Consider the following 72,089-nt stretch of genomic DNA (forward strand, 5'->3'; position numbering starts at 1 on the left):
ATACACTTCGGATAGACTTCTCTTGCCTACCCTCACGCAAGCATTAGAAAACCTGCTATTACCCAGACTCATCCACTTCTTTCCGGGATATATACTAAGCCTGGGGTTCGTCAGCGTTTCCCTTTGCTATCATACAAGCTCCGATGACTCTATTACTCCCTTAGTGTGACCCTTACTAGGTGATATCAGACCAAGGTTTCTATCAGAATCCCGTTACTTTCATTCATACAGTTTTCCGAAAAGACCTAATTAGCGCTTCCAGTTCCACTTGAACCATGCACTAACCTTTCCTCCCTACAAATGACCTCAGAACGCGATGGATTCTACTCACCATCCGTTATACAATTCCCCGGGGATTTCAGACAACACTCAACAAGCACACACAATTGGTTAATAAAACATATAATATTTATCAGCAATACATATATAAAATCATTTAAAACAGTTTTGAAATCGATTTCTTTTGCAATAAAATATTAAGTAACACAGTCAATATTAAAAAAACACTTTTAGCAGCACATTTATTTTTCACGGTTTATTTTCTAACTATCTTATCTACCTATCTTACTAGTCCTAACCATTCCTCTGCTTACCAGAAATTACTGATAGAGCGCGCGGGTCACCCGGCTCACCAAACTTTTCCACGCACTGGGCCCTTTGCGTGATTATTTCCAATGTTAACGTTTTACTGGGGTGAACCAGGCGATTTCACGCACGCTCTTATGAGTAATCGGTTGGGTGACTCTTACACCACATACTATTCATGTACCTGACTTACCACAGGCACATTACTCCTGACAGATCAGGAGCTAGCAGTGGACAGGTGATAAGGGTTTTCCTAAAAGAGAGAAGATTCTACTTTACACATTTGATACCTTTAATATTACTTTTAATGTATAATGACCACAGACACCTTGTTGGTTTTAAGGGTTTTATATAGTATAAGTTTAGGACGAAAATGCCATTACAAGCAGGCAAATGCAAAGTAATACATCAATGATCAGTATTAAGACCAGAATGTAGCTCTGGATCAAAGTGAGTATCATAGAGTAAAAGGGAACACTATAGGGCATAAATCATATGGACATTTATCTAATACAGTTTAATCTAGGGCAAGGACGTGGGGAAAACCTAATGTTTGACTTAATAATTTTATACTATTTCCTAAACCTTATGCTATCTTACTAACTTCACGGCAACCATACTAAGGGAAAGGGAATAAGTGGAACAATCTAGATAAACAGTCGGGTTTAACAATGTCCTATAGGAAGGGTAAAAGTGGAACATTTACTAATAATCAATTGCATAGAATTACATTCAAAGGAGATATGGAGAATATCACAGGCAAGATTGCTTTAATCAGAGGAGGAAAAGTTGAGGGTATAGTATAGACAGACACCTATGTCAATAGTTACCTAGGTGAGAATGAGGACTAACCCTGGCCACGGGTCAGTTGGGGAAGAACGGGACAAGGACCCTCAAGGATTCAGGAAATACCAGAAGGTGAGCAGGTACAGCTCATGGACAGTCAGGACAGGATACCCCTCAGGTCTGGGTCAGGACTGGGTTCACCAAGGCACGACCAACCCCTTACAGCATCGGATGCAACGCCAGCGTTACCCCCTCTTCTGCACGGAATCCGCCAATAACCCCGATTGGGTTTTCGAAATCTCCCAGCAAAGTGCTTCGCTTAGCACTTAGGACAAATTTCCACCCCTTGGAGTTTGTGGAAAGTTTCAGGCAGAATGCTCCGCAGAACTCTGTATCAGGCACCTATAGAGTTCGCAGGGTCAGTGACAGGTCTGCTAGTCGGACAAGTCGGACAATTTCTCTAAGCTAAGCTAGGCTATTTATACAAGTTTAGATCCCCAAGACCACCCATAAATGTTGCAAAATGACAAAGTCCCATCTTCTGATTGGTCAAGGGAGGTGGTTTGGTCATAGTTACCACCTATACTGCACGTGACATTATCCCTCCCCCTAACACCTGGTTCCCAGGCCTACGTGTGGGAAAGTACAATAGAGAAGAAAAGGTTTGCAACATTGTTGCGCATTTCAGAATAAAAATAGAAAGTCTTCAAGGGCAAAGGTGCGCCTGGAAAGGACAGTCCCCTTTTCAATGGCCAATCTGGTCAGGTTCCATTGCTGCACGTCCCAGATCTTAGGTCATGTGATGTGTGATACGTCAGCATCAAGATGGATCCCATCCCTAGTTCAAGGCCCTCATTTACGCGGTACATGAAAAGTAAGCGAAAACAAATTAATAACACAGAATAAAATGAATACACTGTACACCATGACCAACTACTCTTAATCCCTTATTTTATAATACTTATAGCATTAAGAGTTAGTGCAGAAAAGATGCATAGACAAAAGCGGCTTAAGATAGCATGAAGCATGATTAGTGACAAGCGGCCATTTTAACACCACTGCGCATGTGCGAACTTTTCCCTCCAGATTGCGAGTGCGTCACGTCACATGGGTATGACCGACGCATGCGCAGACTGAATTTCTGCAAAGTGGCCATTTTATTAATGTGCAAGCTTGATTATGATGAAAAACACATAGGCAAGCCTCCTAGGGACACCCGTGTGTTGGGGAAATACAAATAAATGACAAACAATCAGAGTTAGTACAGTTATGATTTAAGGCGAGGTTCATGAAGAGAGCAAGTCGCGTTACGTGTGAATCCTTGCTCCATCAGTGGAACCACTGGCCTGTGCGTTACGAGAGTATCATAGTAATGAATGTGTCAATTTTCCAACGTATAAGATCGTAGTATCAACATACGAAGACGACACATTGCTGTATGTTCGAGACCCGGAGAACAATCTGACATTGGGAATGCATGGCTTGGCAGTTTGGGCTGGACTGTTCCCATGAGGCACAGGGTCAGACTGATTTGCATATGGCCATGTCTGAACTGGGGGGGGCAGAGTGGGCTAAAGAACGGTGATGGATTAAACCCAGATCTGTTGACTGAGTGTGAGTGTTTGATTGATTCAGATGCTCCATCCATCACCACCCCCTTTTGTACCGCTTGGTTCACAATAAATTTGCAGGGTATGCTCAGACGTGAGTCCCTTGCTCACTTTGCCACTGGATTCAAGAAAGCCTGGCTGAAGACGGCTGTAATGCCAGAAACCGGTCCTAGGAAGCTTGTTTCCGGTCCAGGGAAGGCATGTCTTGGCAGTTCGGGCTGGACTGTTCCCATGAGGCACAGGGTCAGACTGATTTGCATATGGCCATGTCTGAACTGAGTGGGCTAAAGAACGGTGATGGATTCCCAGATCTGTTGACTGGGTGTGAGTGTTTGATTGATTCAGATGCTCCATCCATCACCACCCCCTTTTGTACCGGTAAGACATGTTGAGCATTTTCACCTACTCAACAAATACCAATCAGGTTTCCGTGCTGGTCACAGCACTGAAACAGCCATTACTCATATAATTGATGATGCTTTACTAATACTGTATCAGAACGGAGCCTGCTTACTCATCCTGCTAGACCTTTCCTCTGCCTTTATTACCATCAAACACGATAATCTGATAGACCTTCTGAAACACAGAATGGGGTTATCTGGATCAGTGCTAAATTGGTTCACTATATTCCTCTAAAACTGATTGCAATGATTTAAGGTCAACCACTCATTGTCCAAACCCGTTCCAGTCACGTTAGGAGTCCCTCAGGGATCTTCACTATCTCTACACTGTTCAAATTATTTATGGAACCACTGACTGAAATTCTTAACTCCTCCAATGTGCAATATCACATGTACGCTGACGGCACACAACTATACCTTAACACCTTGGCTGCTAGGCGTTTTCCCCCCCCTGTGCTGGAAATTGCTTTATTACTTTATTTATGACGAGCTCAGCTCATCATCAGCACAGCTCAACTGTGCATCATGACAAGCTGAACTCGTCATGAGCATCGAAAGGATCCATACCCTAGAAGACATCAAAGCACTCAACTCAACTCTTGGAAAAACTCAGAGCTGGCTGGCGGAAAACCACCTAAAACGGAATGCCCTCAAAATCAAATTCCTCCTAATCGCTCCTCCCACTCAAGTAACCAGAATGCAAGAATGGATCACCTTACTGCACTCAACTACCAACCTTTCATCGTTGACTCAGTGAAATCGCTGGGAATTTCACTGGACAGAAACCTCAATATGCAAAAACACATTAGCAACGCAACAAAAGGAGCAAACTTTCAGATTCATACTCTGAGAAAACTGAAACTTTCCTGCCAGAAAAGGACTTCAAACTGGCCGTACAAGCGCTAGTCATCCCAAGAATTGACTACGGGATTGTCTCGCTTTGCAGGCCTGCCCAGAGCTGCAATGGCCCCTCTAAGAGCCTCAATCAGCGCTGCAGCAAAACTTATCACTGGTTCCAAAAAAGCTCCCACATATCCCCTGACCTGAAATCCCTTAATTGGCTACCTTTTGAAGCTACAATACATCTGAAAATAGCATGTATGATGCATAAAGCCGTTCACTATAATGCTCCTAGCTATCTGGTACAGAAACTGGCCCCCTCTTGTGGGGTCAGATCTTCAAGAAGTGCTAAAAACCTTCTACTGTAACCGCAAAGATTAAAAAAGAAGAAAACATATACCCGAACCTTTTCAGGGATGGCGCCCAGAATATAGAATGCTCTACCTCCAGAAACTAGACTTAATCCCTCTACGGCATCTTTCAAAAATGAAGTGAAATCGCTTCTCATGGCTAAATTCACTTGAGCATGGACTACTGTTATATTGCTACCAAACTTATCTTCTACATAGATCCTTTTATTGTCCATTGTCCAACAAGGTCTTGGATACTATATCTATATTTTGCTTGATATACATTGAATGTTTTGTTATGAACCTTATTCCCATGTAGCTATGTTAGAAAGTTTATACTATCATTGACCACCATTGGACCTATGTTACTTTCTTTGTATTTATGTAACTTCGACACCTACCCTGTAAACTGCTCTGATACCCGCAAGGGTTTGGTTCGCGCTATATAAAACTTTCAAATAAATAATAAAGTACATTTTTATCTGGTTCCTAGGCAAATATAACATTATTTAATTTTAACATTAACTCCTAATGACATGCTCTGGAACAGCTATATCTACTTCAGAGAAAATGAGGAGGACGGTACACCTTCCTGCACAAAAACTATTCGAAGACGCATTTTCTGTTTTAGATGTGGGCGGCAGGATGCAGAACACATGAAAGAGGAAATAACCAGGAGAAGTAAATATTTTTCTCCTTGTTATGCCCCCTTCCAAGTATTACAAGTCTTGTAGTGTTACACACCCCATCTATGCCTTCTTCCGTTTCAAAATGATGCCTGCCTTAGTTTTTCCCCAGAAACATGGGTTTATTTATGGAAGAGATACCACCACTCATGTAAATACAGCAATTGCTGCTTTCGATGTTGCTGGGAAGTTGAAGAAGAGACAGGGCATGGTATTATTGGATGCTCAAAAAGCATTCGACCGGGTGGCCTGGGATTAACTCTGGATAACTCTCACATTATTTGCTATTAAAGAAAAATTTTGCAAACTGATAATGCCAGTTTACCAGAAACAGATGGCTAAGCTATTGTATTTAAATACTCAAACTCCTCCTTTTCTTATTCAACAGGGACTAGGCAGGGATGTCCCCTCTCCCCTCTTTTATTTGCTCTTTATATTGAGCCATTCATTCGAGGACTTTTGGATAATAATCTGATTTGTCCCTTTGAAATAGAACAGCATTCCATCAGTTTACCTATTCTATGTATTTGTAACACATATCCTATAGTATTAGTGGCCAGCTAACTTAAAGAAAAGGAGTGCTGGTCACACAGAAAGTGGTTTGCATGCTCAGGCTGCTCTGAGAGGATATTTAATCCTTCAAGAATTTTACATTGTCTTGCATGTAATGCTATGTGTCTTGTGTGACCATCGGCATCCTTTGGCAAACCACTTTGTTACATGTGTCCTTCCAAGTGCAATGATCAAGCACTGTAAATAGTCTTCCGCTTTTTTTCAGTCTTTCTTGACTGTTCTCAAAACCTCACGATAATTTGGCTAATGCTTTCCATGAGAATGGAATTGAGTTCAGCTGATGAAAGACATGCACAAAAGCAAAAACGTATAATACTATACATTTATGGAGTATCACTTAAAGAAAGAAGATGTATCGCGTGGGACAGGCGGGTGACTCGTGCTCCTCATCACTGTGGAGTGTGGCCAGCGACACCTAGAACTGCATGGTTGCATTTCAGTTACCAACAGCCCTTCACTGTACTGCTGGTGAAGAGCTCTTGCCGCTCGAGAGCTTGGATTCTTCTCCTGCTGTTACAAGCAAAACCAGCTTTGTTGTACTTAGTTATGCTTGTTTGAGGTTCTCACTAAAACACTCACATGTTGCCATTGTACCCTTGTCTAGAGTATTCTATTAATGACAGTTGGGGCCTCTCGCCTGTCGTGAGAGGAGCGGTGGCTCGTTGTTCCCACAAAGAAACTACAAAAACCTACCAGCTGTGTCCTGTGGTAATATCTTGCATCCTTGGACAAAACACTATTTTTGGCGACGAGCGGGCGAGCCACTGCAACATGTTGAAGGAAGCAGTGTCCTGTCAGACAAGAACCTGCTACTGAAGCAGATCTGAGTGAATTTAAAAGTCTAACTTTCTTGGCATCCTCATCCCTGCCCGAACCTCCTCCAGCAGCTGTGATTATACATATGAGAATGTGATTTGTATCTCTTCTCCAGCAGTAGAAAGCGTTATCTGGTAATTATTATGGAAAATTCACGCGAGGAGGTGAGGGGAAAAGTGATTTATTTAAACTATGTGTCTGGGTCACTTTTGAATGACTGATAGTTTGCCTGCATTCCGCTGTTCTAAGCATCGAGTGGAGCAATTGAACTAGATCGTTGGGAGCCAGAGCTCTTTCCTCAAGCTCTGCATTGCTACAATTGATGACGCATTAAAACACTCAAAGGGTATTGGTGATTCTGCAGCGTAAGCGTCAGCATAATCTGTGCCTTGTATTCCTTCTGTGTATAGAAACTGATGAAGAACTGTTTCGCTGCAGTGAAATTGGTCCTTCTTCTTTGTTTTTGTCAGTCTTTATTTTCAGGAAATACCTTTGAGCATGGAAGGGAAAGTTAAGTGTGATTTTTCAGAGAGTGCCAAAAAGTGAAGAAAGTGTTTCAGAACCTGCAGGTAACTAGTAATTTTCTAGTTATTTTTTAAGTACAGATTGGATTAGTCACAAAGTAAACCCAAGACATATTTGCCTTCAGTCAAGGTGCAGGCGTGCTAAAGGATAGACAAATAGGATATCCAAATGTACAGTCTCTATATTATGCAATTCCATGTTCGACTTGTTGGCCTCATTAACTCATTGTGCTTTAGTTCTTTGTCTTCTTTTTTAATTTGAGGTATATCATGCAGATTTGGATGTAGCACAGATCTTGATATACTTACTGTTATTCACTACATGGAATGGTTTTAGAGAATTTTATAGCTAGACAAACTTTTCTATTTTAAGTATAACTATGCAATCGGTCACTCCTCCAACACCATTCTTAGAAAGTCCTGGTGCTCCTCACATTAAATGGAGGCTGTGGTTAAACGCATTCAAAACGTATTTGGGTGCAATTGGGACTTCACATTTTAGGGCAGAAAGAAAGAAGTGTCTTCTCCTTCACTCCTTAGGTTTTGTGGGAAGAGAAGTTTTTAAACATCTCCCCAATATTGTGTTGGAGGAGGGTGAAGGTATTGATGAGTATCAAGAAGCGGTTAAAAAATTGGTGATCAAATTTGATGGGCAACCCAGTATTGTTGTGTAAAGGCACAAAGTTTTCAAACGCATTGATCTACGAAGTGAAAATGTTGACACATATTTAAGTGTTTTGTCCGAATTGTGTTCAGAATGTAACTTTGGGGAATATCGTGACCAGCTTGTGAGAGACAAACTCATTGCACGTTGTTGGGACAAGCAGATCCAACAGAAAATACTTATTACGGGCAAAACAAGTTTAGAAGAGGTCAGAAAGAGCTTACTGTGAATTGTACCCCAAAAGAATCTGTTAATGAGATTGCTGCAACTAATGCTTCTAGCAAAACTGTGTGTAAAGACAAACAAAATGAGAAAGGGTTATTTGAAAAAACAAGCATTTGCTATAGATGTGGATATCCTACACATGGTAAAGACAACAGATTTTTTCCTGGTAAAAATGCTAAGTGCCACAAATGTGGTAAAATAGGACACCTTGCTAAAGTGTGTCAGTCTAATGTTAGTAAAAATTACAAAGTTAACTGTTTATACAGGATGAACAGTTATGTGAAAATGATCTGATCAAAAAATTTCAACACATGATTGTGGAGGACACAGATGAAGGGGTAGTCTCTGGTGATCTGTCTGATTGTGTAGACCCCTATGTAGATGTGTTTGTGGGTGGAGTTGTTTTGAAGTTACTGGTAGATTCTGGTGCCCACATAACAATGATTACGCATGATTTGTTCAAGAAATCTTGGGGGGACAGGTCTCTCTTTCCTCCTGATAGAGCACCCATCTTGTATGAAGGACGTAAAATTGATTTGGAGGGGTTTATTAAGGATGTGTTGGAATTCAGGGGGAGAAAGATACAAAGGAAAATGAATGTGGCGATCAGTGGATTAAACATCCTTGGATGGTATCATCAGGGGCCATTCAAAATGGTGTTAAAACCTGCTACCAGCGAACAGGTCCTGGTTATTAAAGACAATCCTTATTCCCTCTGTTTAGAAATGTAAGGTTTATGCCAAAGTTTTAGCTCTCTGTTTGCTCCCTTATGTGTCCGACCTTATCGATTTACATCAATCTGGATTTATTCCTAATAGGAATGTAGCAGACAACTCTCATACTTTTTTAAACATCCTTAACAAGACTTCTAAAATTAAGATTCCCTTGGTGGATTCATCATTGGATGCATAAAAGGCCTTTGATAGACTTAACTGCTGTTTCCTATCAAAGGTCTTGGAAAGGCACAGCCTTGGCTCTAATTTCCATCATCTTATATTCATACTTTACTCCTAACCACGTTCCTTTATTATAACAAATGGTATTCCATCTCTTTTCTTTCCTCTTAATATAGTAACTCATGATGTCTGCACTTTTCCTCCCCTATTATTGGTTTTGTCGCTCAAACCTTTTCTTCATCAATCAAAAACTTCAGAAATATTTACAGGTTTTAAATTGAATAACACATGCATCAAATTTACAGCTTATGTTGATGATATTCTTTTGTTTATGCCACACCCTGATTGACCTCTTCCTTCTTTTCTTAATTTACATTCTGCTGTCTCTGGGTACAAGCTCAATATAGAAAAGGAGGTACTACCACTTAGCGGTCACTGTACTGGGTTGGTCTTCACTGATGCAGATCTATCTTGGATTTCTTATAAGATTAAGGGTTTGGGTGTATGGTATTGCGATACGGTCAAGAATACTTTAAGGACTAATTGAGATATACTTTCTGCAAAGCTTTTAGACCGCACCCAGAAATTGTCTCCGTTATAACTTTCTTGGTGGATTCACTTGGACACCATCAAGATGTTGATTATCCTGAATGGTAACTTCTTTCTTATTATGCTTCCTATTAAGACACCTAAACTCTTTTTTAGTCCAATAGATGCAATTCTGTTCAAAATTCCAATGGCATGGTAAACCACCCCAAATCTCTCACTCGAAATTAAATCTCCCTAAATTCTTGGGTGGAGTCAATTGTCCTGACTTCTCAAGCTATTACAAGACTTTTGGTGGCAGTAGGGATATATAACCCTACATATCTGCCCTGAATAAAGTTCCTCAGAAGTTGTGGTTCTCTTTGGAAGAAGCATTTATCCCCCTTTTCCCGTAAACACAATATTTGTATGCCCAATCATTGAAAAAGTCTAGCTACCTAGCACTATTTCTCATCAATCAATATACTAAAACCATTTATTTATATTGCCTCCTACCCCCATTAATCAATTCCTTAACTGTCCTATCTGGCGTAATAGCTCTCTTAGGGAACAAGGCAGGACCTTGTGTTGGAAGGCTTTGATAAACAAAGCTATACCTCTTATTGCCAAATTATATCATTTAAACTCCCCAATCTCTTTATCTACTCTCTCATCAATTTACAATCTCCCTACTTGTATGTTACCTCAGTACCAAGTACTTTCCACCCTGGTTCAAAATGCAGTCAATTAACTTATATCTTCTATTGCAGCATATCCTGCTTTATCTACACACCAGATTGTAACTTTCAGTCATCCTAGAGCAGGGTGTATCTATAAACATTTGAGAATGTCTGATTCAACTTTCAAAAGATCTATCAAGATGATGTGGGAATCGGATCTTGGTGTTCTATGACCAATTCCTTTATGGAACAGAATATGGAATAAGATGTATCCCACTGCATGCACAACCAGCCTCACACAGACTTTTTTAAACTCCTGCACATCTTTTTAAACTTAAACTCATACACATGGCACTTGATGGCATTGCCAATTCCAGCATGTTTTTTTTTGTCCAATTCTGTCCACTTTTTGGTCCTCGATATGGTCTCACATTGGAGCTATTACCAAGATTTCCATACTTATGTCATATGATTTACTGTTTTTGGGTGGCTTTCACAGAATTTGGAGTTCACACATGCTCCTTGAGAAATTGGTTGATCTCTTGCTTTCTATATCAATTCCTGTTATTATCTGTAAATGGAAATCCTCAGAGAACATTACTCTCATACAGTGGTGGAATTCAGTACGTTCTAATCATAAACTTGATAGATACAAACTGGATTAGTTAAAAATGTCCTTTAACAGCTATGGATGCCACTTAGGGCATTATTACCATTGTAGTCGAATGAGTGTCTGATCGCCATCACAGAAGGAATGAGACCCCCCCAACAAGTAGTCAGAGGTTCCACCCACCAGGTTAGGATTCGACTGCCATGTAGGAAGTCGGAAACATCAATTTTTCTATTGCTGCTTGTTCTGTGGCCCTTTTCCAGGCTGCAGCTCAAGCTGCAAAAGAAAAAGGGATGTTTTTGTATATCCATGCACGTGTACCAGGCACCTTATGGTGCCTGGCACAAGTGCAGAGATGTTTGAGGGGGCACAACATGTGCACCCCAGGCCACATAGTCACTTTCTGACTGCCTTTTCATGGCAGTCTGACTGCCATGAAAAGGCTGTCGAAAACTGACATTCTAATCCCTTTAGCTGTGCCTATGCAGGCACTACCTCCATTGTAGGGATTAGGCTCTGACCACCACCCTGATGAGCTCCTTGAGTCTGTTGGAGGTGGTGGTCTTTGCCCCTTCTTGCTGTGCTCCCACAGCCGGCACCATCATCCGGTGGTCTGACTGATGCCCCAGATGTCAGGCAGACCGCCACTGATGGCCTGTTGGCCTATTGATGGCTGTCCGCGCAACATCGTAATCTGGCCCTGCAGCAACTATTTGTCATGCATTGCTAAGGACATTGATTTTTCTCCTCCTTTCTAAATGTCTATTGTATTACCTATTTACTTAATAGGATATTTACTTATTTTATCTTCCAATTGATGCTGTTTTTCACTGCTTTCCTTTCTTTCTATGGCTTTAACTTGATTCTCCCCTTTTATCCCTCCGGCTCTTCTATGTCTCCTCTTAATTTTCTTCTTTTCTTTATTCAAAATGTGTGTTTTTGATACTACATTGCCAAATCTGGTTAACTTATTTATATATTTGATATGCATGTATAATTATAATGTTGATTATATGTCTGTAGTCACAATTGCATATCTCAGTTTCTGCAATGTTATTGTTAATGTTCTTGAACTTAACTCAATAAAATGCCTTAAACAATTCATTAATGCTACTGCTCTACTTAGCTCACAGAGAAAAGGATGAAGCAGATGGGCTAGAAAGGGTGGGGTTAGTGCAAAGCTCTGCTTGCCAACACAGAATCGAGACACACATGCCGTGGATACTAATATGATAAAATACCAGGTTCCTGCTGTGCTCCATATGATGGCTGCTTTTCTTTTTCTGAAACAGATGAACTTCCATATGTGGTGCCAGAAAATTTTGCTACATCGAATAAAGCCTGTTCAGCATCTTTTTTTACAACAGAGTAGGCTGAGAAAGAAGTGGATGCAACGGAGGTGGGATGATAGGTGGAAAAGGCACATGAAGCGATGAGGGAATGATGGAGCGAAAAGTAAAAGTGAGAGACTGCAGAAACTTAAGGCAAGTGTGAAAAGCAAAGGTCAGGAACAATATGGGGTAGCTGAAAAGTGAAGACAGCCATCGGGGTGGGGGAGAAAAGATGAGGCGCAAAGAACACAACGCATGTAAGATTACTTCTTGAAGTTCAGCAACAAAACCTAATGGGAATACTAATGCAACAATGTAACCTACCACAAAATGGAAGTCAATTGAGAGAATGGCAAATCCTCAAAACTACATGACAACCCCTGGGTGAAGGAGTTCTGAAAGGACCTCAATACCTGGGTGTTCACCTAAAAGGAGAACAGGCAGCAGAATCTCTCGGGCCTTGAGGCCCTCACAGGTGGTGCACAGGGCCGGACTGGGAACTGAAACCAAGCCTGGCAACCTGCTCGGCCGGCCAGCCTGGAGTAGAGGGGGTTTGCCCGATTTTGTTACAGGGGCGATATTGCTGGCCCACAGTAACAAAAACAGCCTCAGGGGCCCAACACTGGACCCCACCCTTGCACCCCACCAGGGAAACGTCTTGTGCCCTCTACGGCCAGTCCGGCACTGGTGATGCAGCCATGCTCTGCAAATCCTGATTGATTGGTTGATTGAAGAGGGCTAACTTTAAGCCCGCAGTTTCTCTATAGTACTTTTGAATGTCCCTTTTAAAAGTATTGATAATATGCTATCATCTAGACAGATAAATGCCAAGAAAATAGCCAGCAAAAAAAATGCCTCCCTACTTTGAACCACATGGCAGCAAACTTGCGTGCAATGTGAGAGATCTCAACCATTTTTATGTCGGTCTCTGAGAACTGTTTCCCATCATCTGTGGTAAAAATAGTGCGAAAATATGCTTTTATAATGCAATTGTATATAATGTGGCCAAACACCTGCCTGTCCTTCTTTTCTCCCTGCCTTCTTACATTTATGCTATCGTATCTATTTTGGCCTTTCTTCCCTTTTATTCTTCATTCGTAGCTTCCTTTTCTATTTTTTTCATCATTCATTCATACCTTCTAACTTTTTACCTTTCCTTCGTTGTATCATACTTTCTTTTCTACTGTGGTATTCTTTCTGTCCTTCTTCCCAGTCTTTTATAATTATTTCTATCCTGCTTTCCTTCTGTCCATTCTCCTGTCCTTCCATCTCTTCTAGCTATCTTTCTACCCTTCTATATTTCCTTTTCTTTCCTTCTCTCCATCTTTCCTTCCTTTGTCTCTTTCCTCATTCATTATTTTCCTTCCTTACTTGCATTCTTCCTGCCCTTCCTACTTCTCTTCTTTTCATTTTGTCTTTCCTTCTTTAATTCTTACTTTCTCTTTTTGTTTTCTTCTTTCCATTGCATGTCCTGCTTTTGCCTTCCCTGCCTCTTACTCTGCTTTTCCATATTTCTTTTTCAATATTTCACTTTGTTTTCCTGATTTTTTCCCCTCCTTCTATTTTTCTTTTATACATTTGTATTGTTGCTTCTCTTCATTCCTGTTACCCTTCTTCCTTTTTCTTATTTTGTTTCCTTCTATTTTTATCTTCCTTTCTCTCTTTTTATTTCCACATCCTTTTCTTCCATTTTTAGGTCAAGCCTTGAGTCAGGCTCTGCGAGGTATGCAGTAATCTGTCGTTGGGGTTAGAACAATCCCACCACTTTCCATTTGGTATTAAATGTGCCTTTTGAAATTCATTCATTTTGACTTTCCTGGCGACTGCCTCTTTTACATTTGTCTTTTCTTTGGGGTTTATTTATCAAGTCTTCATCACACTACTTTTTTTTTACATTCAGTGGGACCGTGATGTTTTGTGCTTGCCTCTTGTTGCCTTTGCGCGTGTATGTGATCTGCTCCTGTCTCTGAGCACTCCTAATGTTGTCTTTGCTCCCGCCCCTCTCCTAGTTTTAACCCAGCTTCCTCTCTCTTGCATCAGATCCCCCTGCAAGGTCTTTCTCGTCTCCAGCACTGGCTGTTTTACCGTGCGACAACTGATCCAGCTCTGGCCAGCCTCAGTGCTGGCATGGGCCAGCCTCGGAGCTGGCACTGGCCAGCCTCAGTGCTGCATGGGCCTGACTTGGCGCTGGCACAAGCCTGTCGGTTTCAAAATAGCTCCAGGATCTGTACTTGTTCGTAAAGTTGTTTTTTTCTCAAGCCAAGCACATAAAATGGGATGAGCAAATTAGTACTTAGTAAATGCCATGTCTGACGTCAGCGAATCAACCTCAGACATACACCACATGCGCACCACGGACTCAGCAATGAAGTGGGCAAGGAAGGCGAGTAATACAGTCAGCTGTGATGGGAAGTAAATGTGTTTATTACACTGGTTTAACAAACATGGCCACTCAGAATATTACATGCATTTAGCACACAAACTTCATGTTTCTTGGCACTAAAATGGAATGAGTGTTTAGCAATTCAGTGGCATTCTTATCATGAGGGCCATCTATTTGGTTGGAAGAGGGGGCTGTGGTGAGCGTGCATGTCTGCATTACCGTAGTTGAGTTCAGTGTGTTCTCGAAGGTGTCCTTCAGGTTGGGCAGCATTGCACTGATGTCCACTGTGGTCCATCCATGGGCAGGTAGAGGAGTTTAGGGTGGCTTGGAGAGGGGTGAGGTATGTTGAGGGACTTTGTAGGGACCACTCTGTACATCCAGCTGAGGCTGCACCCACCCTTCTCCACAGCGCAAAGACATTCAATGTCATTAAGCACTGGTAAAACCCACAATGGATTAAGGCAAGGCACATTCTCCAGACACCAGGTGAAAATACACTCAGGTCCCAAGTGTGAAGAAGTCTGTTCACCAGTTCACCATGTGACACATGCTGATACTGTGTGACGGGCAGGCTTGCTGGTCTGACTTGTGTTCCTATGTACATTAGAAGTGACTCAAGTGATAATTGAAAACTCTCCTATAAAAACAAAGGTTGTGGATAACCTTATGTGTTATACCACACATTACATTGAAAACACAGAAATAATGAAAAAACTCCAACTATGTGACTCCACCACGTAGCGGAATTAGCTACTGCACCCACAACCCTTTGATAAAACAAAGTTACACTTACATGCTAAAAAGCATATAACTAATTCACAAAAGTGAATTTTGGAAAATATCAGGCAATGGGAGAGATGATGATTTTTGGGTCCTCCTTAACCTAGGGGGAGGACCAAGCAGATGCCTTGAACAAAAAGAGCATATCATGCTGAACAATTTGGTGGTGGTCCTATCCTCCTAGGACCACCCCAAGCAAAGTTATGGGCAAAAATACAATGCCGACCAAAGGCCCAGCAAAACATTATGGGGCGAGATTCTATAGTGCAGTGAATATTATAGTATTAGCTCTCAGCTGAGCTGGGAGAGCCTGCCCCTTGAGGAATGTTTTGATATTGGATACTATAACATTCACTGCACTCTAGAATCTCGTCTTATAATGTTTTGCAGGGCCTTTGGTTGGGATTGTATTTTTGCCCATAACTGTACTTGGGGTGGTCCTAGGAGAATGGGACCACCCCTGAATCGTTCAGCATGATGTGCTCTTTGTATTCAGTGAATTTGAGGTTTCTCTCCCTAGGTTAGGAAGGACCCCAAAATCATCAATTCTCTCACTGCTTGCTATATTTTCATTTTCACTTTTGTGAGATGACAATATGTATTTTAGCATGTAAATATTGAGTTATTTGTTGTTTAACTAAAGGTACTTCTTGCTATATTTTCATTTTCACTTTTGTGAGTTGACTATATGCATTTTAGCATGTAAAGATATAGTTATTTGTTGTTTTACTAAAGGTATGTGAGATTTCTGTTTTATTAATTGGTATGAGATGAGGGGAGTTGTATTACACATTACATTAAAATTACAAAATTCATGTAAAAACGCTAGAGTTAGCTACTGCACCAAAAACCCTTTAATAAAACAACTTTACCTTTACATGCTAAAAAGCATATAACCAATGCACAAAAGAGAGCTTTGAAAAATATCAGGCAATGAGAGAGGTTATGGTTTTAGGGTCCCCCCTAATGTAGTGGGAGGATCAAGCAGATGCCTTGAACACCAAGAGCATATCATGCTGAGCAATTGTGCTGGTCCCATCCTCCTAGGACCACCCCAAGCAAAGTTTTGGGCGAAAATACAATGCCAACCAAAGGCCCAGCAAAGCAATATGGGGCGAGATTCTAGAGTGCAGTGAATACCACCACAGTATGTGGCCACCCCCGGATCATTCAGCATGATGTGCTCTTTGTGTACAAGGCATCTGCTTGGTTCTCTCCCTAGGTTAGGGAGGAACCCAAAATCATCACCTCCCTCACTTCTTGCTGTATTTTCATTCTCACTTTTGTGAGATGCTGTTTGCATTTTTGCATATAAAGATAGAGGAGCATATTCTCAAGGAGTTATCGCTGAGTTAACAGCACTTTATCACAGCTAAAGTGGCAATAAATACATCGCCCTATTCACAAGCTGGGACACACAGCCCATATCACTAGTTAACCTAGGATAGCAGCTGCAAAAACATCGCCACAGATGACCCCCGCAACTATTGCTAATGAGATATAGAGTAGGCGTTCCCGTGCAAAAAGCCGTAACAACACCACTCTGCAACATTCTCAACGACCAGCCAGATTGGCGATAAGAGCCCAAAACAGGCGGCTCTCCTCAGGACAATCTGTAGGTCACAGCCTGCAAGACAAAAATCCAGATGAGAAGGTGTGACATGCACCCATCAAAGGACAGAGCAAGAGTGAAGGAGAGAGAGAGATACAAAGAGAGAGAAAGATAGGGAGAGAGAGAAAGACAGGGAGGGGGAGAGAGAGAAAGATGGACAGAGAGAGGGAGAGAGAAAGACGGACAGAGCGGGGGAGAGAGAGAAAGAGAGACAGATAACAGAAGAGATGGGCAGAAAGAGACAGTGCCAACACTGCGCACCCAGGCCTCACAGCTCACCTGCTGACACTGGTGTGTCTCTAACCACGTGTCGGTATGTAGTGCAGTGCACCAGGTCCCACATCTGAACAGATCCATCACTGAAACAGAGTCCAGATACATGAAAGGCAAAGTACATACAATTGCACACAACATCATCGCCTGTCTGCCCCTCCGCACGCAGGCAGCTGCACCCCAGCCCTTACCACTGCCCAGCAGTCCATGCCTGCCCCTGCGCACACAGGCAGCAGCACCCCAGCCCCTGCCGCCACCCAGTGATGCATGCCCGCCCCTAAGCACCTAGGCAGCTGTACCCGAGCCCCTCCTGCCACCCAGTGGTGCACACCCGCACCTGCACATCCAGGCCTCACGGCTCACCTTCCGCCACCGGCATGCCTCAATGAGGGGCCACAATGTGCCGGCACAAGCCCCAAGCCCGGGACCCACGAACATGGCACCCTCCACATCATGCAGCCCCGCTCCAGGGGCCACCAGGTCTCACTTTTAATTCTGGGTCTTGATATACCAGTGCACCCGGGATCATCGCATGCTTCACACCCGCTCAGCCCTTAAGGTGCCAACAACTCTGTGATCCTGGAGGCGACACCACATGGCGGTAGGCCAATGCTGCCCGCTGGGTCTGGCCTACACTGCGGTCCAGCAGGGCACACAAATCCTGAGCAGTCCAGACTGCCGGGATGGGGCATCATCGCAGGCTGTACACCCACTCAGCACTTAAAGTGCCCCTACCTCAGTGCACTGAAAGTCACCGTCCCGTGGCGGTGTGTCTGTGCCAGCCGCAGTGTATCCGGTGCCACCAAGTCTGTGCCCAGCAAGTCATGGACCCTGTATGATTTGGTATCATGGTGCGGACGCCAACATGTCACCTCTGGGTCGGGGGAATGTGATGTAGCAGGGCCCTGGGCCCTCATGCCTACATGAACACCACACGGATACACACAGAGAGAGGTTAAAAATGGCATCGAGCACATGCGCCTGGTCCTTTTTATTGGCATGGTCACATGTCCTCTGATGCGTGTGCGGGTTGGATGTGGTGTGGGTGTAGACCAGCCATGAGGGAGTGGCTGAGGCATGCTGACAACTAGACCTGTGATCAGCAGCTCACTACATGGTAGACCTGGGACATGTAGCGTTGCGTCCCCCCCCCCCATTGTGAGCGTAAGCAGAGTGGGCTGGCCTGGCGTATGCCAGTTCAACATAGGGGTGTGAACAATGACCCTGTCGTGTTCTATCTAGGACCCCGATCAATATTGTGACCTTATGCCCCTATACGGCTATAATCAATTCATACCCCTATAATGGCATAAACGATCAGAGCCATATTTCAGAAACTCGTCTCTGCAGCTCATTGCAGTACATGACACAGCAGAAGCCACTATCTTAGATTCCTAGATTACACACCGAGTTCTTTCAACAGATAAAACCCCCAGCAACCTGGGAAAGCCCCGCTTGCGTTGTTTTTATTAGTAATAGAACTCTAATGAGCACTGTAAGAACGACCAGTTCTTAGTGACATCTTTATTGACGTCTTATGTCCAAAAACTTACGTCAAACAAGGCACCTTTCAGGTATAAATAATACCAACGTTGCCTTAAGCAGATGCGATGGTGGTGGTGAATAAAGGAGTAGAACAGCTGTCCCATGCAGAGCCCAGCAGATGCGAGAAGCCCACGGACGCTGCCCCTCCTCCTCCTTGACGTGCTGAGAAAGACGCTGTCTTTTCTCCTGCCGAGAAAATCCAGCTCCGGCGTTTCAAGCCTACCCTTGAGGGTAACTGGAATATCGAGTCCTGAGGGGAGATACCAGACCTCCAACATTCTATTCCAGAGGTACGGTGTTGACTAAACCCTTAGAGAGAATTCTTGAAGCAAACCCTTGGCAAAACAAACTTAACTTAAACTGCTACTTACTTACTCCCTCCCATGTATTAGGCTTAGGTCAGGTACACCGGGGTGGGCGTAGTTAGAAGCACCAGTTGAGGACGTTAGCTAAATGTATATATGAATGTATATATTTTACTCATTTTAACTATCGTATGGCTAAGAAACCATATCAATGCTTTTACAGTATTATTTCGCAATACTCCTTTTACTGTACGCACTTTTTATAATAACAAGTCTTGCAATTGTGGCAATTCATTTCTCTCGCATGAGAAGAAAGACTGTTCAATAAATAATACCTTTTATTGAAAACGCCCGTCTCTCTATTCTCCGCATACTGGTGAAAGTAATTCTTGCACAACTGACTGAGTGAAATAGCTGTCTATTGTTTCACACAACTCTAGAGATTGACTCTTATTCTAAGTAGCAAAGTTGTCATGTTTATGCGGTTGTTGGAAAACTGAATCCCTTCTTGTCTGAGCCAGGGAAGCTGATCACTTCCTATTCAGTTAAGAAAGTTTCCAGTGACCTCTGAGCTAGTTGGTACAAACCCAATTAAGTATACCATAGTCAGTAGAGACCTGGAAGACCGCACTTCTACGTCTAGACTGCTGTTTATGTTATTCCAATGCGCGGGGCCTATAGAGAAAATAGGAACTACACTACAACCCTGTTGTGTTGGGCATGGTTCTGTATGGAGCTGGACAGGGAAGTACCTAATATGTGTGTCTCTGTTGTTGTGTCTGTGCCAGCTGGACAGCATTCAGCAATGTGTCCCAAGTCCTACGACATGAGCCACATGGACGTAAGAGGAATTCATTGAGCCTACTTTCATCCATACTCCCACACTTGAAAGACCGTAGACATGACACCCATGTGGGCTAGGAATGTTTAAAGCACATTCAGTGGAGTGTTGCATCTGGAACAGTACATGGCTGTGCACCCCCCACTCCACATAATGATGTTGGCCCATGGAGGGCCAGCCAGAGACTTTCAGGGACTGACAAGTTTAAAGGAAGAGGAAGAGTTCAGTGCACAGTTTGTTTGCTGTGTCATTGGTGATCAAACATAATATGGCAGTCCATATCGAGGTCGAAGATGAGTGTCTAGAGTGTATTGGGGACAGTGGGAGGTGATGATTTAGAGGTCAGAACCAAGCAGAAGCAGGCGATATGGCGGAGAAGAAGAATACTACTGTGTCCTTCGTACCACGAAGGCAGGTTCAACCGCATCTTCGTCCCGCGTTGATGCATGTGTGTCACATGTGAGTGGTGGTGTTCTCTCTCCTGCACTGTGTGGCAGTGACACATCAGTGGAAAAAGGTGAAATGTCTACCGCACTGTGTGGCACCTACACTTCAAGGGGGAGATATGTATGTTGTTGTAGCAGCAACATGCCTCAGCACCAGGCCTTGTGGCAGCAATGCCATGAGGATGGTGTGCAGCCGTGGCAGCCACTCTTTCCTCATTCGCCCTCTCCACGGTCTCTATTAACCATCACATGCTTCCTAACTCCTGTGTGACAGAGCTAGAGCCAATCTGACTGGACAGTCGTTCTATTCTCTGAGTCAGGGCTCCAGCAATGTCAGCCGTGGTCCATTGGAGAGCATGTAGCGAACTTTGGGGGTCTGTTAGGGACTGTGAGTGGTCCCTGATGGGACTTAGACACCAACATATGGCATTTAGTTTGTCAGCTATTCAATTGAAGCCCACTCGTACCTGGTCAGCCAAATTCTCCAGGCACCTCAACAAATGGCATTGGAAGGCCATGTGTTCTTTGTGTGGGTCCTGGGATCCAGCCGTGGTGGTGGCTTCTGCCTGCTGTGTGGTCTGTGCAGAGGGTGGGGTTCCCTTGATGCAGCTGGGCTGCCCAGCTCCTGGAAGTGGGCTGCGGAGGGTGTCCAAGAGATGTTGGAGGGTGTCAGAGTCGAAGCTGTGGTGGTCCTCTTCGTCATCAGAGAAGAGAGGTTCGGGCTGCTCTGCAGGAGGTGTTGATTCTCCCTCTGCAATGTGAGGGGGAGATGCAGTTTAACAATGTGTTCACATGTATGTTGTCGCATTGTAATTGTTTTCATACAGACTGCATGACTGTGTACATTGTGGCTGTTTGGGAGGTGCTGCAATTTGATGGGGGACAGTGGACCTTTCGGAAACATGACGTGTGTGTTTGCACTTGAACATTATCAACTCACATTTCTCTGCAATGCCAAATGTGATTGGCCAGTGTCTATACCCAGTCGGCACTAGTTGTGTCCTGTGTTCTGTTGTGTACGTGTTGCGTTTTGTACAACAGTATTGCAGTGTTGATGTGCTTTGCATATTCTGTGTGTGCTGCATTTCGGGGGAGTCACCCCTGCAGCTCTGATTTTGCTGCCCCTTATCCCTTTCATGTGGTTTGCCTTTGACTTCTCTGCTCATACAGTGCTGAGATGTTGCATACTTGGGTACATTGGTCTCTTGGTGGGAGTTGGGGGCTGGGGCATGGTTTGTCTGCAGATGTGCTCAGTTCAATTGTGCATGTGTGCCATTGTGCCCATCTCCCCCGTCCCTCCAGGACCTGGTAGTTACTCACCCTGGTGCTGTTGTGTCCAGTCATGTTGAGCAGTGTCCGATCACCCAACTCCTGCCACCGTCTCCCCACTGATGACTATGGACACCAATTCCTCCATGTCATCCAGCTCCTCTGGTGGCGCTGGACTCCCACCTCCAGTCTGCATTGCTGCCTTCTGGTTGTTGGTGAGTTTCAGCTTGATTATGCACTTGACATCATTTCAGCGTCTCTTGACCTCCTCCATTGTCCTCTTCAGCACTCCCACTGTATTCACCTTGTCCACAATGGACTGCCATAGTCCATTTTTGGTTGCCAATGACACAGTGGAGGTGACATACAGTTGTTGATGGTGTTCTACCACCTCCATTATCAGGATGCTGTTTACCTGTGGACTGAACCGCTTCTTCTTACTCTTCTTCTCCTTGGCCTTCCCTGACCCTGAGGTCCCATGTATGTCCACCGGGGGGCTTGTGGGGTTTTGGATCTCCTCCGTACTTGCTCCGGCAACATCCAGTGTGCTTTGCAGTTGTTTGGCATTTGTTCGTCTGTTGTTTTCTACTTTTATGGTGATTTTCTCCCTCCTCACGTGTGTGAATTGCAGGCCTGTTGCTTTTTTCCACTGATTTTTGTATCGCGATTGGCCTCATCGCAGCTTTTTATGCATTTGTGTTTCGCATTTTGCGGCGTCATGTTGGTTTTAACGCAGTCATTTGATGCGTTATCTTGAGACTCTCGCATGCTACCGGCGTGTCGTGAATACTTAGTTAACATGGCGTAAGTTTTCCCACGATAGACTGCGATGTTGAAAGTTGTGTTAAGTTAATTTTGCGATAGTTATCACGCATTCTTGAAAATATCCCCCAGAGTTACTTGTTGTTTTAGCAAAGGTATGTGAGGTTTCTGTTTTATTAATTGGGATGAGATGAAACAGAGTTGCTGAGTTCAATTCAAAATCTTTATTCGATTGTAGATATTACAATGATAAAAGTACAACTCATAGGTACACAATTAAAAAACAATCCAAACAATTCATTTCATGTAACATGTAAGAGACACAACATACAGTACAAAGAAAAAGAAGGTACAGCGGGCACTATAAGCATGAGCAGTATTTAGTTAAAAACATAAATTACTATATTATTTAAAAAATACCTAAAACATTCACAGCATAATTATCCATCCATACTTTTCCTGAAGCAGATGGCTTTTTAAAAAAAGTTACAGACAAATAAAGTGCAGTTGCAATTCAGTCGTTGGAGGTAGTAAAGTGCAGGTTTGATTTGTGCAAAATTCAATATTTTAAGGCACGGTGTAAGATATAGTTTCCGTGGAGTAGAATAATAAGGGCAAATGAAAAGAAAGTGTGCCAGATCTTGAGGAGACTTTCCGTCGCAGCCACAAGCTGGCAACACTTCACCCCGTTGAGCCCCACTTGGAACCGCCAGTAGGAGATGATATAGATCAAAACGGAACCTTATTAACAAAAAACGTTCATAGCTGGTCATAGGCCATGTCAGATAAGGTTCCATTTGTGGACAGGTTTTAAGTAGTAGGTGTTTCCTAACACTGTCCTTCTGTATCTCAACCTCTTCTCTGTCAGTGCATCTTAGCAATAATATAGCATTTTTTACCGAGATGACATCGGGTTTTGTAATCAAGTTAGGAGCATAAAACAAATCAGAACGGCCAATTGCCGTCAAACAGTCCTTTATATACTTCACCCACGGGACTTTAAACCTCCCATCTAGCGATAAGGCTTCTTTCAGTAAAGCGTGAGTGAGCGGAATGTCGGTATTGAGCCAACAATTCAGCCAACACAGAACCTGGTTTACTGCTATTCTATCGCTTAAATAGGGGACCCCCAACTCCTCATGTACAGAATAGTTCCCAATACCCCTTGGCAACCTCAGTATCTTTTTCAGGACGTTATTTTCTGTAACCTCTAGGTCTTTTATCTTACAGTAGCCCCAGAGCTCGCTTCCATAGCAGGCGACAGCAACACTTTTTGCCTGGTATAATTTGAGCAATGCGGCCATAGGGCAGTTCCCGATTTTTTTTGCAAAGCCAAGTATGGCCGCATTTACCTGTGTTGTTTCGCCCTTCTTTTTGGACACTGCGGGGCCCCACGATAATTTATGATCTAAGAGAACCCCAAGGTATGAAAAGGTATTAGTAGAAGGGTTTTTCTCCCCATTTATACTAAAGGAATCAGTTTTCCGAGTACCCTTACCTATTTTCATGACATAGGACTTGGAGTTGTTAATGCTTAGGCCACGGGACTCCATAAATTTAAAGAAGGAATTTAATAGTTTCTGAAGACCGATTGCTGTTCTAGATATAAGAACAGCATCGTCTGCATAAAGAAACACAGGAACCCCTTTGCGCTCAACAAAGGGGTAGTCTGCTTCAGTATTTAAAAGAAATTCCTCCAATTCGTTAATATACAGATTAAAGAGGAATGGGGCCAAAATGCATCCTTGTCGTACTCCCCGATTTATTCTGAATTCGTCCGTTACTTTAAGGTCTTGGGTGTATCGGACGTTAGCTCTTGTATCCGAATGCAGGTCGGCTAGGAAGTTGACAAGATTCCTCTCTACACCCATTCTCAGCAAGGTATCCCATAATATGCTTCTGTCCACACAATCAAAAGCGGACAACAAGTCCATAAATGCCATGTAGACAGTTCCTTGTCTAGCCAGGGTACATTTACTTAAGATCAGATATAGGTTCAGGCACTGTGTAATAGTCGAGTGGCCGGGTCTGAACCCATATTGTATAGATGATAGAATATTGTTATCTTTAGCCCATGTAGATAGCCTGTTTAGAATTACCCCCCTACCACTTTAGCTACTGAATTTATTAAAGAAATTGGCCTGTAACATAGTGGGCTGCTGCGATCGCCCTTTTTAAAAACAGGGACTATAGTCGATAGACCCCACGTGTTTGGGCACCCCGTGATCACTGCTGCATTCACTACCGCCGTGAGGACGGGAGCCCAAAAGGGAATACTAGACTTAAACAGGTCCGGTGGTAGACCATCCGGGCCCGGGGCCTTGTTGCTAGTTAGACCCTGGATACCCCTTACAACCTCATTAACTGTAAAGCATAGTGGGTTTTCAGATGGTGTTAAAAGAACATTTTCTGCCCAGTGCTCATTACTCTTAAAAATTGTACTGAAGTGAGTCACCCACTCCCCCTCTGAAATATTTGTACCAGGGGCTGTATCATTAGGGTTATCAAACAAGGGTTTGTTGATAATTTGCCAGAACTTGCTGCTGTTCCCCAGCACTGAAGGATCAAGGAGGGATTCTATGGTGTTGACCTTGATTTCCTTTTTTCTAACGGCTAATGCCTTCTTATAGGTCAGACGAAGACTTTTTATCAGGTCAGAGTCTCTAGGTTTAATTTTTAGGGCATTCTTCAGATCTCTACTTGCATTTGAGCAGTTGTGGTCAAACCATTTAGAATTTTTCCCACTTTGCCCTTTTGTTGGAGCTGTTAGCATGGAACCAATTTTTGAAACCAACCCAGCAAACCCGGTCAAAATGTTCGCGGGGTTGAGTCAAAAGATGAACATACAGACAGCTCCTCCTCACATGCATTGTTTATTTTGGAATATAAAGTGTCTTGATTTATCAGTGTCCATTTAATGCGGCGTCTGCCATTTATACAACTCAACGTGCCTCGGTCATTGCGAGACATTCGTTTTGTAAATAGAGACCCGCCCAAACTAATAACTAGGGGATTATGATCGCTATAAACACTCAAAAGGATAGTGAATTGCGAGACCCAATGTACAAGATCTGAAGATACTAATATGTGATCTATAAAGGATCCCTGCCCATGTCCTTTGTAGGTTGGAACGTCAAAGATTTTTGTGTCAGGAACCATAGACATAGCTACAATTAAGTTATTTTCATTCACTAAATCATTTAAGTTCTTGCCTCCCCTAGTATGAGAAAAGTGGAAACCTTCAACACTATTACATCCCAGAGAGCCCATTGGGGTAGAGCCTGGGTTGCCACAAGGATGAACATTAAAATCACCTACTATCATCAGATTCCGTGATACAGTGCATGCAATTTTACTCGTTATTTCTGTTAGGGACGCAATGTTACAAACACCATTACCGCTATTAGCATTGTAAAAATTAACCAGGGTCAAAACATTCTTGCCATTTTTTAAGTCAAGCATCTGGATGTTCAGGTTATCATTGTGACAGATGCTTATTTTGCAGAGCATGCCTAAGTTAATAAAAGTGGCCAGGCCTCCCTTTGCTCTGCCCTTAGTTGAGGCAATCGCTGGAATGATGAAGCTTAGGAAACCCTCAATGTGGACGTTTTTATCCTCCATCCAAGTCTCTTGAAGACATACAATAGTATATTTTTTGATAAATAATAACTAGGCTGGATCACATATTTTGTCGGCCAGACCAGCTATGTTCCACGAGATTAGGCTCACACAATCATCAGATGCTGGACGTATAAGTGTTTCTCTGGTTATTTGAGCGGACATTGGGATAGGTATCTCTATGTGTGTATCCCCCAAGTCCATAGTGCTTGCTACATCCGGTTCTGAGTGTTCCAAGATAGGGTCATGAACCCCAGACGAAGCAAGAGTATTGTCATTTTTAGATGGAGGGTCCAAAGTTAGCAGTAACATACTGGGGTGGTCTTCATGGCATCCTATTATACATGCACCCTTATCAACGCCACTTTCAAAGGCACTACTTTCTGGCCTCATAACAGGTAAGAGCGGTAAAAAACCCTCATTTTTCCCAGGAGACACTGTGGATAATGCAACAGGTAGACTACTATTCATATCAACATATGTTACAGCAGTATGTATTCCTGTTTTTGGGCAGCAAATACCCTTCTCTTCATGTGACCTTGTAATGCATAAGACATTCTCAACCCCCCCCCACACCCTCTATACGCCTTAAACATCAGTCGCATTCCTCCAGGCATCTAAAAGCCTCGAACCTATTAGATAGCTCTAGGGGAGTAAATGGCATCAGATGTGTCATATTACCATTTTCTCCTATTTTATGATTTAATGGTATGGTGTTCCACCCTTGCATCGCAGGGGTCGGAGCTAGATGATGCATATATGCAGGATTCAAGGCAGACTCCATGTTGAGGAACTGGGAGGTGAGATAGGTATTATTAGTTAAATGTTGTGGGGGAAATACAGTGGATCTGGGATAAAAATACGTCAAGGGACGTGGTACAATGCAGTTATTTTCATTGCCAAAAGGCCAATTCCGAATATGTTGTACTGCTTTTCTGTCCCCGAAATTTATAACCACAATGTCACACCCTATATCCTTCGCTCTGCCCCCCAACCAAGACAGGCGACGGACATGGACTATTTCGCCATTTACCAGATTGGGTTTGGGTCTATACAGAGAGAGCCAGTGCATTATCTTGTTTTTTAATTGAAAATATCCCTCTCTTTTTCCGTTTGACAATTCAGGGACCCCGGTAAGTACAACCACATACGGTAGTGCTTCCGGTGGGAGTTCCATAGGCGGTCTCCTGGACTGTCCCCCTCTCCCCCGGGTGATTCCCATCAGGAGTTTATTTGGGAGGATACTTGGTTCCCTAGTCGAGGTGTTAGCTGAGGTGACAGCATTACTATTTGATGTTATAGTTGGTCTACCCAAGGCTGCTGTTGACTCTGTTGGCTGAGATTTGTTAGAGATATTGCCATCAGATGTTAACACGCCCGCATGCAATCGATTAGGGGCAGCTGGGGTTGATGCTGCTGCCTGGTTATTACCAGTAGAGGATGTAGAGGGTGTAAAGACCACAGCATTTTTTGAGAGGGTGTGCGTTGTTGTTACAACTTTTTGTTGTTGCACTTTTGGGGGCCCTTGTGACCTGACAAAATTCCCTAGTGTAGTCAAATCCCCCTCTATTTTACCCAGCCTTAATTCCATCCCCTTAAATCTTTCTGCCAGTGCAAGCATGTAACTACGTACAATCAGCTCTATATTGTCCAGAAGAGACTTGGGGGAAGCTGGTTGTAAATCTTCTTCCATTGGGATATGGCTAATGTCTGGCTCTATAGTTACTTGGGATGACGATGTTGGGGTAGTAGAGACAGATGCTATTACTTGCTTAGTGACGGGATCTCCCATAGACGTTATAGTAGCAGTGTTCGCCTTTTTACCAAACTCAGTATGACTTAATTTGGACTTGTTCGTGATTGTTGTTTTCCGTCTCCTTTTAGATGGTGGGGGCCCATGCATTTTATGTGGCAATGGCCTCGAGCTTTTGCCTCTTACAACCTTGCCAGGTCTAATTGTAGGTGAAATCAAGATCTTGGAAGTGCTATTAAGGGCATTAGTCACAGATGGTGACTCTTGTTGGGTTTGAGTGGGTGACACAGCTGGAGCTAGACATTCTTTAAGTGGCAGGGGTACACTGGCAGATAGTGATGTATTATCTGCTGATGTGGAGATCAGGTCGTCGTCCGAAGTAACAGACATTATAGGTTCGGAGAATGTTCTGTTTTTAATACGTTCTATTGAGCGGCGGCGATCTGCCCTCCTCTCTGCTAACAGAAGCTCCTTGTTATCCTCAGGAGCTGATTTAAGAAAATAGTCGTCCAGGGTTCGATTTAACGTGCCCCCATTTTTTTCTACTCCAGCAATAGCAGCTGTGGCAATCATGCAATGAGAAATAGTGGCGGACTGTGTAGAGAAATAGATCACAACTTACAGAAGTCAGGAACCAGGACCTCTGGCCCAGCCCAGCCTCTTCTGGCCGATGAGGGCCGTAGAGGGCCCGCCCTTTGCCCGGGCTTTGCCCCGGGCGTCCCGCTCGCGTCCCGCGAGACGGGGGTGACTGGCAACTTATGCGCCTCCTGGCGCGCGATTGACGCGGGTTGCGCCGCAAAGGACGATGGGGAGTGTAGTCCTGACTCCCAACGCCGCGCTCCGCTTAGCGGCCAAACCCCGAGGTGGGACAGGGGTCGGGCGGCAGGAGAAGCGTGGCCAAGTGGCTCAGCAAAGCAGCAAATAAACAAAGGCTTCCACGTTTGGCAAATGTAGGTCCTGGCAACAACAATTCGCTTTGAAATGAAACCCCCACTCGACCGGGGTGACTGGCAACTTATGCGCCTCCTGGCGCGCGATTGACGCGGGTTGCGCCGCAAAGGACGATGGGGAGTGTAGTCCTGACTCCCAACGCCGCGCTCCGCTTAGTTGCTGAGTTCACCAAGTTGTTGTTGAACACTATGCAGAATTCCGCGTAGTGGTACTCTGCCAAATACGCCCACCCTTAGTGTTATTCACTTATGCAGCCAACAGGAGCTCACCCGAGCTTTCTGATTGGTTATTGAACCTGGGTACTTTGTTTTCTTTGGTAAGCTCCTTGATTTCAAGAGTCACGGCAAACATAGAAGACAAGTCCCAACACCTTAGCACCAAAGCCCTGGACCTAGACACCACACACAGAAAACATGCACTACCTGAATTCAAGCAAAGCCGATAGGCCTGGTGAGGAGAAGCAAGTTGGAGGTTTCTCCTGCTCTGCAGCAAATTTCATGACTTTCCTCTTCCTGCCCAGGCCACCAGGGTGTTTGCACATCTCAGGGCTTCTGATATGCCTACTTGCAGAGGAGAGGCAGCTAGCTTTGAATCCTTCTCATAAACTCTTCAAGCACTCGTAGCAGTACCAGGGTTATGCAAACTTCAGAGCAGCATGACATGTGTGTAGAAAAAGCATTGACAAAGTCAATAGGTCTGGCTTGCATTTCAGGTCATGAATAACATTTTTTAAAAGCCCTCTGCGTTACAAATCAAAACATAAAAGAGTGCTTTAGTGTACACTGAATGCATCTGAGACAATGAACAAAATTAAATGTGATGCTTCAGTGGGTATGGTTGAGATGTGAACTAGTCCCCTAATGCATTGCAATGCAGACTTCTCAGGAGGAAGAATGATACATAATCTGTCAGTAGCATGTGGTAAGAGGGCAACATTCTGGGGAACAAAAAGCCCACTTTATGTATGTTTAAAGAATTGATGATAATTGCTGCAACACTGAGGCCTTCCTGGAGAGCTGGGTTAAGGGGTTTGAATGTTTACACAGGTCACAATGCTCTATGAGCACCCTTTGGAGTCCAACACCTGGCCGCTAGAAGGAGGCAGGCTTAGCTTTCTATGCCTCGTGTAGACAACGCATGCTCTGTCTCTTAAAGACACGTTTACTGTTAGTGACCTTCGAGTCCTCCCATTACTTACCATTGGTGGGTTTAAAAGCTCCTCTCAATTGCTTGCTTCCTTCTGGTCAGCTCTGCAGTCCGCACTTCCCTCCTTTCACATGTGACCATCCCCTACAGCATGGTCCTAGTACTTGTGTCCTTACACTGCTCGTGATTTTTGGAGTTATTTTTTCTTTTTGTTGAGCCACTCTGCAGAGTGCATCTTTCATACCTGGCTCTGTCATCTGCTCACCCTGGCAGATTATCCCCTCCCTCCCCGTGATTGCCGTACCCCCACCCAGCAGAATACACGCGCCAGGAGACCAGACAACTTTGTGCCTTTCTTTGACTTTTGTTTCAACTTTTATATGTGCTACGCAAATAAATGATGGACCGAATGCTGAATAAATCATACATTCACCCCCAGTCAGGAGATCTGGTTTAAATCCATCGTCCTTTTACTCACCATGCCACCCCAATTTAGACCCAGCCACATGCAAATCAGTCTTGACCCTGTGTCTCAAGGGAACATCCCACTTAGGGCGAAAAGTGCTATGCAAACAAATGATAGACGGAATGCTGAATGAATCATACTTTCACCCCCATTCAAGAGATCTGGGTTAAATCCATCATTCTTTTGCTCACATACATTTTGTGCAGGGCACAGGAAGATTGAGTGATTTGCCCAGAGTCACAAGATGTAGAGCCAGCACAGAGACTCAAACCTGATTTCCCAGCTTCAAATTTGTTAGCTTTTGCCAATATGCCACATATTCTACCCTGGCTTGCTTGCTGACATCAGATAGCTTAAAAATATGTTCACATTGCTGATGGTATTTCGTTTGGCACTGGGAAACTTCTTCTCCCATCCCTACCCCGTTCACTCCATATAATTCCACTCCATACCAAACAATGCCACTACAATTATTTCAACCCCACTCCATGCCACACAATTAAATATAGCATGATTCAACTCTGCATAATTCAACACAACGTCATACAGTTAAGTGCCTTGCAATACGACAACACAAAAATTCACACTGCATTATTCCACTACACACAACTCATTTCAACATCTCACAATTCCATGCCACACCCTTCAGTTCCAAGCAATTCCACTCAACATCATACCACTCCATGTCACATAATTCCACTTCACACAATACCACTCCACTCCACAAAACATAGTTCCCCTCCACTACACATAATTACACTCCATGCTACACAATTGCACTCCACAAATAACCACTCAGATCCAAAACAGATAGTTACAATCCACAACATTCAGCTTTGCACCATGTCACATATTTCCACTCCACATATTTCTACTCCATACCACGCATTCACATAATTGAACTCCTCATAATTTCACTCCAGTCCATACCACATAATTAGACTTCCCATAGACCCATTCCACACCACATAGCAACAATCCACATAAATACACTTCATACAACGCTGCATAATTCCACTCCACACCACATAATTGTACACCAAAGATTTCCACATTACAACACATAGTTACACTACACAGCACATACATCCAATTTGCATCCCTTAATTCCATGTCATGGCAAATAATTCTACTCCACTCATGCCACTTCAACACACAATACCACTCCACATAATTCTACTCCATGACACACAGTACCTCTCCACGTAATTCCACTACACTCAATACCACATAATTACTATCCACATAATTCTTGTACAAATTTCACTACACATAACTCCACTCACCAAACACCAAACAATTCCACGAAATACAGTTCCACGAAACAAAATTTCACTCCAACCCACATAATCCCACTCCACACCACATAATTGCAATCTACACAATTTAATTCAATACGATGCCACATAATGTGAAAATCTGGCCTGGCAGTTCGGGCTGGATTGTTCCTATGAGGAGCAGGGTCAAGACTGATTTGCATATGGCTGGGCTTACACTGGAATGGCATGGGGAAGAAAAAAACATGGATTTGGCCCAGATCGCTGTACAGGGGTGAATATTCAACATTGTTCAGCATTCTGTCCGTCAATTGTTGTTTTTACATAATTACATGGCACTAAATATCACACAATGCCACTCCTTGTAAATCCACACCATGCAACATAATTACACTGCCAATAATTACACTCTGCACAATGCCACACATTTACAGTACATACATTTCAACTCCACACCACATACATCTACTCCATAACATATTATCCCACTCCCTTTCATACTACAGAACTCAACTCCATATAATTCCATGCTACATAATTCCAACCCACACAGTTCCACTACAAACCACATAATTGCACTCAGCAAATTTCAATTCTGCTCCATGACACATAATCCCACTCAAGATAATTCCACTCAACACCACACAGTTCCACACCACACAATTCAACTCCACTTAATTCCATGTGGCACCGCACAAATCTATACAACACAATTCCACATCACATGCCACGTAATTCCATCCCCCTATACAAAATATTTTCACCCTAAAAAACATAATTCAACCCCACAAAACATCATTCAAATCCATCCCACTCTCTTTGCGAATTCACGGTCTGCAAATTCGTGCGAAATGGCAAAAAAATCCACGAGTTTTCAAATTTTCCCGCAAACTCGCAGATTTTTGTGCCATTTGCACAAATATGTGACCACGTGTGCCTGTAACTTTGCCAGCACGCCAAAAGGCGCCGAGGTCCCTTGAGTGAGCTGGCCATTATAGTGGGGACGGGTGGGAAGACGTTTCATACCGCTAGTGTGTGGTGGATGGGGCCAAACGGGCGGGGCTTCTATGCGAGTTCACATGTATCTTGGTTATAAAGGGTCAGAGACCGAGCAGAGCAGCAGATGAGGAGAAAGCAGCCTCCTGGTCACAGAGGCATGGCGCTTGGGAAACTCATGGATGCAAAAATACGTTTGGCACAGGACCCCAGAATTCTTCAGATGTCCAAGATAGCTCTGCTGCGCATGTTGGTACAAACCCATTCTGATCCTGCTCAGTGGGTTCAGGCGCATGCAGATGCTGCTGCTGGACAATGTCCCATCTCCTACTAAACTACCCCGTACAGGCATATGCTGGTGCTGGGCAGTAGGGTGCTGTGGCATGCGGGTGCTCCATGCCTGGTACATGCGCATGTGTCAGGGGGGACACGTGTTTATTGGTGCTGTGTAGCAAGTTATGACTTTACATTTTGACTGCACCAGACGGTGGTACCTCCTACATGGATCAGGAGCATCCAGGCACCAGACTTTATGGTGTAAGAGCATAATGGTGCTGTGCGGTACAGGTATATATGTACTGGGGGCAGGGGGGCACTTAGCACAATGTGTGCTCACACCCAGAGGGCTCTCAGGCAATTGAGCACAAATGATTTTCACACTGAGAGGGCTCCGGGGCAGTTCAGCAGCATGGGGGCTCACAACCACTGGGCAGTTCAGTAGCGCGTGGGCTCACGACCCCTGGGCAGCTCAGCAGCGCAGGGGCTCACACCCACAGGGCTCCCGGGCAGGTCAGCAGCACGGGGGCTCGCACCCACTGGGCTCTGGGGCAGTTCAGCAGCACAGGGGCTCACACTCACAGGGCACCCAGGCAGTTTAGCAGCACCACCCTCTGGTTAATCACTGCCACCCTCTGGTTCATCACTGCCACCGTCTGGTTCACCACTGCCACCCTCTCGTTCATCACTGCCACCCTCTGGTTCACCACTGCCACCCTCTGCTTCACCACTGTCACCCTCTGATTCATCACTGTCACCCTCTGGTTCATCACTGCCACCCTCTGGTTCATCACAGCACCCTATGGTTCACCCCTGCCACCTTCTGGTTCATCACTGTCACCCTCTGGTTCATCACTGCCACCCTCTGGTTAACCACTGCCACCCTCTGGTTGATCACTGCCATCCTCTGGTTCATCACAGCACCCTCTGGTTCACCGCTGCCACCCTCTGGTTCATCACTGCCACCCTCTGGTTCATCACAGCTCCCTCTGGTTCATCACTGCCACCCTCTGGTTCATCACTGCCACCCTCTGGTTCATCACAGCACCCTCTGGTTCACCCCTGCCACCCTCTGGTTCATCACTGCCACCCGCTGGTTCATCACAGCTCCCTCTGGTTCACCACTGCCACCCTCTGGTTCATCACTGCCACCCTCTGGTTCATCACAGCACCCTCTGGTTCACCCCTGCCATCCTCTGGTTCATCACTGCCACCCACTGGTTCATCACTGCAAACCTCTGGTTCATCACTGCCACCCTCTGGTTCATCACTGCCACCCTCTGGTTCACCACAGCACCCTCTGGTTCACCACTGCCACCCTCTGGTTCACCATTGCCACCCTCTGGTTCATCACAGCACCCTCTGGTTCACAACAGCACCTTCTGGTTCATCACAGCACCCTCTTTTTTTCACCACTGTAGATTATGGGGAGAAAGCACACCTGCCCAGCCTCAACCGGGGGCTGGTTAATGTGTTACTGAATTTGAGATTCAAGTCCGGCACCTGCTTCCTTATCTGTAAGTGCTTCCTGTTGTGGTTTAATTTTTGTGACAGCCTGGAGCATTGTGCCATACTTATAACTATTCTCTGACCCTGCTTCGAGGGTCAGAGCAGGGTCCGAGAATAGTTGCAAGTAGGCAACAACTCTGGAGGTGCCGCTCAGGAAGCACTTACAGGGTTACAGCAGGTGCCCAAGTTGAAGTTAATTTCTTTGTAACCATTTTGTAAATGGTTACAAAGAAATTAGCTTCAACTTGGGCACCTGCTGTAACCCTGTAAGTGCTTCATGTACTTCAGTTTTTGAAAATCCGCCCCACAAAATTGCAGAAAATCCGCAAATTATGTGAACGGAACAGATTTTATGCCCATGCTGACTCCACAACATTCTATTCCATTCCACATACTTGACATTCCATATAGTTTCACTCTCTACAATACAAAATATTTCCAAGCCACACAATTGCATTCCACACAACATAATTTCACCCCACACCAAATAATTCCAATCCACAGTAATAAAAGGGAAAACCAGGGCAATAGTCTCCAAGGTAACACCTATTGGCTTTGCCATTGCTTGTTAATTTGTGCCGTCTTTCAGCTGTCTTTCCTTTTATTCTGACCAGTTTTCCTACATGGCAGTCTCATTTTCTTTTCTCTTTCTTGTTCTCTCACTCCATTAGCCTCTCACCTTTTTGTAGTGGCCATACTTGTTTTTCTTTCTGTCACAACAGCTATGTTATGTGCCTTCTTTCCTCCAATAATTATTACCTACAGTTTGTATCTTGTATCCTGCAATCATAGATAAATGACAATAATGGGCCATAAAAGCAAGTTACTGTGACCCCTGCTGCAGTTGGTATAGCGGGTGCTTCAATGGAACCGAAACCTTTTCACACCCACAATGAACTCTACCCCTCTGTCACATCAATCTCAACCACACCGGGATCCCTTGGCTCAGGAGGGACAGGGTTTCTCTTAGCTACCAGCCACCACACTGCAGACACACCATTGATATTCCTGGTGTCTACAGGAGAATTCACCAACCTGGATTCTACCCAAGACATCCCTCTCTCCCCATCTCCACCTGAGCTGGCATGCATAGTTCCCCATCACCTACCGCCTACCCTATCACCTGATCGGCTCCCAATACCCCTGATACTGTCTCCGCTCTTACCAACTGACCACTCCTTGACCTTACCCCGATCACATGCGTCAGCCCCTATAATGCGGTCACACCCCAAGGCCTTCCCACACACTGATTCAGACCTTACAACAAACACTCATGATCAACAAACCCCCTCAATCCCTAATAAAGTTATCCCCAGGCAACCAGATAACGAGTTACCTATGCAACCAAACCTTATTTGCCAACCTCCCACTATAATAGAACTCACACCTACACACAAATCTATTTATCCCGATTCTGATTGGATCGCACACTTTAATGAGCTAGCCAGCGGCCTATTCCCTCTCAATGCTGAAATACAAAATCTATCAACCATCACCAAAGAACTCCAAAACACACAGAGCTACTAGTGCCACCGTGAACTGAATCAGCCACTAAACTAGCGATAATATCACCAAGAACTCACACCTCGAGGACATCAGCCAGAATAAGATTCCTTACCACAATGACCCATCTCGTCCTAGGAGGGCAACTGCTGCACTATCTGACAATGTGTTCTCTGCTTTTCTTAAGCCAGCCCGACAAGTCAACAGTGTGTCACGTTGTGGCACTATCCAGTCCATTTAAACTAACCCCGTCAGAGAACCATTAATAGAGAAAACCTCACAAATATCAACATAGTGCAGACTACTCCCCCATGCGACTAGCTAGCGAAATGTGCACTCAATTGCAGATCTGCTAGCAAACATGCCCCTGACATTTACGACCTCATCCTCGCAAACTATCTTGACATTATCCTCCTTAATGAAACATAGCTAAATAGTTCCTCCACTCTCATTCTGGACCTACTGGTACCTCCTAGTCAAGACCTAATCCGTCAATTCAGAAACATGCGACCTGGTGGCGGGCTAGCCTGCATTTATCGAAACACAATGACAGTCAATCAAGCAGACTCCATCTCTTTATCCTCATGTAAATATCTCTGTATTGACATCTCTGATGACAAGCCCCTCGCCTGCAAACTTCACATAATTTATCACGCCCTGGGTGATAATTTGCCGTTCATCGATGAGCTAATGGAAGTCATTGCATTCAATGAAAACTCACAAGTACCACAGAATTTCCTGGGCGACTTCAATCTCCATTGGAACAACTCAAGCGATAAAGGTGTAAGCTGTCTTAAATCTATTCTGGCAAATCAGGATCTGTCCCAACTCTGTGACAGTCCGACCCACAACAAGGGAGAGACACTGGACCTCATCATAGCAAAAATGAACACAGTATCATTAGAATCCATCTCCCCATATGACTGGACAGACCATTATAGCATTCTCTTTTTAATCAATATTGAGGTAATTCCAAAATGGGGTCAACCCACAAAATCAAACCTATATAAACTCAGAGTGCTGAGGAATTCATACAATAGGAAGATCATAAAGGCTAAAGAAGACTTTTTCAAATCTCAGCTGAACCAAGCCATCAACCATCCCAAAAAACTATTCGATATCGTCAAACAGCAAGCGCACAACAAGCCAAACTCCCTGGAACCAAGCGACTACACTACACCTAACTGTGATGAGCTGGCCAACTTCTTCCTAGAAAAAACAAAATCCATTGAACTCAACATCTAAGAAGACCCTCCTACATCTATGGCCCTTGATGCTAAATGTCACTCTCAGATCAAGGTCCATTTTAATACTCCAACAGAAATCCCAAATAACATTGCCTCTTAGCACACCTTCACTCCCATCCCTTAACAAGAACTCTATAACACTATTCTAACTATTAACCCCTCAAATCACTTTTCAGACCCCTTACCTCCTTCTTTATTCAAAATGATAAAAACCTCTATTCTTCCCCCATGGGCGAATATCGTAAAGGCCTCTCTGAGACAAGGGTTCATACTGGACTGTCTTAAAATAGGACAGGTCACACCTATACTAAAGAAATCTGACTCCTTCCCCACAGGTCTCAACAACTACCGCCTTATATCCCGCATACCCGCTTTGGCGAAATTACCGGAAAAATATGTCCAAATACAACTATGTAATCACATCGAGAATGACAAACTCCTAGACAAACACCAATCCGGCTTCCAGCAAGGTCAAAGCACTGAATCTGCTCTCACCCACATAATGGATGACATCCTAAAAATGCTTGACCACAATGAATCTTGCCTATTGATACTTGACTTATCCTACGCTTTCGGTAAGGTTAAGCATGACAACCTATTGTCCTTACTAAAACGAAGGATGTGCCTAACTGGCCCAGTGCTACAATCGTTTCCCTCCTTCCTAAATACCCAGAACACAAAGAATCAAGACGAAGCATTCACTCTCACAGCCCTACTAGGTCACCATAGGGGTTTCTCAGGGGTCAGCACTCTCACCCATCCATTTCAATTTACTCATGGAACCCCTGGCAAATGCACTGAACTTTTCGAACATTCTATATCACCTATATGCAGACGACATTCAACTGTATATACAAATCTCCCTCAACGCTATTCTACAGGATATTCAAAGTTGTCTCACTGACAACCACCTCATGCTTAACACCAAAAAAATGTAATTCCTTCTCATCTCCCCTCCCAAACACACACCCAAGATAGACTTATGTCTGTACGCATCTTATCTCCTTTAACTGTGCTCCCCATATCATTGACTCCGCGAAATCCTTGAGAGTCAGCATAGACAAACACTTGAATATGCAGGCACAAATCAATAGTGCCACCAAGGGAGCTAATCATCAAATGAGCATATTAAGGAAAATTAGGGGCATATTACCAACAACTAGCGATAATTGTCGCTATGTTGATTTAGCTGCGATATTTTTATCTCCGAGCTGCGGCGATTTTTATCGCTTAGGAACCTTGCTATTATCAAGGTATATCTCCTAAGCGATACAAATCGTCCGAAATGCATGAATATCGCTGAAAAGTCAGCGATATTCATGCATTACCGAGCTAATGCTCTTAGCCATATTATCCACCTACTATTGGATAACATGGCTAAGAAGTGCTCAGGGGCAGGTGTTAGCTTTTGGAGATATTCGCGCTTAGCGCGAATATCTCCAAAAGTTGGTAATAGGAGGTAGCGATGTTAGCAACTGTTTCCAGTCGCTAACATCTTGGCACGCCCACTTTGCATGTGATTAGTGATAAATATCACTGACATGCAAAGCGGGGCCCGAGATGGTCGCTATCTCCTACTAGCTGTCGCTAACTGGTGTTAGCGACAGCTAGGTAATAGGGAGATAATGTTATCTCCGCTTTCTTGGCTTTTAAAGCCAAAAAAGCGGAGATAGACCTCCTAAATAATATGCTCCTTAATCCCTTCCTCCCACAGAACGACTTAAAAATGGTGGTACAAGCCCAAGTGCTACCGAGATTGGACTATGGAAGCACCACTCAATGCGGTCTTCCCAAATACAAGCTTGCCACACTGAGGGCTTCGCTTAACGCTGCACCTAGACTGGTCTCAGGAACTAAAAGAAATTACCACATTCTTCCAACCTTGAAAGCTTTGGACTGGCTTCCCTACGAGGCAGGAATACACCTAAAGATCGCCTGCATGACTCACAAAGCCCTGCTTAGCAATACCCCCAGCACAAAAGCTTGAGCGATTAGGAGGATGCAGACTATTGCGGAGTGCGAGTTCATTAATACTGAAATCACAATCCTTCCACAAAAAGAGAACTAGTTGCAGAGCATTCTCAGAGATCGCTCCATCGATTTGGAACTTCCTACTTTCAGTGGTTCGTGGAAGCACTTCCTTTACCTCCTTCAATAAAGAAGTAAAACCCATCCTAATGAACAAATTCACATCCGCAGATTTTAACTCTATGATGACTACAAGTCTCCCATGCCAACCATATACTCCTGTCTACCTATTTTGTGCTGAATGGCGAATACTGAATCTATGTATACTACCTCAACCATCTAATGCTCAACAACTGCATATTGTAAAGCGCTCTATTACCACCGTGGGTCATGTTCGCGCTATATAACACTTTATAAATAAATAATGCCCTTGCTGTCTTTATAGAGACACAAGGAAAAGTTATGTGATCACTATGAATGTAATTGTGAAAGTGTGTCCTGAGCTATGTTCCCTTTATGATACACACCTTGGTAGATGTTTGACAGAGTGTTCTTTTTCACTGCTCAGGAGGCATTAAAATGTATGCATCACAAGGGACTTCACTGATGACAACAGAAGAGCTCATCAAGAACTGTAAACAAACTCTATGTAGAATGGTAAACATAAAAGATACACAGCAAGGCCTCCCATCAACTCACCTCTGGAAGGCATCTTCTATTTTTTTACTAATGACCCCTTCCTTTTTTAAGAATGTGGCTCTCGCTCCTCCTAACCACAATTTGTGGACAATGGAGGCAAACAAAATAGGAAGATGCTTCTCTGCAGCACATCTGTGTGTGTGTTTAAAAAAAAGATTTTGAAAAAAAAAATGTTTGCTTTTTGCTTTTGCCAAAATCCACAGCTTTAGGTAGTTTTCTTTTTTTTATTAAGAAACAATTCATCAATACATGCAAAATCAGAATAGAACATTTCTGGATAAATGCATAAAAATAATATATTGAATAATGAATGTCATACATAAGGTGAAATTATCAGCAATAATGTCATTATGGCGTTAAAATGATGGTAATTGGAATTTAACAGTATCCCTTTAAGTCTCAAATGTGTACCCAGGTGTAAGACTGGGAAAAAACCCTCCCAAACTCTTTTCATCCTACCTCATCTAGGAATATTACATATAATAGCCAATTTTAATTCACAAGGAAATGCAAAATTCCTTTCACCATGCTATAAGGTTAGGAGCCTCCTTCTAAAAAAATACCTGTACTTTCACAAGCCTGGCTGTTGTAGTAGCAAAAAAAGACATCAGCTAGATTAGAGTGAATACTGGGTGAATAATAATTTTTTATTTTGCAGCTGAGTATATATTTTCAATAAGAAGTTAATTTGATCAAAGACTTAAACAAATATGAAATGATTGAGCAGGTCATAAAATGTGTGTTATATCTGCTTCAGAGCTTTGACAGCTGAAACAATCTGAGGTCTCCCTAAGTAGAGGGGTCTGATACCTCACCTTGAATAATAATAATCACAGTTCTTGTCAGGGTGAGCCACAAAAGTCACAAAATAAACCTCTGCTTAACACACTGATAGTTTGGCAGAAAAACAGTCAGGCTTAACTTATTTGCAATTTGTCAAACTTTTATACAATACTCAAACTGTAATAAAGTGAAAGCACGACACAAAACCATCCTAAACCAATTTAGGAAAAAGTAGTTACTTTTAATAAATAAAAAATCACCAAAATAGAATTATGATTTTAAAACTTTAATGTTCAAAATAGTGGCAAAAAGCATTGCGCACCCACTGTGGTCATCTGGTTGTGTTTGACTAAGTCTAAAGTTAAGACTGACAACAATGGGGAACAGGTTGGAAACAGGGAGACCAGTCGGCATATTTACATGGTCTGGCGCATCTCTGCAAATCAGCAGGTATGCTCTAGAATAGATGCAACTCACAAGTCTCCCCTTGCGCCACCATGGATGCGGCGCATTTACAATACAGCGCACTGTGGCGGAAGGATAGGCAGATGCGTGTCACATCTTGTGGCGTAAGAGCGGCGCATTGCTGGAGTGGTGACGCAAGCGCGACACAACTCCAGAAATGCTATGGGGCCGCCCATACTTAATGTGGTGCATCACTCCTTACGACTGCTTAAAGCAGGTGTAAGGGTTTGACGCAGGGGCGGTGTAAAACTGACTCAGTGAAATCTTGTAGATTTCAGGGCATCCTTTTATGAGGCTTTCCTGCAACGGAATGTCCACCCTGCAACGGAACGCCCACATGATGCAGGTGTCATGTGGTGTAGTGCTTTACAACGTGATGCATCTGCCTAGATGCATCATGTTGTAAATAAATCGCAACATGGCGCATGGTTTATGCTGCCCCTGTAATGGCGGGCCAAATGTGTTGCAAGGGTTTGTAAATCTGCCCCCAGGTTTCGAACCTTCTCTGCGAAGTCGCACTGGATCAAATTTGCTGCTGTGGAGAAGAACGTAGCAGAAGCAACATGAATCTTTGGCCCAGTAGTGATGCAACCTCATTGGATCAGTTTGTCAGGTAAGCAAAATATTTCTAAGCCCAATGTTTAAGGAAACCTTATGAGTACAATGTGACACCAGCCAAGGTTCCAGGACATCACTCACTCCAGCAGATGCAAGCAGCAGGATCCAGGGTGGGTCTGGTTGGAACTGGTTAGCTGGGCAGTTACAGGAAAAGCTTCTGAAAGCTTCTTGTGTCCCAGTAGCTCAAACAGGGGGTCATTCAACTTACCTTTGGAGTCATGTCTGGGCTTCTGGGTTCAAGGGAAGCAGACGCAGTGTTCCTTCAGGTTCTTCAGACATTAGGGAAGTCCTTCTTATTCTTTACAGGCCAGGAGTTTTCTGTATGCCCACTGCCCACTGTGGTTGGGGGTATTCCTGGCTACTCCCTGACCAATTAGTCGAAAGGTCCCAGGGGTGACCCTACTCACTTTTGAGGGCCTTCCTGTGTTTTCCTTACTGTAAACTATCCCACAATGGCCTTTTAAAACTAGATCCAACATGGCAGAACCCTTATTTCTCTAGTCATAGCTCCCTGTGCCAACTCAGAGGTGCGGTTATGATAATGGGCAAACACTCCCTTGTAGTCAATCCAAACGAGTTCTGCAGTAGATCTCCCATCCCACTTGTTTGGAGCCAACTTAATTATGAAGACAAAGGGTGGAAAACCTAGATGTTAGTCTCATTTGCCAGTGACAGGGTAGGCCCTCTTTGAAGCTCAGGAAGTGACTGGGTGCAAGCTCCCATACCATTCTACTAAAGAAAGAAAAAACACCTCTCCACACCTATGTTTTTGCCCACTGTCTGGGAGCAACTGACATATCACCACAGCAGAGCCTTTAACAGTCTGGTGACACTGTATTTTGGCAGAAGGCACAGAACGTCAACTTTCAAAAAGTCTTTTTTTAGAACAGTAATAAACAATTCAACCTGACAATTAGGTTAGATTTAAAGTTACTATTAAATGAGTATTTAAATAATGGTAAACAACAAGAGACTGGCAAGCAGGCCAAAGGTCACTATGCTCTTTGATATGTTAAGGGAAAGGAGTGGAAATTTGAATCCTAGGTTGTTGGTGCAATAGAGGTAGGGTCTGCTACCATTACAACCCCATGTAGAACCCTCCAAGGGGGGGTGGGGTTCACTCTAATCAAAAGTTCAGAACACTTAAAGTTTAAACCATCGATAGATGCCCAATTCAAGGGTCATATATTAGTAGTCCAAATTAATCCAAATCATGAATTCAAGCAAAGGGAAAGTTTCTGTATATCCAAGAAATAGCAGTAATACAACTTAGACTGTCAGCCAACGCGTATTTCATCGAATAGCATGTTATACCTCAACTTCTTCAGGGCTGATTTTGTAGACACAATATGTATCTAAATATGGGATATCCACATTTTTAAAAGGTATCTTCAGCTGTTACAAACTAAATAAATTGTTATAAAGTAACCCAGTGTTTCCCTACGGGAGGGTAAGCCTTGCCACAGGGATAGATGACTTTTTAGGATTTTCACTGCCAGGACATGTTAAACTTTAAATATACTTGTTTTAATATTTACATACCATGAGCCCTACCCATTGCCATTCAGGGGGCTCAATGAAATAATATCACTGAAAACAATATAGAAACACAAAAATATCAGACAACAATATCTTTTTCTACTAACATCAAAACTACACATATTGTAAATAAAAACATTGTTACCTATGAATAAATATATGAAATGTTCAAAATATAACAAAACTCACAATATTCAAGTACACTAATATTGTAAAAGTTAAAGCCAAATATAAATCCATAATATACTAACTCTATTTATATTTAAAAAAATTAAACTCTACATAAATCACTAAATTGTTTAAATACATTAATAAATTAGTCTAGCGATTAAAAAAAACTGCAAACACATAATAAAAATGTAATGTAGATTTCAAAACATAAAGGGTCTAATTACAAGTTTGGCTGTCTCACCGCCATATCACCACGTCGGCGGTGGTAGGCAATTGTTATTTTGCCCATTCCCACTTGTCTGACATGTAACAACTGATGTTAAGTTCTCATGAAGTTAACTATTTGTCAAGTGTTGGGAAGTAGAGATGGAAATGACTACAACTGCAATGAGGTCCTGTTTCTGTAATTCAAAAAAAGACGCAATAATGATTTTGCCCATTCTCACTTGTCCGCCATATTACAACTGGTGTTCATTTCTCATGGAGGTAACCATTTCTCAAATGCTCTGAAGTAGAGCTTGCAATGCCTACAACTTCCATGAGGCCCTGTTTCTGTTACTCAAAATAAGATGCAAGAGGGACTTTGCCCATTCTTACTTCTCTGACATTTTACAACTGATGTTCATTTCTCATACATTGAGCAATCTACATACAATGCTATATTCATACATTTGTGTCAACTTAGATTGATGTTGTCCTGGTCTCTTCATCAGAAATTATTAATGGCTTGATTAACATCTTACCAAGTATGTACCTCTAATATTTGTAAGGCATTAAGCTAAGTCAGCTGATTAGAAGTGGCAGGTGACCCATTGACTCTTCTCTACTCACATCATGGCTAATGCAAAATATAAAGCCAAGTTCTATGGTGCCTTTATTGTAAACAACTAGGCCATTGAATGGTCAAACCCACCCCTCCCTAAACCGCAGCCCCCCAAGTAGCAATTTCAAGGTGCCTTCAATGCATAATGGATACCCATTTGTGAGGATGTTTCATGGCACTAAGGGCAAGTTTGGTGAACCTTCATTTTGCTGTTTGCACATGGTTATAGAATAGACTGGCAATGGGCCTTTGTTTTACATCATGTTTTGACATACTGTCATTACAGTCACAAAAACAGTCCCCTTTGGGTAGCTACAATTCCAGCTCATTCATACTTAAAATAGGAACCTTATATTACCAGAATAGGAACCTTTTATCACCAAAATATAAACGTTAATCCCACAAATCCCAGAAATTCAATATGGGTCATACACAGTATCTACCCAGGTAGAATGGACTGACCATTTTATATTAAAGTTCTACACCGATGCCATGGATAAGCCACGTATACAGACCACCTTGGCTAGTAAAAGAAGACCCTGGCACAAAGTAACGGCAGATACTTTTAGAGAGGTGTATAAAGCCCCCCTGCCTGATGACTATTCAGGAAACATGACCACTGAGCTCCAGTGGTTTGAGAAGACAGTTAGTGAAGCAATACATTCCACCATCCCGCTGAAAACATACAAACCCCGCCAGGCAGATACACAAGAGATATGGTTCTCCGAAGACCTGAGACTGCTGAAACAAAAAACCAGGAAGCTGGAAAAAGTATGGAGACAGTCTCGAAGGCTGGATGATAAGGAACACCACAAAACCTCACTTAGGGCATACCACAAAGCCATTAGGGCAGCTCGGAAAAACTACATTGCTATACAACTAACAGAGGCTGGGAAAGACTCCAAAGTGCTGTATAAAATCCTACAAACATTTACCAGACCAGCAGCATGTGAAACCATAGAGGTTGCATCCCAAGATCTATGTGAGGAGATCGCTCTATTCTTTATGAAGAAGATTGATACAATCTATGAAAAGATAGTAGCCTCGAAGGCAAGTGAGGTAGCCGAAATCAACCTTTCCCACAACAACATACAACAGAAACCAAATTCCCACTGCCTTAAAAGCTTTCCCCCTATCTCTTTAGAAGAGGTCACTGCATTAATCACTCAGATTAAGAGTGGTAGCCCTCAGGACATCATCCCAGCCCGCATTATGCCTATGTTGGCAGAAGTCCTTGGGCCAGGAATTCAACAGCTAATTAATCTATCTCTTAGTACTGGAGAGGTCCCGAGAGACTGGAAAAGGGCGCTAGTGAGACCGTTGAGGAAGAACACCGCTATTCCCTGGACCGAATTTACCAATTTAAGACCTATCTCTCTTCTCCCTTTTATGGGCAAAATCATAGAGAAATTTGTCAATAGGCATTTGTCAAAATACATCGAAGAGACAAATGGACTGGACCCCTCCCAGTCGGGGTTCAGGCCAAGACACATCACCGAGACTACTTTACTGCCAGTCGCAGACGATCTACACATGTTCCAGGATAAAGGCTACTCTGTTATCCTGGTTCTGTTAGATCTGTCTGCGGCGTTTGACACCGTGTCATATGACATCATGACCACCAGGCTTGTTAACATCGGCCTGGAAGTCAAAGCTCTGGCCTGGTTGAGGAGTTTCTTGACAGATCGCACCCAAACAGTCACCCTGGGTGCTTATCGGTCAGAGGAGTTGGGAATCTTGAAGGGGGTGCCACAGGGCTCTTGTTTGAGCCCTACCCTTTTTAACATCTATGTGGCCCCTTAGCAAACATCATGAGATCCCATGGGTTCATCCCTGTGTCATATGCGGATGACACCCAACTCCTCTTTCCTTTCAAATCCCTCACGGATGAAGTCAGGAACTCCTTTTCCCAGGGGATGAAGGCAGTGGCCCACTGGATGGCATCTAACCTCCTGCAATGCAATGTTGCAAAGACGGAGGTGATGCTGTCCGGTGAGGCCAAACTCCTGTGGTCCCCCGACTGGTGGCCGCAAGATCTTGACCCAGTCCCTGAGCCCAAGCAGGTGGTTAAGAATCTCGGTGTTCGTCTGGACCAGGAACTTTCTCTCAAGCAACATGCCAATCAAGTGGTGGGGTCCTGTTTCCACATCATTGGGATGTTGCGGAAAGTATTCCCTCTGCTTCCTGACTCAACCAGGAAAACCTTAGTACAGGCCTTAGTGCTGAGTCGCTTAGACTACTGCAATGGGTTACTTCTTTCAGCTAACGAGGGAGTAATCTCTAGATTGCAGGTAGTTCAAAACACTGCGGCTCGCCTTGTTCTAAACCGGACCCCCCGCCCCCCCTCCAAACCCCTTTTGACCACTTTGCATTGGCTTTCCATCAAACAGAGGGTGAAGTTCAAGGCCTGTTGTATCATACACAAGTGTCTTCAGAGGAAAGGCCCCATGTACCTGTCTAATAAATTCTCTCTCTATGTACCCTCGCGATCACTGAGATCTGGCGAAAAGGCTCTGCTGCGGGTACCTAGAGCAAAAAAGGCAAGACAAGGCGATAAAGCACTTTCCATTGCTGGTCCAATGCTGTGGATACCCTCCCACTTTCCTTGAGACTCTGTAAGGAGCACTTCCCCTTTAGGAGACAGCTAAAAACCTTTTTATTTCAAAATTAATATGTTACACTGCCAGTACTGTTTATTTGCGATAAGGCTGCCAAAGGCGCGGAGATACTTTTTCGGGACGTGATCCTAGCGCGATACAAACACGCAAATAAATAAAATAAAAAAACATTAAATATTGTGCTATGTTATTTCAGATTCTCTGGGTATTCGTGGGACAGGGAGGCAAAGATATGTTACCTTCCTTGTGTCAAGAAATGTTCCTATCATGGAATATATATTTCTCTGGAAGATTTGAAAGGTACCTCCAGTTAGATGCCTTAGTGTTTACCATGCTTTGAAAGTATGTGGGGGTGAAAATGAATGGTACCTCTTGTGTGAATATGGAAATCCTTTTTGTCCCCAGGATGTGAATAATGTCCATAGACCTAGAAACTGTAGGTTAATTGTTTTTTAATGATGTTTATGTTTTCCGTTTTATGATTTAGTGCAGACCTGGATTTGAATTTTGGGAGTTATTGTTCTTTTCCTGAAGAAGGTGGCAGTCGGATAACAGTACCCACCGAAACACGTTGATGCTCTGATGATAAAGCTCACCCTAGATCTTTGGGGTCAACTGTTATATTAGACAAATGATAAGAGAAAAAGGTATCTCTATATATACTAATCTATTTGTGTCAGACTGGTGTGGTGCTTTTATGACTAGAAAGACCTTTCTTGCTTGTTCTCCCAAACTGTATTGCTGCTGAAATATTGTGTTTTAGTAATTCTGTGTTTGTGCATATTTGGAAGATGTATTGAAATGTGTATGATTTTTTAAATGTCCTTTAAAAAAAAAAAACTACGGAATAAATAGTTTTTTTATATATAGATGGGATTTCACGTTTTTTATCATATGAGAAATAAATATGTAGTGTTCAATTGGCCTATTTTGAATTTCTGGGATTGGTTGGATTAACGTTGTTCATATTTTGGGGAAATTGATCACTAAGTGAAGTATTTGATGTCTACTAAGTGGGCAGTGCACAGGTGGGAAAAAACAAAAAAACAATTGCATGTTCAGCATATTTTTCTCTCCATGTGACCTGTCTTTCTTACTGCATTCGGGGTCTGATTCACAGAGGTAAAATTTAAATTTGTTTGCTATTCTCAAAGGTATTTTACTAGTAATATTTTTCCGACTACAAAGTCTCCGCACATACAAAAATAGAACAGTCCTATCTTTAAACAAAAGTGCATGTTTACCTTTGTGAATAAGGCCCTCTGTGTCTGAGTACCAAAATTTGAAACAAACAAAGATGCAAAGAGAGTGTTACGACACACTCACATTGCTGAGTACCTCATTTTTACTATGGTGCAGCATCTTCAAGCAATGCTTTTCTTTTTTAATTTTTTTTTTATTTTGACAAGCAAGTCCAAGAATGCAGCATTTTTCTTATACATACATACATACAAAGGAAGAGATTAATTTTCATTCATTACAGGGACAGATCAATGTTCAACAGATGAAAAAAAAATCCATAAATCACATTTCTTGTCCAAATCGATAATGTCATGTAAGACAAAGAATTTCCATTGTCCAGATCCTCTATAAATTACAAAAAATTAACCCAAATCTTTTCAAATTTAGCAATAGCTTTTAAACTTCTACCCTTAGCCAAAGCCTTTTCCATACTATAAAGTTCATGTAAAAGATTCCACCACTCGATCGTATGAGGAGGGTTCTGCGAAATCCAAGCCCTAGCTACAACCAGTCTAGCACAGGACAGAGCTATGCTTAGCCAACTCCTATTTGTAATGCCCATGGGGTGTAAAGATAGTAATACCAAATGTGCAGTGATTGAGGTATTAATCAACTGCTTTTGAAATAAAATATTTTCGATTTCTTGCCAGTAGTTAGTAAGCAAAGGGCACAAATAGATCATATGTGTGAGGTCTGCTGCCACCAAACCACATTTAGGGCATTTTGTACGATCACTACTTAAAATATTTTGTGACCATTTGGATATTTTTAATGGAGTAAGATAGAGTTGACTGACCGTCCTATATAATTGTAGTTTCAAGCTAGAAGAAGGGACTAGTTTATTAATATTATCTAAAGCAATTGAGACATTCTGGGGTGTCACTTTGATTCCTAAATCAACAGTCCATTTTGACGCCAATCTAGAGCAGTCATCTGCTTTGTTTTGGCTGAGACATTTATAACCCATACTGCTTCTTTGTCGTAGAATATAAGCATCTCCAGATGTCTGAACTGTTTATTTGTTTCAAATTCATTTTATGTATCAGATAGTCCTTGATTTGAAGATACGTGTATATCATTACTTCAGGCAGGTTATGCAAAGTTTGTAAAGTTGCACACTGTAAGAAACCCTCTGAACCGTATAGATCTCCTAGCGTCTTAATTCCAAAGTTAGCCCAGTCCCTGCCAATTTAATCACTAAAGATGTCAGGAAGCCCTGGGTTGTCCCAGAGTGGTAGCTCAGTATGAAAAAAGAAAGTGTCGCAGTTAGTCAAAATCAAGTTCCAAATATGTACTGCATCTCTTGCAGTCTTAAATTTTACACGCTTAAAATAGTTAGGATCTTGCACTCTTGCCAAGAACTGTTTTGAATTAGTGTCAAGCATAAACTATCAATCAATCAATCAAAGCATTTATATAGCCCACTACTCACCCGGAGGGTATCAAGGTGCTAGGGGAGGGGGGGTCTGCTACTGCTCGAACAGCCAGGTCTTGAGCTGCTTCCTGAAGGCAAGGTGGTCCTGGGTCAGGCGGAGGTGGGTCGGGAGGGAGTTCCAAGTCTTGGCGGCCAGGTAGGAGAAGGACCTTCCTCCTGTTGTGGCTCTTCGGATGCGGGGGACGGCGGCGAGGGCGTGGCCGGTCAAAATAAGCTGGCGTGTGGGAGCGTAGAAGTTGAGGCGGCTGTTGAGGTATCCTGGGCCTTGGTTGTGTAGGGCTTTGTTTGCGTGGGTGAGGAGGCGGAAGGTGATTCTCTCGTTGACCGGGAGCCAGTGCAGATCTCTCAGGTGTCCGGAGATGTGGCTGCGACGGGGGATGTCCAGTATGAGTCGTGCTGAGGCGTTCTGAATCCGCTGGAGTCTCTTCTGGAGTTTGGCGGTGGTACCGGCGTAGAGGGAGTTGACGTCACCAGACGGCTGGTGACGAGGGCCTGGGTGACAGTCTTCCTGGTCTCGGTGGGGATCCACCGGAAGATCTTACGTAGCATGCGCAGGGTGTTGAAGCACACCGAGGAGAAGGCGTTGTTTTGTCTGGTCATGGAGAGGGAGGAGTCCAGGATGAAGCCCAGGTTGCGTGCGTGGTCTGTTGGTTTGGGTGCGCTGCCCAGGGCGGGGGGCCACCAGGAGTCGTCCCAGGCGGAGGGTGAGGATCCCAGGATGAGGACTTCCGTCTTGTCCGAGTTCAGTTTCAGGCGGCTGTTCATCATCCACTTGGCTACGTCTGTCATCCCTTCGTGTAGGTTGGCTCTGGCGGTGGCGGGGTCGTTGGTGAGGGAGAGGATCAGCTGGGTGTCGTCAGTGTAGGAGATGATGTTGAGGTTGTGTTGGCGTGCGATGGCTGCGAGGGGGCTCATGTAGACGTTGAAGAGGGTTGGGCTGAGCGAGGAGCCTTGAGGAATGCCGCAGATGACTTCGGTAGCTTCTGATCTGAACGGGGGGAGGCGGACTCTCTATGTCCTTCCGGCGAGGAACGAGGTGATCCATTCCAGTGCCTTCTCCTGGAGTCCGATGCTGCTGAGGCGCTGCACTAGGGTGCGGTGGCAGACAGTGTCGAAGGCCGCGGAGAGGTCTAGGAGGATGAGGGCCGCTGTTTCTCCGTTGTCGAGCAGGGCTTGGATGTCATCGGTGGCTGCGATCAGGGCGGTCTCGGTGCTGTGGTTGGCCCGGAAGCCAGACTGCGAGAGGTCGAGGGATTCATTTGTCTCAAGGAAGGCGGCCAGCTGCTTGTTGACGGTCTTCTCGATGACTTTTGCAGGAAACGGGAGCAGCGAAATGGGGCGGTAGTTCTTGAGGTCGTGGGGTCGGCTGATGGCTTCTTTAGTAGAGCGCTGAGTTTGGCGTGCTTCCAGCTCTCCGGGAAGGTTGCGGTGTCGAAGGAGGTGTTGATGATGTCCCGCAGGTGGGGTGTGATGACAGCGTCGGCCTTGTTGAAGACGTGGTGAGGGCAGGGGTCGGTCGGAGATCCGGAGTGGATGGAGTTCATCGTGCGGATGGTGTCTACGGTGCTGATCGGGGTCCAGGCGCGGAGGGTGGTGGTGGGGGGCGGTGGTTCAGTCGTGGTGTGCGTTGGTTGAGTGCTGAAGCTGTTGTGTATGTCCGCGATCTTGTTGTGGAAGTAGGAGGCGAGGGAGTTGCAGAGGTCTTGCGAAGGGGTGATGTCATTGTTTCCGGCGTTGGGGTTGGAGAGCTCTTTAACGATGTTGAATAGTTCCTTGCTGTTGTGTTCGTTGCTGTCCAGTCGTTTCTTGAATGTAGTTTTCTTGGTGGCGTGGATCAGTTGGTTGTGTTTCCGGGTGGCGAGCTTGAGGGCAGTCATGTTGTTCGGTGTTGGGTCTCTGCGCCAGGTTCTCTCGAGGGCTCGGCAGTTCTTATTGGAGCTCTTGAGTTCGTCAGTGAACCATGGGGCTTTCTTGCTGCTGAGTCTGCTAGGCGGGGTCTTCAGAGGGGCGAGGTCATCTGCGCAGTTGCTGATCCACTTCGCGAGGTTGGTGGCGGCCTGGCTTGGGTTCGTTGCGCTGGTGGGAGGGTTCATGCTCAGGGAAGTCGCGAGCTGGTCGGCTGTGATCTTGTTCCAGCTTCTGCGTGCAACCTGTTGCTGGTGGTGGTGGATCGTGGTCCTTCTGAAGCTGAAGTGGACGCAGCTGTGGTCCGTCCAGTGGAGTCCGGTGGCGTGGCTGAAGGTGATGTCCTTGCTGGATGAGAAGACGGGGTCGAGTGTGTGTCCGCCGTAGTGGGTGGGGTTGGTCACCAGCTGCTTGAGACCGAGGTTGGCGAGGTTGTCCAGCAGGGTGGTGGTGTTGCGGTCATTGTTGTTCTCCAGGTGGAAGTTGAGGTCCCGAGGAGGATGTAGTCAGCGGAGAGGAGGGCGTGCGGGCTGATGAAGTCGGCGATGTCTTCGCTGAATTGTGTGCATGGTCCCGGGGGTCTGTAGATGAGGGTGCCTCTGAGGGTGGTCTTGGGGTTGATGTGGATACGGAAGTGCAGGTGTTCAGAGGGTGCGAGGGTGTCGTCGGTGTTGGTCGTGATGCGGATGGTGTTCCTGTGGATGATGGCGATGCCTCCTCCTGTCTGGTTGACGCGGTCCCTCCGGATGATCTTGTAGCCGTCCGGGATGGCGATGGCGATGTCGGGCGCTGAGGAGGCGTTCATCCAGGTTTCTGTGAGGAAGGCGACGTCTGGAGATGTGGTGTTGATCAGGTTCCAGAGTTGGACGGCGTGTCTGTGGACGGAGCGGGTGTTGAGCAGGATGCACTTGAGGTGGTTGATGCTGGTGCTCGGCTTGGTCGGAGCTGGTGTAGTGCAGGTCTGGATGCAGGTGAACTTGCAGGAGTGGCAGCAGAAGGGTCCGTGGGTGCGTCTCGGGGTGGCTCAATAGCAGCCCGGGCTTCGACCGGCGTTGAGTGCGTAGAGTTCGGTGGCGTCGTAGGTCCGGCGGGTGGGCTGGCGTCTGCGGGAGCCAGGGGTCCTGGCACTGGGCGCGGTCCAGGCGCGGACGGGTGCAGACGGGCTCACCTTTGGCGCACCTTTGGCGCTCAGTCGGCGCTCCCACTGCGCGCGTCCGCTGCGCGGTCGCTCTGGGGGCATCATAAGTGAGGAGCCGGGAGGGCGGGTCAGCTGGGTGGTGGGAGCGGTGCGGCCAATGGGCAGGAGGGGGACAGAGTAGGCGGAGGTCTGTGGCGGGAAGGAGGTCCGAGGGCGGCTCAGCGGCGGCTGGGTCGTCCGGTGGATGGGAGGAGACACAGGGAAGGGGAGGGCAGCAGAGGGGGAAAGGGGTATACAGAGGGCAAACAGGAAGAAAAGAAGGGAAAATAACGAGTGTAGTAGCAGAGGGGAAAAAGGAGAAGGAAAACGACAAAGGCACTGACGAGGCAGCAGGAGGGGGGAAAGTCACAGAAGGCAGCAAACGAGGCAAGGCAGCAACGAGGCAGCAGAGCAGGGCTCAGGCAGGCAGCGGGCTCAGGCAGGCAGCGGGCAGGAGCAGCGGAGTGGGGCGACCTCGCCTGGTGAAGGCTCAGCAGTCTCTCCCTGTCCCTGCACTCGGACCCCTTAAGTGAGGAGCCGGGAGGGCGGGTCAGCTGGGTGGCGGGAGCGGGGCGGCCAATGGGCAGGAGGGGGGAGGAGTCGGCGGAGGTCTGTGGTGGGAAGGAGGTCCGAGGGCGGCTCAGCGGCGGCTGGGTCGTCCGGCGGACGGGAGGAGACACAGGGAAGGGGGAGGGCAGCAGAGGGGGAAAGGGGTACACAGAGGGCAAACAGGAAGAAAAAGAAGGGAAAATAACGAGTGTAGTAGCAGAGGGGAAAAAGGAGAAGGAAAACGACGAAGGCACTGATGAGGCAGCAGGAGGGGGGAAAGTCACAGAAGGCAGCAAACGAGGCAAGGCAGCAACGAGGCACCAGAGCAGGGCTCAGGCAGGCAGCGGGCTCAGGCAGGCAGCAGGCAGGAGCAGCGGAGTGGGGGCGACCTTGCCTGGTTAAAACTGATAAAAAAAATATTGTTTTTTAGCTAACAGACTACGAAGCCGCCCTAAAAAGGATGCAAAAAAATAGACTTTAAAGTCCGGAAAATCCAGACCCCCTCTTTCAAGTGGTAATTTTAGTATGAACATAGGCTTTCTGGCCTTTTTGTAGCCCCAAATAAAACTGCTAAAAATTCCATCTAATTTTTTAAAGAGTAAATTATTAACCCGCAATGGGATAGAGCGAAAAAAATATACGAATTTCGGCAAAATGTTCATTTTAATCAAATTAATTCGGCCAAGTAAGTTGAGTGGAATTTTATGCCATTTTTTAAGTAGTGTGGTCACCTCTTTTAGTAAGGGATCAAAGTTAAACATATTTATTTCATTGATCTTAGAAGAGATTTTTACTCCTAAGTAAACTGCGAATTTACAAAGTCCTGGGACTACAGAGTTAGCTTGATAGTTCATGATGATTTGTGTTTTATTGATGTTTAGTTTATAACCTGAGATAGCTCCAAAGTTTTTAGCTTCCTCTGTAATTCTGAGTAGTGCATCCACCACATTAGTGGTGTAAATAGCTAAATCTTCCGCATATGCAGTTATTTTAAGGATTTTATCTTCATGTTGCATCGGTACGATCTTATCTTGAGTTTGCAGGGCGTTAATAAAAGGCTCCATAGAGAGAGCGAAGAGCAGGGGTGAGAGTGGACACCCCTGCCAATTCCCCCTTAAGATCACAAAAGTTGATGAAAGTGACCCAGCGTAGCTGATTTTAGCGTTGGGATCCCTGTATAGAGCCTGTATGCTTCTGAGGAACTGCTCTTTAATGCCGAACTGCTTCAGGACCCTCCACAAATAATCCCACCCCACTCGGTCAAACGCCTTTTCTGCGTCTAGAAGTATCATACCGAGTGGGGTGAGATTAGTTGCAGCCACATCGAATGCTGTGATGGCCATGTTAACATGGGTAGTAGTATCCCTTCCTACTACAAAGCCATGTTGTTGATCATTTACTAAATATGGCATAAGGGGTGCCAATCGCATTGCTAACAGCTTAGAATAGGCCTTGGCGTCAGCAATAATCAAAGAAATAGGTCTGTAAGACCCGCATTCTGTAGGAGGTTTTTTCTTTTCAAAAAGAACATAATTTTGGCGGTTTTCCAAGAGTCCGGGCCTTTCCTCTAACACTAATTGAATTAACTACTAAACAGAAAAAAGACAAAATTTCATCTGCACAAATCTTATATAGTTCAATTGGAAGTGTATCGTCCCCTGCCGCTTTGTTAGATGGAAGAGAAAACACTGCCAAGCGTAATTCTGCTAATGTATAATTCTCTTCCAATTTCTCGATGTTTTCCTGATCTAAGTATTGTTTTAATGGTAATTTATCATTTATGTAAGATTGGATCTGATCTTCCGTATTCCTACTCTCCGGAGTGTATAGATTTTCATAATAAGAGGCAAATTGTTCCATAATTTGTACAGGCTGTGAGTATAGATTATCATTAGAACCCCTTATGGATTTAATTAAAGTTGTTGCCCGATCGTCGGCAACTTTGTAGGCCAAGAACTTCCCTACTCTATCTCCACATTCATATTGGGACAGTTTATATTTGAGTATTTTATGACTGTTTTTCTCCCTACGTGAACTTTTAATAATTGAACGTAAAGTCATAAGTTTATTTTCCAATTGAGCAATATCTAGGCTACTCAGCGCACCGGCTCTAAGATTGTCAGCTAATTGATTCTCAATCAATAAAATATTAGCAATCGCTGCCTTAGTTTCTTTCCTTCGTAATGCATTTTGTTTAAATACATATTGTTGTGCAAGCCCCCTAATTGAGGCCTTACAAGCATCCCATACTGATAAAAGAGTGGCAGTATTGATATTGTTTACAATAAATTCTTTTATGTGTTCCTTAAGAGCTGCTACAAAAACTACATCAGTTAATAAATATCTTGGAAACGTAAATGGTCGTATTTCTTTTGGCCTTTGGGCTAAACAAAATGTAAATATGATAGGATTGTGATCAGAAGATATTCTTGGAATAATCTCCATATGTCCCGAGTCCATTAGTGCATCTGAAGCCCATGCCAAGTCTATTCGAGAGCAAAGTTTATGGGGGGATGAATAATAAGTATACCCTGGTGTGCCCGGATAAAGGCTGCGCCATATATCTTTCACATTATGTATCTTTGCTAATTCAAGAATTGCAGCTCTCGTTTTAGGCATGCGTGGAAATATCCCTCTGTTCGTCACATCTTGTTCATAGTTTAATACACAGTTAAAATCCCCCATCAAGATAAGTTCGCCCTCCCAAGATAATAATTCTGCATTCGACCAATCAAATATGCGTCGTTCATCTCTATTTGACCCAGAAATGGAACAGAAGACGTAATTACAGTTTTCTATCCGCATTTGCGCTATTTCCCATCGAACCCCATTATCTGCTGCAGTTTTAATCACTTCTCTCCGCATTTGTCTCTTCTTCAATATTGCCACTCCACGTATTGGAGCATTTAAAGTAGTACATACTACCATCTCATATCCCAGTTGGGCCAGAAGTTTTTTGTCCTTAAAACAAATATGCGTTTCTGTTAGCATAACCAGATGTGCATCGTACATTTTCAGTTCCTCGTAGACTAGGCTTCTTTTAGTCTTGTTATTCAAGCCTGACACATTCCAAGCTAAGCAACTACAATATGCCATTTCGAGTGTCATTAAAGTCATAAAGCTCTATCCCTTTCCTAAAGTTCCTATTAATTTCTAATCTTATAGCTGCCAAGTTATTCTCACTTAGACTTGTTATGTCATTTTTTATTTTTTCCCCCTCCATACCCCCTCCCTCTCTCTACCACCCCCTGCCCTGCCCTCCCCCCGTACCATAAGGAAAAAAAACCCTTACGCACCTGCTGCCGCTGGATGGGCAGCCTCCTGTGGGTGCAGCTATCCGTAAGACCCTCACCTTCACCCTTAAGTGTATCTGTCTGAACCCCCCAAATGCAATATCAATTTGTCATCACCTTATCTAACACCATTGTAATTCAGAAAGTATCAACATCTTATCACTTTATGCATTATGCATTGGTAATTTTTGCTAGAACCATCTCCGCTTCTTTAACTTGATTTAGGAAGTACGTATGACGTGCTTTGATGACTTTTAAGCAGGCCGGTTCCTGAAGAAAGACCTGTGCCCCTGTTGCTTTAAAAGAATCAATTAATTGACGTAGATTCCAACGTCTCTCCATTGTAGTCTTACAGAGATCTGACCTAACAAAAAAGGTTACATCTTCTGTGACAATTGGGGAATTAGGTCTCGCTTTCAGAGAAACCGCCTGCCTCAGTAAAAAATTCTAAAAAAAGATCAGGAAAGGACGGGGAAATTTACTTCCCTTGTTTCTATTTACTAGCGGCAGTCTATAAACTCTCTGTAATTGAGAGTCCCAATCCGAGCCCGCCAGATCCAGGAAGGCACGTTGAAAAAGTTTAACAATGTAGGCACGAGGGTCTGAGCCTTCCGAACCTTCTGGAATACCGAATAGTCTAAGGTTCTGCCTTCGTTGTCTATTTTCCATGTCGGTAGTACGGATCTCTTCGTCATGACGGGCGTTCTTTTGTTCTGTACTTGCCGACTGCTCTTCTACTTGCACAACCCTCAGCTGTAATTCTTCCACCTCTTGGAATATACTACTCAATTTACTGTTAACTTGCAGTAAGTAGTTTTGCATCTTGGTATTGTCTTCTTTCAGTTGTAAGAAATATTGTTGTGCTTCATGCCGCTGTTCCGGTCAAAGTATGCAAAATTAGGGCTAGAGAAGGACTCTCCGACAATGGTGTGTCAGGCAGTATATCCGTGCAAGAGACTGTCTCTGGAGATAAATTTGAGGAAGTATGCATGTCCATGTCGGAGTGGCCACTCTCCTCAACCATAGCAGCTGTTGTCGGATGGGCGGAGTGTGCAATGTGAGTGAGGGCAATTCCATTTGTCTCTTCTCTACCACCATTTACTTCCTGCGAGAATCTCCCCCCCAAAGACCTATCCGCAAGTGGTTAATTAAGGGATTTAGAAGAGATTGCATTGCCACTATCTTCTTGTGGGGGGATAAGCAACTCCGTAGAGCTATTTCCTGATAGTCGTAAGGCCATGGTTTTGACACCCCCTTTGGCCTGAATCCACTTCCGCAGTGGGCACTCATCTACGATAGGTTTGCCTCTGGTATTTGCATATGATATAGCCGTAGAAAGATCGGAGGGGTTGGTATTTTTCTTATTCTTAGATTTGTTTTTGGCCTTACCCCTTCCTTTTTTTTGACCGAGTTGTTTTATAACTTCCAAGGAAGAGTCCACCTCACAGTTTTCTTCCTCATCATTCAGTTCCTCATATTCATCTTTAGACCCATCCACCTTTTCCATATTCTCCAACAGAAAATTGCAGGAGGGCCCACTTAGTTCATTACCCTCAAGGACTTTTGCACCTTAACTACCTGAGTATCATTGCCAAGTTCCAAGGTATCACAGTTCGTAACATTTACTACATTATTCAAATCAGCGCCGCTTATATCTGGCTCTGCATCTAGTATCTCCAGGTCCAGCGCCTGCACCTTATTCTTGTCTGCCTTATCTGCCACTGCGACCTCTGTAGCCACTTCAGAGTTTTCATCACTGACAATGTCCTTAATCCGATCAGTTGTTTCTTGGCTACAGGCTTCTCTCAACTCCTGTTGCTCATTCTCTATTGTATCTTTACTTATTTGATCAATAGTATCCGTTTTTCTGTTCTTACTGCTATTAGTTGCAGAGGCATCGGAAGCAGCGGTTACAGTAACCGTTTTCGATTTTATAGTAGCAGTTTTTATCTACCACAGTGAAAAAAGGAGGTTGGATAATTTGCTGCTTACCAGATACAAGCGCAGCCTTATCCTGTCTCCCCGTCGTCTGTAGTTTTTGCAAGCTCGCTCCTGCTCCAACTCATTCTCCCAGTGGTGCGTTCCCTAGGGGTTTTGCCGGAGTCTTCTGCTTTTCAGCCATTACACTGCTCGCAGCGGCCACGACATTCCCTTGGCTGCTGCCCTCCTCCGCTGTTGCAACCGGGGCTCCCTTCACGGTCCGTGTTCCCCGCTGCGGGTTCTTCGGAGCCATCGTACGCGCTGTGGAATTCAGTGCTGGGTAGAATTTCCCTCATGAGCTTGAGCCAGGGACGCTAGTTATCCTCCAGGCGTAGGGGTCAGAGCCATGGCCCAGACCCGAAGAGCCGAGCCAAGAGAGCAGCGACCAGCGAGCCCAGAGAGCCCAGCCTGCCTCAGGGCAGAGGTTCTGGCTGACGTGTCGGCCCAACAACAGAAGCCGCATCCGCCGCTCTCCTAATAGCAAACGCCTGCTCTCCTGAAGGTAATTACCACCGCTCTGAGAATGCAAAAGTAGTACGGGAAGGATTTTGTAGTCGGTTGTATCTCAGGATTAAAGTTAGAACAGCCTGGCCTTATCGGGGGGTATAGCCATCAGTTATTCATCGAGGCGAGGGAGCTACGGACTTGAGCTGCAGCGGGCGGCATCTTCAATCCGCCATCTTTTCCCAAGAGACGCCAGTAGAAAACGCATCTTCATGCAATGCAGGCACTATGCTAATAGAAGGTAGATTAATTTAATCTTCTATCTTACTATTGTGCAATTCAAAGGCCATCATTTATCTGCTATAGAAATGAAAAAATTACAACTGTTCATATCAATCTACTAACGAATGGTGTCAAAGTCCCTCTATTTATTCCTATTTCGTGGATAATTTTATTTTTAATATTTGCAGGCCACAGTTTGGCAGTATTCAAAAACCTATAACCATATGTAACCTAGAAAACACCCAAAAAATGTTTGCACAAATGAGAGAGGAGGGGATGTGGTCTCAATTGGAGTGTTGATAGTGTAATGCAGTACCAATAAATCATTTATTGGTTCTCGAAATCTTATGTAATTTTGTTTCATAAAAAGTGCGCAAAGTACTTAATAAGTCTTGTATCTCTCACAGGATGTACATATTTAGAGCACCGCACCAGTATATAACTGTCAACAAAGAGGAGCAATCAAATTGCGTAATCGTGGTCTAAATTGATTTCCTATGTACATTAGAGTAGTACTCCTAGCACCCAATCTCATTATAATGTTTCCCCAATGTTTCCTCTATTGTGTTCATGTGAAACAGTAACAGGAAGTGAAACATGATCAAAATACTGAATCAACCTAGCTCCACTGCGTGCCATATTTCTGTCCAAATTTCTTATTTAACGTTTGTTTATCTGTGTTTATACTACACTGTTGATGATCTTTTTCTCTTTAATGAGCCACAGGGGAAGCATTGACGGTCTGGCATTTTAATCTGGATTTTTGCCGAATGACTCGCTTTATGATTTCCTGAGTTAGGCTTTATGATTGCCTGACAGATTTGTACCACTGTAATACTTATCACAGGGGCATTTAAGTGCATAAAATGTTTTGTATTGCACATTGATAAATTGAAAGGCTGATCTTTTTGTTACCGACACAAAATTCAGTTATAGTCTCTCTTGTCCATTGTGAAAAATGACCATGTCGTTGTTTAAAGAGTCCCTTTAGTCTTTGATAATTGTATACCACCTATAGTTGCTTTTCATTGATTTGCACAGTGAGCCCTATCACTGACCTGTCTATTATCACAGGCAGCCTGCTGCACCAGAAGTGCAGCAAATCATATATGTCCTTTTCAAGCTCTACCAAAGCCTCTGGGAGAGCCACTGATCTTCGGTCACTTAACTGAGGCCCTCTTGTACTGCATCTTAGTGAGAAGTTAGGGACAGGGAAAGTAAACATATGAGAAGGAGCGGAGGTGCTAACAGCAGAAACCACTGCAGGTCATGCATCTCCTTCCATTGATCAAGCAGATTGGAGTTGACAAGTGAGAGGTGGGTACATGGTACAATAATGTTGTCTCACTAGCAGGCATCACAGGGATTCCCATCAGGAGAAGAACTATGCTTGAGACCCTTGAAAATAGGCATGTAGGGACTGAGTCATCATACCACCTCAGTATCTACAATCCTGAGTCCAACTCACCGTAGTGCCTCACTTGCCAGAGAAAGAAGTGAGTTGGCACCCCAGAACCCAACACCTTCGACCCGCTCAGGAATCATGGCAACAGGACACTCCCTTTTTCTCCCTCACTCTTACTTGTGCACAATAAGATAAGCAGGTGACAAAAAGGAAGTTTAGAATATGTATTTAAACTATCAAGCTCTGAAATGCAGTATCATGCCACAATTAGAAAACAAATACATACTAAAAAAGCAGTTAGCACGGTTAATAAACAGTATGCCATTAAACGATCTGTCATTTTATTGAACAGAGTAGCCTAAACCCTCCTCCCCTGCTACGGAAGATGAATATTTATATATCAAAGATCTGTGGGATTAGTGGTGGACCTGCACCTTAGCATACACAGATTGCCGCTCTACATCTCAGCAGACACAGTGATCTTGTCTCAGAACTCTCATTTCATGTGTGTCTTTATGGCTCCTGTGCTTATCTATTGTATATTGGATTTATATAGCGCTTATCACCCAGGGGTCTCTAAGCGCTTGCCTTGGGAACCCGTCCTGGCTTTTCCCTGTGAGATAGCCCCTACAGGGCATCCCCAAGGTGAAAGCCAGGCATCCCGCCGCGGGGGGCCATTGTGGAGATTAAGCAAGCTTAATGCCCAGAGTTGCAGAGTGTGAACCCATGATTAGGTCAGGCACCGAAGCGAGAATTATCGAGTCCATGGACATTTGAGCTCAAGACCCTGGCAGTTGGGAATTGAACCCTGGTCCCGGGTCTGACCTCTGCTTCAGGGTCTGCCTGCTCTAACCAGTGAGCCACTCTTCTCCACACATCTATATGACAAAACAGGTGTGCACATAAACAACAGCTGCATTTTTGTGTTATGTCTAGGTGCTAGTGCCTGGCCCGAAAGGGGCATTGTTGTTTGACCTTGTCTGTAGTGTTCAGACTAAATCCCAGGGAAAAAAACTGAACGCAAAAACATATACAGGTTCTGTGTTGAAGTACAATGTCGCACAAAAACAAGCATGTTTATATAGTAACTTGTGCAAAAGAAAATGAGGGCTATGCCATACACAGCTAGGATAACATAGGGAAAACAACAATGGGTCATACAGGACACTCACAACACCCTCTTTTTAGTCAGAATAATAGCACTAGAGAGTATTCAAAATATGATAAATGTAACCAAATTGACTCGAAACAAAAATGTGTAGGAAATTTTCATTTGAAAAAATAATCAAATTAAGCTGCTTTGGAGAATCCATAAATTTACTCGCCATTTCGTAAGCCAAAGACTCCATGAAGGAATCCGACTCCGCACATGACGATTGGTCAACAGCATAATTCACAAGCTCTGAAGAACAAAAATGCTCCCCAGTCTCAGCTGATGCTGATTCAGTTACCAGGCAACCTGCATCCCTGCTTATACAGCCTGTATCTTGTGATCCATGAGCCAATGCACACGTTTCCTCGTAGGATAAATGCTCAAACCTTGCATTGTGGACACGTTGTAAACCTAAAGGACAGTTCTGAAAATGGGTTTTTATGGGTCTCAAAAGGAGTCCAACGCAGCAGAAGTCTATGAAACCAGACATATGTCCAGTCCCCACTCGAAGGGGAACCAGATACAATGAAACACACAAGTAAACCAGGCAGGTCAACGTATCAAAAACCAATCAAGATCCAGTTTCTGTAGTAAAAGTCTTCCAAAGATCTGAAACGCACACTAAGGGTAGTATTGGAGTGATGCCAGTTTCAGAGCACCCTCAAAAGGAGAAAGTGCAGTGGAGTGGATAAAAGCCACTTTTACTACAAAGATGTCCTGAAAAGAACTAACAAGGCCGAAGCCTACAAATTTAAAAAAGTGGGCTGGGCCAACCAAATTAGAGGCATTACAAATTACAAGCACTAATTCCCCAAAATATAGGAGAAGGTTAGTATTTAACAATGGCTGTATTTCACTAGAAGTTTTAGCCACCAGCAACCTTGTGGGCAGATGTAAGAGCTACTTCTTGTTGGAACAATAATGCTTTGAATCCACTCAGTTTGTTGAAATCTGCCTTCAAAGTCGGAATGGAAGACCACAATGAGCTATCTACAATCCCATGGGTAGGGGGAAATAATATGTTGCTTCTACAAGTGACTAACTGGGAAACGGACAAAATATACAGGACTCCAGCCACTATCTTGCAACAGTTTTGTTCAGGAAGCATATCCTTTTAGAACCATAGCTAGATTTCATCCAGACACCACTAGATAGAGCACTTTATATACAGTTTAGGGTAGGTTCACTCCCGGTTTGAGAACTAACTGCAAAATAAAGCCCCCCACACCAAACACCAGCGGGGTGTCCCTGCTGCAAAGTGCCGACTGAGAGCGTGGACCATCTTATGTTTGCCTGCCCTGCCTACAAAAGTGCTAGAACGAGATGGCTAAGCCCATCTGCAGACAATTGGGCATATATGAACATTGCTCTATGTATTTTAAAGTCAGATGCACTGACCCTTTTTGCCTGTGGTGTGGCCAAGTACCTCAGCCGCGCTTGGATAATAAGGTTCACATTTCTGTGCAGGGAATCCCAATGAATTACTATGTTTTTATGCTATTTTTTAGCCTGAACGGTTTGCACAGTTCATATTGCACTGTCATTTTTACATTACAGCCCTTCTTTTGTAAAACAAAAACAAAAAAACAAAAAATAATGCTTGTAGCATGCGAGGAGGGCTAGAATTAATCTTAATGTTAGCAGTGCCTCAAGTTTTATCTGTTACAGTCTGCTTTTCACATTTATGGGTAATGAGATTTTAATGAATTTAATGAACTGATGGATTTTTATACTCTTAATTGATGCTTCTTGATAACTCGTATTGTTTTTATATATTGATGAATGTAAGATTGATTGATTGATTGATTGATCAGGAAGCATGAGATAGCTCACATTAGAGAGAAAGGGAGAATTGCAGGTTTCGGATTTCCTTTGAAATAAAACACCAAATTAGGTGCCTAGGTGTTACATGCACAGTGGAGTTTAACATGTTTACAAACAAGAGAATGTCTGCAAGTGGAGTCGCATTCTTCTCCGGTAAAAAGAAACTTCTTTATTGATACTTTCACAACAATAAGTACAGAGAAGTGACCATATTTCATGAATGTAGTTGCTGCTTAGGGGTTCATATCTACATAAAGGAAAATATTTCAAGCAGTTTTTGAATTGAAATATCGAGATAGGCAGTGAAATAACTCTGTGCATTAACCACACCACCGAAGGCAATTCAGCTATAATGAATGGGAGTTGTACTCATTGTTCTAAATGCAGCATTGTGAAGGCTGCATCTTTCATGGACATTAATTGTTGTTGGCGTTTTAAATTAAAAGGCAGAAAGAGTCACTACTATTCAAGTAATGCTATTGAACATGCCCATTTTTCAGTGTTTGAAGTGTTTAGCTAAACTGCTGAAGAGATCTAAGCTAACTTTTACCGTGATACAACCCTGACATGTCACTCTGCTCGATATCAATAACAGACAATGCAATGTGATTTAAGTTCTAAATATGAGATGACAATGTATTAATAATATTATCAACAACAGCAAGCCCTTTATCCAAATTCTCTTGGTCAATTTGTCTAAACGTGCAGCAGCTTCTGTCTGAGACAATTTCAAATGTTTATAGGCAGCATATATAAATCTTTTAGAACATGGAGATTTCGGACCTAAAATAAAATCTGATAAATTCATGTCCTCGGGTTGGAGAGAAAGATGTTGTTTCACTGCAGAAAGTGTGGAATGTTCCAACCATTGTTATGTTGTGTTATGTTACTGAGTATTTCTAAAGTGCACGTTCATTGGAAAGTCTCTTGGTGCTCAGCAATTGAAACGTCATTAATCCATTGTTACTGGGAAGCCTGTTTCAAGTTCAAAAGCTGTCTAAATCTGATTTAGTTGGAGGTCTGCCTAATCTCCAATGATAATATATTCCATACTCGAGGGGAAGTAATGGAAAACCTATGCCCTCCAGTCCTGGGTGTTTTATAGATGGGAATTATCAGGTAGAGTAAGTGACTGGATCTCAGTTCTCTGGTGGGGCAGATTTTATTAAGGCAGGGCAGATCAGATATAATGCCTTAAAAGCCGTACAGCCTACGTACAACCTAGTTCTCTACGCCACTGGCAGCCAGTGGAGGTCCTTGGTCACCCTCTCTGGGCAGGTGAGCTGTCAGCCGAGCGGCCTGATTTTGAATTAACAGGAGCCTGCACAAAAGAAATTTCGCGAGATCCAGATAGAGAGAGTTAGCTTAGTCAATTGTAGACATGACTAAAGCTATGATTTCTTGAACCAGAGCCTCCCTCATAAGGAATTTCCTTATCTTTTTCAAGCATCGCAGTTGGTAGAAACAGGCCTAGGTCACTGCGCTGACCTGCTGCTTGATTGAGAGATCCTCCTCAATATTGTCCCTAAGGCTTTTTACTGCCTTTTTGGGAGTGGAGAGGAAACCCATCTCACTGGGCCAAAAGGTGGGGTTCCAATGAACCACCCTGTTCTTAGTAAGGACTATCTCGGTTTTGTCCGAGTTTAGTTTCAAAGGAGTGCTGTTCATCCAATCCCGGATGAACAGCATAGTGTCTTGAAAATGCTTCCTGGCCATGGAGCTATCATTGATCGTGAACAACATTTGCATGTCATCGGCGTAGTTGAAATTGGTCACTTCCATCTTATGAAGAGATGTGACCGTTCACAGTTCAAATGGACCTCTGCTGAGATGAAAGGGGGTAGCCTAACTGATTGGGATCTATCATTCACAAATGAAATCATCTAATTCAGCGCTACACCCCGTAGAGCAGCGGCCTTCACCCGGTCAACCAAAATAGGGTGGTCAACCATGTCAAAGGCTTCCAACCAGTCTAGTAGCAACAGGATTTGAGTGTTACCCTTGTCTACTTCCTTGCACATGTCGTTGACCACTGACGTGACCACTTTTTCGGTATTGTGCAGACTGAAATCCCGCCTGACATGGGTCCAAAAAATTCGATTTCTCTATAAATGCACAAAGATGATGGGCTACATGTGTATCCAGAAGTTTTGCTAAGTATGGTAAGAGAGAGACAAGGCGAAACATGTTCATGTCTGTGGGGTCTGAGAATAGGTACAATAACAGCTTTTTAAAAAAAGATCTGGAGATCTACCCAGAATTAATGGATTGATTGAGAAATGGTAGTACACTGTCCACGAAGGAAGTTACCACTATTTTTAGGACCTTATTGGGACAAATGTCAATGAGTGAGCCTGACTTAACTTTCACCAGTAACTCAGTTAGGTGTTATTGAGATATATTAGGAAAGCACGTGATCGTTTGAATATTCATGTCACCAGTTTGGTGGATTGATAGATGAGGAAAGCATGGAGATAGTTACACAAAGTCATTGAGAGTGTGACCGGGAAAGTCACTCTATCTGGATTAGAGAGTTCTCTGACAATCTGAAATATCTCCTTAGAATTATTGGGGGCATTCAGGATTTTACTTGTGAAATAACTCACTTTGGTTTGCCTTAGGAGAGATTTGTTCATTTGAAGTTGTAGGAGATAACTTGTTTTAAGGTCTGGTTAGTACTCAGAGCGCCATTTCCTTTCCTCCAGTCAAAGATTAAGTTTAGCCATTTTCATGTAATCTGAGAACCATTTATTGGCAACATGGCCTCTTGCTGAGATGATACTATGAATTGGTGCATGGTGATTGCTGGCCTCTCTCAACCAACTTGAGACTTTGTACTCATACCCTTCGATGTCCTTCTCTGGGACTGGTAGAGACTTCTCTAGTTCCCCGCAGAAGGCAGTGAGGTTGACCGGAGCCCAGTTGCTAGATGTTATAACAGGTTTGATAAGGCTGAAGCTCTAAAAAAGAGATCAGTTGATGATCTGACCACCCACACAGGCTATACTCAGCTTCCTCACTGGGAATTTCGAGGTCCAAATTTGGTCAATAATTTGTTTTTTATATTGGTGGGGAAGTTTACTAATTGTTCCAGGTTCAGGTCAATTAGGCCGGCTGTGAGGTCAATGGTTTGCCGGCATTTTTGTATTTTTGACAATTCGCCATCAGTTATGTTATGTTATGTCATGTTATGTTATGTTTGGGCAATTTAAGAAAACTGGAGCCAGTAAGCCATTGTTGGCATAACTTTCCCACCGAATAGGTAGTAACTAGACCAGAATCTTGTGATTGAGGGTATTAGGGATTGAGTATGCTTGAATTGAGCCCAGGTGTTGAATTGAGAAAATGAGCATGACAACTATTAAATTCCACTGGCCACAACAACCATCCACCAGAACTAAAAAATGAAGAATTAAATGTACCATGCTGCATAATGCCATATAATTGTTCTTCAGTACAGTTAGTAAAACTCTGACAACCATCAAAATGAGGAAAATAGAGGACATGTTTGTGGCATTCATTTCTTAAATTTTTGCCAATCCCAGACGGGCAGTCTATTGGATGGTTTCATTCAGGAAAATCATTTGCATGGGAATTAAACAGGCCCAAAATTAGGGTTCTGTGCACTGAACCTGCCAGGACTTTGTGCCCCGAATCAATTTCAAATCAATAGTTTCCTTCCAATATTCATAACCTCTAAGGCCCAACTGATTGACAAACATATTGGTATTTATAAGCTTAGTTTGGATAAGTATATATTTATGTGCTGGTGTCAGAGTTAATTTAAAATAATATGATGTGGGGTCTGAAGCATCATATCCAGTGAAATATGTATACTTGTCTTTTTTGGAACTCTTGAGGGGTAGTTGGACAATGTTCCCATTGTGTATAATTAAAATGGGGATGCTGTTCACTTGTTCTGTGTAGAAAAGTGAGTCCATAATGATGGCAACAGAACATATTGGTATAAATAGCAGAACTAAGATATTAGTCCTCAGATTCAAAAACAGCATAATACTCTAATTCAATAAGCATAGAATGTACAATGTCAACATCCCAATCATCCAAATTTGACTCAGGTACTATTGCATCACCCATAGAACCTCTGAACAATTATGGTATCTGCGGGATCTCTGTAGAGCCAAATATATTGAAAGGAACTTTATCCCACACAATTCAATCAGCTACTGGAAGAGCTAAATTGTTGATGAGGGACAAGTTTCATTTCAGTTTATGTGATGAAGAATGAAAAGTCAACATCCTGTCGGCCAGTTCTGTAGCAGAACATTACGGGAGGTGGTGGTCATTGATCAATAGAAAGAAAATAGTGACAAATCCAATCCACATGAACAGAACAACCAAGGAAAGTATGACACAGACATATATCCATGGTAGGACTAGATACGTGCATTTCAAACATGAAATAAAAACCCAAATCCATGCTGGAGGCTGATGCAACACAGAAGAACTGTCTGAAGAAAAATCATCTTGATCCAGATAGTACCCGGAGGCACTTAGCTGGAAAAAAAGGAGGCTGGGACTACAACTCAGAAAGATTCATCAATGGTGGATCATTATAAATGACATCCGTTGCAGAAGACATGATAGTAGAAACAGATACTGTGTCAGTAAAGTTGTCAGTGGAGGACTACCTCCCCCCAGTCGAGGAGGATTAGCATTTGTGGTGCTAGCGGGCTGCAAAGAAAAATCTTGCAGAAAGGAACGACTACTCCATGGCATACTATGAAGAATTGGCGACATGGTGTTGTTAGACATTTTCAATGGAGACAAAGCCTTTGTCTTTGTATCTGGGAGTGGTGGTAAAATCACAGTATGTGTACACTAGCCACCAAGGGCTGGAACAGGATCATGGTAAACCAAGCCAAATTATTTTTAAGGGCTACCTTCTGTCAAACCAGATCACCAATTCTTTTAAGCCAGCTGGGAACTGGAATTTGATCTTCAGCATTTGAAGGCACATATCCAGACAAGTGTTTGTGAGATTGAGTGTCACAGTACTTGTGTGTGTCCTGCAAGGTAAAACAATGATTATCTACGTCAAAGGATGTGCTTGCTGCCACAATGTGTGAAATGTCAAAGTTAGGAGCACACATCTTAATGCCAAAAAGCATTTCGTACAGGGTCAGCCACACAGGGATATTTTAGGGAGGTTATTTAAAGCTTACTGAACACTAGATGGTTCAACCAGCCATGCTCCTCTGTAGCTAATGCCCTATCCGTTAAGGACTGCTTTAAGTCACGGTATATATAGAAGAAAATTACACTTGCATACACATGGACTTCATTGAATCATGGTATGCTTTAGAAGCTAAAGCTGTGCCTTGATCTGAGTGGCATTCACAGCAAGCATAAGTTCTGATGAAGTCTTGCAAGTCTTTATTAACAGTCTTAGCATCAGCCGAGTGCTGTGGCTAAACCCAGAGGAATCTAGAGCAAAAATCAACTGCAACCAAATACATTTGAAAGCAGTATCAGAAACACAGCCAAAAGGCTTGTTGGATGGAGATAAAGAGTTGTGTCTGCAGTGAACGAGACACAGTAGAACTTTTTTCTGCTGACAGATGTCAAAACATAGAATGTATTGTCTGGTCTGATGGTATAAAGCTTGCCACCGATATCTCTGCAGTAAGAGCGAGATGGTGGCCACCACACCGGCATGCACAGAAGCTATACCTACATGTGCGGCTACAATTAAATCACTGCTGCAGTCGGTGTTGATAATCACAAAATTCCCAACTCCAGGAATAGTTGCAACGTAAACATTCTGGCCATTTAAATGATAAGAATATTTTAAAGTAAAACCCTTTGGTAAAGGGATCCAGTTTTGAAAAGCATCCACAGCAGCTAATATATCAGTATTAGATATTAGAGTGTGTTACTCCTATTTTAGCTCTGGCTACTGCAGATTTGGCTGCTTCATCAGCCAGAGAATTCCCTACAGCGTGTGCCACACATTGATGACTCAGTGTATGTATAATATGAGTATGTGGCAATCAACCCTTTAGAACTGTCACCTTAACCCAAAGCAAATTGTGCTTGATTGTGCTACCCTTGGAATCTTTATATTGATTTTGTCACCAAAAATGCAAATTATAATGAAAAGACTGTTCACAATAATATGAATTACACACAGTAAGTGTGAGGCATGCAGGATCCGTATTGTCAAGTGCATAGAGATCTTTTGTTTATGTCTTGGTGGGGTGGTATGAAGTGTTGGTGTGGAGTAAGCTAAACCTGATTAAGAGCTATCTCTTAAACCTCTAGTATATGGTTTCCCCTGTCAGGTTAAAAAAAAACCTTAGTGCTACCTGAGGGGTTATGATGTGCCCTCATAGACTGGTTTGTTACCATTGTTAGAGTCAAACTTTGGTCAAAATGTTTTGCTCCCCTGGTGGTAAAAAATGATCAGTGGTGCTTTTTCAAGGTGTTAAATATGGGTGAGTTTCATACCCCACACGTGTGTTAAAAAGTAGAACCCTAATAGTGATACCTACTTGTCTTATCATTGAATACCCAACTTAGATTGAAACAGGTAAAACAGTACATAGAGTGATAACAGTATAATTATATTGTTTCTGGCATAAGACCTTCTTATTGACCAGAATTTTCCATATCTGTGATCAATGTGTGTCTAGAGCTGAATGTGGCCATCAGATGTAGGCAGACAAACAGATACACGCACAACATATATGAAATCACAAGGATGCATACTGTCATGCGATATCATAAGTTTTAGCTTTAAGGTTGTATCATCTCATAGTGTATATTCCCAACCTGTAGCAGCCTTTGTCATTTAAGCGATATTACTGTGTAAACTCACAAATGCTAACAAGCTAATTGCAGCTTGGTGATGATAGCCACATGCCACCTTAGTGCGTGAGTGAATGTATACAAGTAATTGCGGAATGCTTACATCGCAAGACTGATCGTATTTCCTGTATCTCATTGTATTGGTATAAGAGAAGCTACCTTATTTAAATTGAGGTGCTGTAGTGCCCCATATGATGAAGCAGAGGTGCCTCGTACTGGTGTGCTCAACTGAAAAACGGGGAGAAATGGACCCATTAAGTTTACTTTCCAAATATGTTTGGAGCTGGGCATAGACTCTCGGCTCATTTTCGTCTCATCAAATTAGTGTCCACCCCCACTACTCACTTTATTTAGTGTGTGCTGCTTTCACCCCTACCCTGTTCCCCCGCTCTCCCAAAACATTCTGTGAGATGGTAGAGAGGCTTACTATATATGGCGTCTCATCGGCAGCATCCAGCCAGACTGCCGAAGGAAACCCAGAAGTGTTTCAATGTACATGTCTGGCAGCCATGATGGAATGGGTTCCCCGCCGTTGATTAGTTACTAGAAACCAGTGATACATCAAATGCGATGGCCGGAATCATATGTGCATTTTATGAATCCCCATGGACATAGGCATTAGTAATATCCATTTCTATGTTTTACAGAATGCAAAGTGAGTTTTCCACCTCTATCAGAGGATTATGTTAATTATTTTGGCACAGCAGTTCTCCGATGAGATATGACACCCCCTGTTGATTTCATTGGGGGAAGAGAAAGACATGGGTATATTTTTTATAGAGAGGTCATGACAGGACAGCGTTATAAAGTAGAGGTGCCCACTGGGCACATGACGTTGTGGTTATGCCCTGATGCAGCTGGTTTATAGTAGGTTTGGCTTGTACTCATATACTGATTTAGAATTATAACCCCTAAGCCCATCTGGTAAATAGGCCCCCATAATTAGCAGCTGATCATGTGGGTTCGATGTGATTATTAAACATTTTCCATTTTCATTGGGCAGTTCAGAATTAGGGACCACACTGATGTATCTACACTTTGATACAAGGAATTTCATTGTTTTGACCATTGTGAATAATGTGGAGATGGAACACCCATTATTGCTCTCGTCTGAACAGTGTTGTGTGATTCCATGTAGGGTTTGCTTCCAAAATTGTCCACTTCAAGTCTTCAGTGGAGTGTCACAATTCATTAAAGTGGTACTCTTGTGTTCCCCATATTCTTATTTTACTGGCCTGGTTGTCATCCCTTTATAGAACATTGGACATGGGAATGTGATGAGACAAATGCAATTCTTGGTATGTGTTGTTTCTGTGTCCATGTAAATTCGCCCAGTTGTAGTGTCATAGAGTGTTTAGTTGAAGTACATGGGTGCACTTTCCCACAGGAAAAATGTCCTCTTACAGGAGGTAAATTCCATAGGGTTGTTTGGGGCGTAGACTTCTTAGCCCATGACCTAGTGTGCACTAGCTGATCCTTCAAATTAGATGTTCTCTTGAAAGTGAAGCATGGACGCTCTAGCTCCAAGTCACCCGTTTTGAGGATTTTCCAGTCTTTCGTAACAAAGTTTTTAACCTTGTTAGATATAGGGATAAATGTGGTTACACATGTCATGATGTCTTCCGTTGGGCCTATCATTTTCTACAGTAAGGCCTCTCTGTTGTCTGATTACTCTTTTAGGGTAGTTTCTTTCAAGTACATTCTTAGTGAGGTCTTTTGCCTGTTAATCGTAATCTCCAAGGGTACCGCAATTCCTCCTAAGATATAGGTACTGGCCATCGGAGAGGTTCTCACAGAGTACTTTTGAGTGGTGACTAGCGAAAGT

Source organism: Lissotriton vulgaris, chromosome 6, assembly GCF_964263255.1.
Source record: "Lissotriton vulgaris chromosome 6, aLisVul1.2, whole genome shotgun sequence".
Classification (NCBI taxonomy): Eukaryota; Metazoa; Chordata; class Amphibia; order Caudata; family Salamandridae; genus Lissotriton; species Lissotriton vulgaris.